Source organism: Oncorhynchus masou, chromosome 24 (genome assembly GCF_036934945.1).
Source record: "Oncorhynchus masou masou isolate Uvic2021 chromosome 24, UVic_Omas_1.1, whole genome shotgun sequence".
In the NCBI taxonomy this organism is placed as follows: Eukaryota; Metazoa; Chordata; class Actinopteri; order Salmoniformes; family Salmonidae; genus Oncorhynchus; species Oncorhynchus masou.
In genome coordinates this window covers 29831783-29902949 of record NC_088235.1, presented here as the reverse complement: position 1 = coordinate 29902949, position 71167 = coordinate 29831783, and the positions used below count along the sequence as shown (strand labels likewise).

The following is a 71167-nucleotide window of genomic DNA, read 5'->3' as shown; positions in this document are numbered from 1 at the left end:
CATTTTAGAACATAAGTCAATTTTAGAACAAACTACTCAATTTTAGAACATAAGTCATTTTTTGAACAAACTACTCCATTTTAGAACATAATAGTCCATTTTAGAACAAAAATGTAAATTTAAGTAACAAAGTAACAAAAACAAAAAATTGTCACACAAACAAATGAGTGAGCGTGGAATATCATAGTAGGACAGTCTGGATATCCAGGCTCAGCATATTGTTACAGCACCAGAGAGAGGAGTTTGGCGATTGAGGCGAGATGAGGTGAGCTAGGTTCCCAGATTTCTGCTGGGCAATTTTTTTCTGATGAGAGCATTGTTACACGTTACCAGCACTTCATGTATTTTCCTGTATTTATGGCAGTATACTACCTGCTAGTGATGTATACATAAAAAAAAATGTTTTAAAGTGAATTCATTAATATAATGCAGGAAGTTGTGTTTGTAAAACAAAGTTTTCAAGTAAGACTTGAAATAAGTGACATGATTTCCAGGTGAGGCTGAGCTAAGAATATTACAGTCACTATATAAGCCACTCCATAAGCCACTCCACCCCCTCCCGCCACCCCCCATATGGTTAAAACTGTTAAACATTTTCCTCCATTCCCCAGACTGATGTAGTTTTTTCTACATGAATGACTAAAGGAGGGGAAAAGTTTTAACTGGTCATTAAACACAATAGTGTGCTTTGGTTTACAGCCCTACAAAGGTCTGTCGCTCTCACAAACAAATTTTCACCGGACTACTTATAACTTATACATACAATGTTATGAGAACTGAAGAGAGAGGGGGAACACTAAAAGATTTGGTCTGCATTACTATTCATTACTAACAAAAAGGGAGTTATTTCAGCTCTTTGATTACGTCAGAGATTGTTCTACCTGCCATCCCTGTTTATACTGTGTGTGGAGGTGAACAGCCAGTGAAGAGTGCATATGATACGGCAAACTTACAAAACAGAGCAGGGGAGAACCTTGATTACAGTTGGTGGGCGGCAGGTAGCCTAGCGGTTAACAGCACTTGGCCAGTAACCAAAGGTCGCTGATTCGAAATCTTTGAGCCGACTATGTGAAAAATCTGCAGAAGTGCCCTTTTTTAAATGTTTAAATGTAACCTTTATTTAACTAGGCAAGTCAGTTAAGAACAAATTCTTATTTTCAATGACTTGGACGACGCTGGGCCAATTGTGCACTGCCCTATGGGACTCCCAATCACAGCAGGATGTGATACAGCCTAGATTCAAACCAGGGACTGCAGTGCCTTAGACCACTGCGCCACTCGGGAGCCCCCACTTGATCAAAGCACTAAATCCTACTTGCTCCTTCTGTCAGTCGCTCTGAATAAGAGTGCTTGCTAATTGACTAAAATGTAAACGTAAAGTGCCTTATAGTAACATATTGTAAGCTAGAATGAGAGCATCTGTGACTAGGCCTAACACTTTATAATGGTGTGACTAGGCCTAACACTTTATAATGGTGTGACTAGGCCTAACACTTTATAATGGTGTGACTGGGCCTAACACTCCATAATGGTGTGACTAGGCCTAACACTTTATAATGGTGTGACTAGGCCTAACACTTTATAATGGTGTGACTAGGCCTAACACTTTATAATGGTGTGACTAGGCCTAACACTTCATAATGGTGTGACTAGGCCTAACACTTTATAATGGTGTGACTAGGCCTAACACTTCATAATGGTGTGACTAGGCCTAACACTTTATAATGGTGTGACTAGGCCTAACACTTTATAATGCTGTGACTATGCCTACCACTTTATAATGCTGTCACTAGGCCTAACACTTTATAATGCTGTGACTAGGCCTAACACTTTATAATGCTGTGACTAGGCCTAACACTTTATAATGCTGTGACTAGGCCTAACACTTTATAATGGTGTGACTAGGCCTAACACTTTATAATGCTGTGACTAGGCCTAACACTTTATAATGCTGTGACTAGGCCTACCACTTTATAATGGTGTGACTAGGCCTAACACTTTATAATGGTGTGACTAGGCCTAACACTTTATAATGGTGTGACTAGGCCTAATACTTTATAATGGTTTGACTGGGCCTAACACTTTATAATGCTGTCACTAGGCCTAACACTTTATAATGCTGTGACTAGGCCTAACACTTTATAATGGTGTGACTAGGCCTAACACTTTATAATGCTGTGACTAGGCCTAACACTTTATAATGGTGTGACTAGGCCTAACACTTTATAATGCTGTCACTAGGCCTAACACTTTATAATGGTGTGACTAGGCCTAACACTTTATAATGCTGTGACTAGGCCTAACACTTTATAATGGTGTGACTAGGCCTAACACTTTATAATGCTGTGACAAGGCCTAACACTTTATAATGGTGTGACTAGGCCTAACACTTTATAATGGTGTGACTAGGCCTAACACTTTATAATGGTGTGACTAGGCCTAACACTTTATAATGGTGTGACTAGGCCTAACACTTTATAATGCTGTCACTAGGCCTAACACTTTATAATGCTGTCACTAGGCCTAACACTTTATAATGGTGTGACTAGACCTAACACTTTATAATGGTACAGAATTCTTAGAGATGACGATTGTTTTGTAATAGCCGACTGGACAGTGGGTTGTGTGTGGGCTACATCTTGCCTGGTTCACATTAGAGTAATAAATATATACACTGCAGTATGTTAATCTACCGGACCTGAGGAAAGTGTTTAAGAATGGTTTGAAGAAAATAGACAAATAAAACACACTTAAGCCCATGATAAATCCTGACAACATTGTAACTATAACAGTTATTATTACCTCTCTATATCTATGTAGCATAATGTGTCATTCATAATAATAAAATAGTATCATAGACAACACATTGGGCTCATATTACACATAAGCTAACTGTTTACAATAGCCCCTTCATGCCATGATAGACTTAGCTACCTACCGACCTATTTATCTATCAGCCGGGCTCTTTCTTGAGAGCCATTGTCATTCATTCTAACAGGTGAACTTGCAGAAATACACGGCCTACTAGACAAGCCTCGAGTAGCTGCTGTATTGCCTTGCTAAAGTCCCCAAACGCACCGTATGTATATATGTGTGTAAACTAAACGTGGGTTACTGTTATGACAGCAGCGGTGTGGTAATTGTGCGTTTGTCTTATATGGTTCGGTACCAGGCAGAGGCACAGGCGCATCCTGCTTAGCGCAACATCTGTAGGCTTCACGGGCTCGCATATGTCGGGATGCTGGTGTATGTAGCCAGCCCTATAATAAGTGCCTTATAATCAACAGCCGGTGCTCACCGATATCCTGGACTGTCAGATAGATAGTCTATGTGAGACGGTCAAGCTGTAAAGGCATGGGAGACATGGAGAGAGATGATGGTACAGATTCATTGTAATGGTCCCCAACCCCAAAATAAGTCTTCTTACCTTTCTCTGTCTTCCAGTCCTTTTTCTTTCTGCTCATGGTGCCGTGGTGATAGGACTTGGAGTTCGTGTTTTTTGACTGTGGCAACCCCAGACTCGAAGCGTATGGTAGGACCGGTGAACTGAAAGAGAAAGTAAAACAACCCCGGAGCTAGCAGCTTAACCCACGACGTCTCTCTCACCTGTGAAACTGTCAAGATTTCTATGGACCCCAGTAATGCAGGCTCGATGCAACCTAGCCTGATGAGCCCCGTAAATTACGTTGTTGGAATCACGGCCAAGCGATTGGCTGTCGGAGACTAGGAAGTAGATGTGCGATAGGAGCGACTGATGTGGCAGTCAGAGTGATTGGCCACAATAGTGGAATTTGCTGTTCGCCTTCAAAATAAAGTCCCCCATTGAAACGGATCCAAACGGATACAAATAGTGGAATAATGCCATATTTGGAATAGATAATGCTAAACAAGTTTGGACTGTTGTTATATAATTTACAAATAAATACAATAATTTATTAATTTGACAATGAACTGTCAATGAAAAAAACAGTTAAATGTATTAGACTGCACAATTGCAATGGGGGAATACATATATGCACCATACAACCTTATCAACTCTTTGCTTACTTAATTTGGAATTGTAATCTTTGGGTGTCATTGAGTAGTAGGCGGATGTCCAATTCATGAGTGCAAACTTCATAGGTAAGGCTGTACAGTGCATATATGTAGGCCCCAAATGCAATTATCTAATACATCCACAGCAGTGGAGGCTGCTGAGGGGAGGACAGCTCAAAATAATGGCTGGAACGGAGCAAATTGAATGGCATCAAACACGTGTTTGATGTATTTGATACTATTGCATTGATTCTGCTCCAGCCATTGCCATGAGCCCATCCTCCCCAATTAAAGTGTTTTTTAATGTTTTTTGTCAAATTAATTAATTATTGGATTTATTTATACAACATTCCAACCTTGTTTAGCATTACCTAGTCAAAATATAACATTATTCGACCATTTGTATCCGTTCCGATCAGTTTCAATGAGGAACTATTATTTTGAATGAAAACCGCAAATTCCATTATTGTGGCTAATGCTTATTGTAGCTAGCTTCACACAGGTAAGTGCCATGAGGCAGGTTCGGTTGATTTGTCCTACTCCACCACTTGATGTGCGAGGTGGTCGGGTAGCAACGCCAGGCTGTACCTCTGTCAATCCGGGACAGCAGGCATGATGGTGATGGTGAGGATGGGGGCAGGGCCATAGCATAGATATGGAAAGAGGCCTCATCATTGTATCTGTGCCATCTGTACATTAAAAACTGTAATATCTAATGTTGCACCGAGTTGTGGCTGAACGATGACATGAATAACATACAGCTGGCGGGGTTTACCCTGCATTGGCAAGATAGAACAGCCGCCTCTGGTAAGACAAGTGGTGGCGGTCTGTATATATTTGTAAGCAACAGCTGGTGCATGGAATCTAATAGTAAGGAAGTCTTGAGGTTTTGCTCGTGATAAACTGTAGACCACACTATTTACCAAGAGAGTTTTCATCTATATTCTTCATAGCTGTCTATTTACCACTACAAACCGATGCTAGCACTAAGAACGCACTCAATGAGCTGTATACGGCCAAAAGCAAACAGGAAAATGCTCATCCAGATGTAGTGCTCCTAGTGGCCGGGGACTTTAATGCAGTGAAGTTGAAATCAGTTTTACCTAATTTCTATAAGCATGTTAAATGTGCAACCAGAGGAAGAAAAACCCTAGACCACCTTTACTCCACACACAGAGACGCATACAAAACTCTCCCTCGCCCCCCATTTGGCAAATCTGACCATACTTCTATCCTCCTGATTCCTGCTTACAAGCAAAAACTAAAGCTGGAAACACCAGTGACTAGATCAATAAAAAAGTGGTCAGATGAAGCAGATACTAAACTACAGGACTGATTGCTAGCACAGACTGGAATATGTTCCAGGATTCCTCCGATAGCATTGAGGAGTACACCACATCAGTCACTGGCTTCATCAATAAGTGCATCGATGACGTCGTCCCAACAGTGACTGTACGTACACCTATGTGAGAATGCTATTCATTGACTACAGCTCAGCGTTCAACACCACTAAGCTATCTATGCATTGTCACTTTAGCTCTACCTACATTCACATATTACCTCAATCACCTCGACTAACCTGTGCCCCCCAACACATTTTTTACTTATCTATTTTTTACTTAACACTTATTTTTCTTAAAACTGCATTGTTGTTTGAGGGCTTGTAAGTAAGGATTTCACTGTAAGGTCTACACCTGTTGTATTCGGCACATGTAACAATGGCGGTGTTCTATTCTGGTCAGAGCCAGTTTGTGCTGTTCTGTGAAGGGAGTTGTACACAGCATTGTACGAGATCTTCCGTTTCTTAGCATTTATCACATGAAGTAGCCTTCATTTCTCAGAACAAGAATAGACTGATGAGTTTCAGAAGAAAGTGTTTTGTTTCTGGCCATTTTGAGCCTGTAATCGAACCCACAATTGCTGATGCTTCAGATACTCAACTAGTCTCAAGAAGAACAGTTTTATTGCTTCTTTAATCAGAACAACAGTTTTCAGCTGTGCTAACATAATAGCAAAGAGGTTTTCTAAGGACCAATTAGCCTTTTAAAATTATAAACTTGGATTAGCTAAGAACACTTGAGTGATGGTTGCTGATAATGGGCCTCTGTACGCCTATGTAGATATTCCATTTTTAAAAATTGCCATTTCCAGCTACAATAGTCATTTACAACATTAACAAGGTCAACACTGTATTTCTGATCAATTTGATGTTATTTTAATGGATGAAAAATATGCTGTGGGGTGGCATTTCTTTGGGGTCCGCACAGCCCTCCATGTGCTCGCCAGAGGTAGCCTGACTGACATTAGGTACCGAGATGAGATCCTCAGACTCCTTGTGAGACCATATGCTGGTGCGGGGTTGGCCCTGGGTTCCTCCTAATGCAAGACAATGCTAGACCTCATGTGGCTGGAGTGTGTCAGCAGTTCCTGCAAAAGGAAGGCATTGATGCTATGGACTGGCCCGCCCGTTCCCTAGACCTGAATCCAATCCACATCTGGGACATCTCACTCCATCCACCAACGCCACGTTGCACCACAGACTGTCCAGGAGTTGGCGGATACTTTAGTCCAGGTCTGGGAGGAGATCCCTCAGGAGACCATCCACCACCTCATCAGGAGCATGCCCAGGCATTGTAGGGAGGTCATACAGGCACGTGGAGGCCACACACACTACTGAGCCTCATTTTGACTTGTTTTTTAGGACATTACATCAAAGTTGGATCAGCCTGTAGTGTGTTTTTCCACTTTAATTTTGAGTGTGACTCCAAATCCAGACCTCCATGGGTTGATAAATTTGATTTCCATTGATAATTTTTGTGTGATTTTGTTGTCAGCACATTCAACTATGTAAAGAAAAAAGTATTTAATAAGAATATTTCATTCATTCAGATCTAGGATGTGTTATTTTAGTGTTCCCTTTATTTTTTTGAGCAGTGTGTATGTATACCAATCATATTATAGAATAATAGTAGAATAATAGTGAAGACATCAAAACTAAGAAATAAAACATATGGAATCATGTAGTTACCAATTTATCTTTCAACAAATCAAAATAGAGTTTTGATTTTAGATTCTTCAATGTTGCCACCCTTTGCCTTGATGACTGCTTTGCACACTCTTGGCATTCTCTCAACCAGCTTCATGAGGTAGTCACCTGAAATGCATTTCAATTAACAAGTGTGCCTGGTTAAAAGTTAATTATGGGAATTTCTTACCTTCTTAATGCATTTGAGCCAATCAGTTGTGTTGTGACAAGGTAAAGGGTGGTATACAGAAGACAGCCCTATTTAGTAAAAGACCAAGTCCATATTATGGCAAGAACAGCTCAGATAAGCAAAGAGAAACGACAGTCCATCATTGCTTTAAGACATGAAGGTCAGTCAATATGGAAAATGCATAGTATAGAAATGCAGTAAATTAACCTAGGCTACAGCCCTGCATATGATATTATACTAAACAAAAATATAAATGCAATATGCAACATTTTCAAAGATTTTATTGAGTCACATTACATATAAGGATATCAGCCAATTGAAATAAATAAATTAGGCCCTAATTTATGGATTTCACGAGACGTGAGAATACAGATAGGCATCTGTTGGTCACATATACCTTAAAAAAATAAAGTTAGGGGCGTGGATCAGAAAACCAGTCAGTGTCTGGTTTGACCACCATTTACCTCATGCAGCACAACACATCTCCTTTGCATTGAGTTAATCAGGCTGTTGATTGTGGCCTGTGGAATGTTGTCCCACTCTTCTTCAATGGCTGTGCGAAGTTAATGGATATCGTCAGGAAATGGAACACGCTATTGTACATGTTCATCCTGAGCATCCCAAACGTGCTCATTGGGTGATATGTCTGGTGAGTATGCAGGCCATGAAATAAGACCAAATTCTTATTTAAAATGACAGCCTACCCTCCCCTAACCCGAACGACGCTGGGCCAATTGTGCACCGACCTATGGTACTCTAGACCACGGCCGGTTGTGATCCAGCCCGGGATCGAAGCAGTGATCAAACCAGGGTCTGTAGTGATGCCTCTAGCACTGAGATGCAGTGCCTTCTACCTCTGCACCACTCGGGAACCACAAATGGGGCATGGGGCCGTACATTATCATGCTGAAACATGAGGTGATTGTGGCAGATGAATGACACGACAATGGGCCTCAGGATCTCATCCCAGTATCTCTGTGCATTCAAATTGCCATTGATAAAATACCATAACCCCACCGCCACCATGGGGCCCTCTGCTCACAATGTTGACATCAGCAAAACACTCTCCCACACAACGCCATACACGTGGTCTGCGGTTGTGAGCACGGTTGGACGTACTACCAAATTCTCTAAGATGACGTTGGAGGTGGCATGTGGAATATAAATTAACATTAAATTATCTGGCAAGAGCTCTGGTGGACATTCCTGCAGTTTGCATGCCAATTGCATGCTCCATCATCACTTTAGACATCTGTGGCAGTGTTGTGTGACAAAACACATTTTAGATTGGCCTTTTATTTTCCCCAGCACAAGGTGCATCTGTGTAATGATCATGCTGTTTAATCAGATTCTTGATATGCCACACCTGTCAGGTGGATGGATTATCTTTGGCAAAGGAGAAATTCTCACTCACAGGGATGTAAACAAATTTGTGCACAAAGTTTGAGAGGAATAAGCTTTTTGTGCCTATGGAACATTTATGGGATATTTTATTTCAGCTCATGAAACATGGGACCAACACTTTACATTTTGAGTTTATATTTTTGTTCAGTGTAGTTAATTCACATAAAGATGTATCCCAGTAAGCAAAATTATGTTGAGATTTGGGATCTGGTATGCTCCGGCCAAAACGTGTTTGGGGGCAAAGCTCATATGAATAATACCCAGCATGCTTTGCAAGTGTTTGTTTTTACATTAAAATTTTGGTCACTTACCGGACGCTCTTATCCACACCGACTGACAGTAAGTGCATTGAACTAAGGTAGATAAACAACAAGATCATATACTGATAAGATACTTATCTCTCCTCCCTAACAACGGGAGTCATTGTCCACAAAGCGGCATAGTGGGCTGTCTAGCTCCCACCTATCCTTTCTTTGGATTGGTGGATACATCTCATTATTTTAATAATATTTCAACATTTGATGAGGGTTGTTGACGTCAACCGCCTGTATTCAAGGAAGAGATGCTATGCTACTAGCCTCGTACCATAAATATACATAGCCATCTCGAGACAAGTTAAATCAAATCAAATCAAATGTTTACTTACAAGACCTTAACCAACAATGCAGTTTTAAGAAAATAACAAAAAAAGTAAGAGATAAGAATAATAAATTATTAATTAAAGAGCAGCAGTAAATAACAATAGCAGGGCTATATACAGGGGGTACCGGTATAGAGTCAATGTGCGGGGGCACCGATTTCGAGGTAATTGAGGTAATATGTACATGTGGGTATAGTTATTAAAGTGACTATGCATAGATAATAACAGAGAGTAGCAGCAGCTTAGAAGAGGTGTGGGGGAGGGCCCAATGCAAATAGTCTGGGTAGCCATTTGATTAGCTGTTCAGGAGTCTTATGGCTTGGGGGTAGAAGCTATTTAGGACCTAGACTTGGCACACCGGTGCCGCTTTCCGTGCGGTAGCAGAGAGAACAGTCTATGACTTGGGTGGCTGGAGTCTTTGACCATTTTTAGGGCAATCCTCTGACACCACCTGGTATAGAGATTCTGGATGATCCTTGGTCCCAGTGATGTACTGGGCCGTACACACTACCCTCTGTAGTGCCTGCAGTCGGAGGCTGAGCAGCTGCCATACCAGGCAGTAATGCAACCCGTCAGGATGCTCTCGATGGTGCAGCTGTAAAACCTTTTGAGGATCTGAGGACCAATGCCAAATCTTTTCAGTCTCCTGAGGGGGAATAGATTTTGTAGTGCCCTTTTCGCGTGTGCTTGGACCATGTTAGTTTGTTGGTGATGTGGACGCCAAGGAGCTTAAAGCTCTCAACCTGCTCCACTACAGCCCTGTCGATGAGAATGGGGGCGTGCTCGGTTCTCCTTTTCCTGTAGTCCACAATCATCTCCTTTGTCTTCATCACATTGAGGGAGAGTTTGTTGTGCTTGCACCACACGGTCGGGTCTCTGATCTCCTCCCTATAGGCTGTCTCATTGTTGTCGGTGATCAGGCCTACCACTGTTGTGTCGTCGGCAAACTTAATGATGGTGTTGGAGCCGTGCCAGGCCGTGCAGTCATGAGTGAATAGGGAGTACAGGAGGGGACTGAGCACGCACCCATGAGGGGCTCCCGTGTTGAGGATCAGCATGGCGGATGTGTTGTTACCTACCCTTACCACCTGGGGGGCGGCCAGTCAGGAAGTCCAGGATCCAGTTACAGAGGAGTAGTCCTTAGTTTACTGGTGAGCTTTGAGGGCCCTATGGTGTTGTACGCTGAGCTGTAGTCAATGAATAGCATTCTCACATAGGTGTTCCTTTTGTCCAGGTGTGAAATGGAAGTGCGGCGTGCAATAAAGATTGCATTATCTGTGGATCTGTTGGTGTTGTATGAAAATTGGAGTGAGTCTAGGGTTTCTGGGATAATAGTGTTGATGTGAGCCATGACCAGCCTTTCAAAGCATTTCATTGCTACAGATGTGAGTGCTACGTGTCGGTAGTCATTTAGGAATGTTACCTTAGTGTTCTTGGTCACAGGGACTATGGTGGTCTGCTTGAAATATGTTGGTATTACAGACTCAGACAGCGAGAGTTTGAAAATGTTAGTGAAGACACTTGCCAGGTGGTACACGTCCTGGTAATCCATCTGGCCCTGTTTAAAGGTCTTACTCACATCGGCTGCGGAGAGCGTGATCACACAGTCGTCTGGCTCAGCTGATACTCTCATGCATGTTTCAGTGTTACTTGCCCGGTTGCAAGCATAAAAATGTATTTAGCTAGTCTGGTAGGCTCGTATCACTAGGCAGCTCTCGGCTGTGCTTCCGTTTGTAGTCTGTAATAGTTTGTAGGCACTGCCACATCCGATGAGTGTCAGAGCCGGTGTAGTACGATTCAATCTTAGTCCTGTATTGATGCTTTGCCTGTTTGATGGTTCGTCGGAGGGCATAGCAGGGTTTCTTAGAAGCTTCCGGGTTAGAGTCCCGCTCCTTGAAAGCATCAGCTCTACCCTTTAGCTGAGTGCGAATGTTGCCTGTAATCCATGGCTTCTGGTTGGGGTATGTACAGTCACTGTGGGGACGAAGTCATCGGTGCACTTGTAAATGCACTGATAAAGCCAGTGACTGATGTGGTGTACTCCTCAATGCCATCGGAAGAATCTCGGAACAGGTTCCAGTCTGTGATAGCAAAACAGTCCTGCCGTTTAGCATCTGCTTCTTCTGATCACTTTTTTATAGACAGAGTCACTGGTGCTTCCTGCTTTAATTTTTGCTTGTAAGCAGGAATCAGGAGGAGAGAATTATGGTCAGATTTGCCAAATGGAGAGCGGGGGAGAGCTTTGTACGCGTCTCTGTGTGTGGAGTAAAGGTGGTCTAGAATTGTTTTCCCTCTGGTGCATAATTAACAAGAAATGAGGTAAAACTGATTTAAGTTTCCCTGCATTAAAGTCCCCGGCCACTAGGAGCACCACCTCTGGATGAGCGGTTTCCTGTTTACGTATAGGTGTATACAGCTCATTGAGTGTGGTTTTAATGCCAGCATCGGTCTGTGGTGGTATGTAGACAGCTACTAAAAATACAGATGAAAACTCTCTAGGTAGATAGTGTGGTCTACAGCTTATGATGAGATACTCTACCTCAGGCAAGCAAAACCTCAAGACTTCCTTAGATATCGTGCACCAGCTGTTGTATACATAGATGCATAGGCCCCCGCCCCATGTGTTACCAGAGGCTGCTGTTTTGTCATGCCGATAGCGTGTATAACCCACCAGCTGTATGTTCTTAATGTCGTCGTTCAGCCACGACTCGGTGAAACATAAGATATTACAGTTTTCAATGTCCCGTTGTTAGGATAAACCTGCTTTCAGTTCGTCCCACTTATTTTCCAGCGATTGAACGTTAGCTAGCAGGATAGAAGATTAGCCACTCGTTGCCTGATCCTCACAAGGCACCCTGATCTCTTTCCGCGAAATATGCATTTCCTTATCCAGTGAATAACAGGGATCTAGTCCTGGTCGGGTCTGTATTATATCCCTCCCGTCCGACTCATTAAAGAACTTTTCATCCAGTTTGAGGTGAACAAATGCAGTTCTCATGTCCAGAAGCTCTTTTCGGTCATAAGAGAAGATAGCAGCAACATTATGTACAAAACAAATTATTGTTGATAAGACGGCAGCCTTCCCCTCCGACGCAATCATTCAAAGAATTACTCCGATATAAAGTGTTTTTTCACAAAGTTGCGGGGATGTCATGTGTCCTACTTATATCAGTACACCCATAACAACTTAAGCATCATGAATCTTCTATTCAATTAAATAAACCCCACGAAGCAAATAAGCCATACATTTTAGTTTTTGGTTAAACTAGACACTCATTGACCACCATACAAAAAGTCCTTACTTGGTGGGTGAAAAAAATGAATCACCTGCTGGAGGGAACTATATTTTGGGCTTCTCCCCTTACCTGTGGTCATCCTGTCTGGGTTGGCGCCCCCCCTTGGGTTGTGCCGTGGCGGAGATCTTTGCGGGCTATACTCAGCTTTGTCTCAGGATGGTAAGTTGGTGGTTGAAGATATCCCTCCAGTGGTGTGGGGGCTGTGCTTTGGCAAAGTGGGTGGGGTTATATCCTTCCTGTTTGGCCCTGTCCGGGGGTGTCCTCGGGTGGGGCCACAGTGTCTCCTGACCCCTCCTGTCTCAGCCTCCAGTATTTATGCTGCAGTAGTTTATGTGTCGGGGGCTGGGGTCAGTTTGTTATATCTGGAGTACTTCTCCTGTCCAATTCGGTGTCCTGTGTGAATCTAAGTGTGCGTTCTCTAATTCTCTCCTTCTCTCTCTCGGAGGACCTGAGCCCTAGGACCATGCCCCAGGACTACCTGACATGATGACTTCTTGCTGTCCCCAGTCCACCTGGCCGTGCTGCTGCTCCAGTTTCAACTGACCTGAGCCCTAGGACCATGCCCCAGGACTACTTGACATGATGACTCCTTGCTGTCCCCAGTCCACCTGGCCATGCTGCTGCTCCAGTTTCAACTGTTCTGCCTTATTATTATTCGACCATGCTGGTCATTTATGAACATTTGAACATCTTGGCCATGTTCTGTTATAATCTCTACCCGGCACAGCCAGAAGAGGACTGGCCACCCCACATAGCCTGGTTCCTCTCTAGGTTTCTTCCTAGGTTTTGGCTTTTCTAGGGAGTTTTTCCTAGCCACCGTGCTTCTACACCTGCATTGCTTGCTGTTTGGGGTTTTAGGCTGGGTTTCTGTACAGCACTTTGAGATATCAGCTGATGTACGAAGGGCTATATAAATACATTTGATTTGATTTGATTTGACCTGTTACTCTCTGGCTAAATCTGCCGGGTTATCTGATGGAAGCAGCTAAGATATAGCGTTTGATCATGTGCAACTATGTCAACAATTTGAATTGGCTGATGCACATTTTAAGAAAGAGACAAAGGTTAAATGTAAACTTTTTCTAATGTTCGCAAATATGTCCCCGTCCAGTTTTAGTCTTTGTCTCCATTACACAGACCCTTCAGTGACAACAAGGAAAGTTACTGAAACAAAACCCACAAATAAAACGACTGCAGATACATTTACACACCATGATTTTATTAGAGGGAGGAGATATTGGAAGTCAGGAAATAAATACAGGGGTGTTGATAAAGAATCTGCTTACAGTCATTCAGTGATAATTTAAAATATATATATTTTATATAACTTTCCTAGTTACAATATGTGCAATACATTGACGTGCATTATCAAAAAAAATGGAAATGGAAACTTTTCAGAAAGCCACTTCTAAGTTTTGTTCTGATTGTATGGATGTCCTTGAGTAAACATTGTGTCCTGGTCGTTCTTAAGGAGGGCTCGGCTCAGCTGTTATAGAGTGACTTTGCTCCTAGACACTGACCTTGGGTCAGTTTTACATTTCACCCACTAAATCAAATCAAATCAAATCAAATTTAATTTGTCACATACACATGGTTAGCAGATGTTAATGCGAGTGTAGCGAAATGCTTGTGCTTCTAGTTCCGACAATGCAGTAATAACCAACGAGTAATCTAGCTAACAATTCCAAAACTACTACCTTATACACATAAGTGTAAAGGGATAAAGAATATGTACATAAAGATATATGAATGAGTGATGGTACAGAGCAGCATAGGCAAGATGCAGTAGATGGTATCGAGTACAGTATATACATATGAGATGAGTATGTAAACAAAGTGGCATAGTTTAAAGTGGCTAGTGATACATGTATTACATAAAGATGCAGTAGATGATATAGAGTACAGTATATACGTATACATATGAGATAAATAATGTAGGGTATGTAAACATTATATTAAGTAGCATTGTTTAAAGTGGCTAGTGATATATTTTACATCAATTCCCATCAATTCCCATTATTAAAGTGGCTGGAGTTGAGTCAGTGTGTTGGCTCAATGTTAGTGGTGGCTGTTTAACAGTCTGATGGCCTTGAGATAGAAGCTGTTTTTCAGTCTCTCGGTCCCAGCTTTGATGCACCTGTACTGACCTCGCCTGACCTCGCCTTCTGGATGATAGCGGGGTGAACAGGCAGTGGCTCGGGTGGTTGTTGTCCTTGATGATCTTTATGGCCTTCCTGTGACATCGGGTGATGTAGGTGTCCTGGAGGGCAGGTAGTTTGCCCCCGGTGATGCGTTGTGCAGACCTCACTACCCTCTGGAGAGCCTTACGGTCGTGGGTGGAGCAGTTGCCGTACCAGGCGGTGATACAGCCCGACAGGATGCTCTCGATTGTGCATCTGTAGAAGTTTGTGAGTGCTTTTGGTGACAAGCCGAATTTCTTCAGCCTCCTGAGGTTGAAGAGACGCTGCTGCGCCTTCTTAACGATGCTGTCTGTGTAGGTGGACCAATTCAGTTTGCAAACTTGATGATTGAGTTGGAGGCGTGCGTGGCCACGCAGTCGTGGGTGAACGTGGGTGAACATGGAGTACAGGAGAGGGCTCAGAACGCACCCTTGTGGGGCCCCAGTGTTGAGGATCAGCGGGGTGGAGATGTTGTTACCTACCCTCACCACCTGGGGGCGGCCCGTCAGGAAGTCCAGTACCCAGTTGCACAGGGCGGGGTCGAGACCCAGGGTCTCGAGCTTGATGACGAGTTTGGAGGGTACTATGGTGTTAAATGCTGAGCTGTAGTCGATGAACAGAATTCTCACGTAGGTATTCCTCTTGTCCAGATGGGTTAGGGCAGTGTGCAGTGTGGTTGAGATTGCATCGTCTGTGGACCTATTTGGGCGGTAAGCAAATTGTAGTGGGTCTAGGGTGTCAGGTAGGGTGGAGGTGATATGGTCCTTGACTAGTCTCTCAAAGCACTTCATGATGACGGAAGTGAGTGCTACGGGGCTGTAGTCGTTTAGCTCAGTTACCTTAGCTTTCTTGGGAACAGGAACAATGGTGGCCCTCTTGAAGCATGTGGGAACAGCAGACTGGGATAGGGATTGATTGAATATGTCCGTAAACACACCAGCCAGCTGGTCTGCGCATGCTCTGAGGGCGCAGCTGGGGATGCCGTCTGGGCCTGCATCCTTGCGAGGGTTAACACGTTTAAATGTTTTACTCACCTCGGCTGCAGTGAAGGAGAGTCCGCATGTTTGGTTGCGGGCCGTGTCAGTGGCACTGTATTGTCCTCAAAGTGGGCAAAAAAGTTATTTAGTCTTCCGGGGAGCAAGGCATCCTGGTCTGTGACTGGGCTGGTTTTCTTTTTGTAATCCGTGATTGACTGTAGACCCTGCCACATACCTCTTGTGTCTGAGCCGTTGAATTGCGATTCTACTTTGTCTCTATACTGACGCTTAGCTTGTATGATTGCCTTGCGGAGGGAATAGCAACACTGTTTCTATTCGGTCATGTTTCCGGTCACCTTGCCCTGATTAAAAGCAGTGGTTTGCTCTTTCAGTTTCACGCGAATGCTGCCATCAATCCACGGTTTCTGGTTTGGGAATGTTTTAATCGTTGCTATGGGAACGACATCTTCAACGCACGTTCGAATGAACTCACTAATGATTAAGGTTAAGGGGGAGGGGAAGCTGATCCTAGACCTGTACCTAGGGGTAGTGTCGCTACAGAGCCAACTCAGCTAGTTAGCGCTTGGAAAGCTGATCAGCCAACCAGTCCAGTCCTTCCAACAGGCCTGAACCCTGGGTCGCACAGGTAGCCTGGACAAACCACTGAGGAGAGAGGACACAAAGTTAGCCATTAACAGGTAGCCTGGACAAACCACTGAGATGACAATCAACCAGAGTGCATTATTTAGCAAATCTGGGCAGGGATTCAATCCGAGGCGAGTTGTAGTATTCGACATTTAAAGGGATACATCAGGATTTTGGGAATGACGCCCTTTATGTATTTTATCTACTTCCCCAGAAACAGATGAATTCATGGACACCATTTTTACATTTGAAGTCAGAAGTTCACATTCACCTCAGCCAAATACATTTATTTGTCACATGCACATGGTTAGCAGATGTTAATGCGAGTGTAGCGAAATGCTACACTCGCATGGGACCGAGAGACTGAAAAAATGCTTGTGTGTTGGGATGGTGTTCTTTGGCTTACACTCAGTTTTTCACAATATCTGACACTTAATCCTAGTTAAAATTCCTTGTCTAAGGTCAGTTAGGATCACCACTTTATTTTAAGAATGTGAAATGTCAGAATAATATTAGAGAGAATTATTTATTTCAGCTTTAATTTCTTTCATCACATTCCCAGTGGGTCAGAAATGTACATACACTCAAATAATATTTGGTAGCATTGCCTTTAAATTGTTTAACTTGGGTCAAGCCATCCACAAGCTTCCCACAATAAGTTGGGTGAATTTTGGCCCATTCTTCCTGACAGAGCTGTAACTGAGTCAGATGGGCTATACTCAGGCTTTTCTCGGGATAGTAAGTTGGTGGTTGAAGATATCCCTCTAGTGGTGTGGGGGCTGTGCTTTGGTAAAGTGGGTGGGGTTATATATATCCTGCCTGTTTGGCCCTGTCCGGGGGTATCGTCGGACGGGGCCACAGTGTCTCCAGACCCCTCCTGTCTCAGCCTCCAGTATTTATTCTGCAGTAGTTTATGTGTCGGGACTAGGGTCAGTCTGTTATATCTGGAGTATTTCTCCTGTCTTATCCGGTGTCCTGTGTGAATTTAAGTATGCTCTCTAATTCTCTCTCTTTTTTCTCTCTTTCTTCCTTTCTCTCTCTCGGAGGGACTGAGCCCTAGGACCAAGCCTCAGACCTACCTGGCCTGATGACTCCTTGCTGTCCCCAGTCCACTGGTCATGCTGCTGCTCCAGTTTCAACTGTTCTGCCCTCAGCTATGGAACCCTGACTTGTTCACCGGACGTGCTACCTGTCCCAGACCTGATGTTTTCAACTCTCTTGAGATAGCAGGAGCGGTAGAGAAATTCTGAATGATTGGCTATGGAAAGCCAACTGACATTTAGTCCTAAGGTGCTGACCTGTGGCACCCTCGACAACCACTGTGATTATTATTATTTGACCCTGCTGGTCATCTATGAACATTTGAACATCTTGGCTATGTTCTGTTATAATCTCCACCCGGAACAGCCAGAGGACTGGCCACCCCTCATAGCCTGGTTCCTCTCTAGGTTTCTTCCTTGGTTCTGGCCTTTCAAGGGAGTTTTTCGTAGCCACCGTGATTCTACAACTGCATTGCTTGCTGTTTGGGGGTTTAAGGCTGGGTTTCTGTAGAGCACTTTGTGACATCTGTTGACGTAAGAAGGGCTTGATAAATACATTTGATTGAGATGTTGCTTCAATATATCCACATAATTTTCCCTCTTCATAATGCCATGTATTTTGTGAGGTGCTGTCACGTTCTGACCTTAGTTCCTTTGTTTTTGTCCCTGATTGAGAATCATACTTAGGTAGCCTGGGTTTCACTTTTGGTTTGTGGGTGTTTGTTTCCGTGTGTGTTGGGATGGTGTTCTTTGGCTTGGCTTCCTCCAAACATAACGATTGGTCATTATGGCCAAACAGTTCTATTTTTGTTTCATCAGAGCCAAGGATATTTCTCCAAAAAGAACGATCTTTGTCCCCATGTGCAGTTGCAAACCGTAGTCTGGCTTTTTTATGGCGGCTTTGGAGCAGTGGCTTCCTTGCTGAGCGGCCTTTCAGGTTATGTTGAATTAGGACTCGTATCTATACTGTGGATATAGATACATTTGTACCTGCTTCCTCCAGCATCTTCACAAGGTCCTTTGCTGTTGTTCTGGGATAGATTTGCACTTTATCGCACCAAAGTACGTTCATCTCTAGGATACAGAACGCGTCTCGTTCCTGAGCGTTATGATGGCTGCGTGGTCCCATGGTGTTTATACTTGCGTACTATTGTTTGTACAGATGAACATGGTACTTTCAGGCGTTTGGAAATTGCTCCCAAGGATAAACCAGACTTGTTGAGGTCTACTATTTTTTCAAAGGTCTTGGCAAATTTCTTTTGGTTTTCCCATGATGTCAAGAAAAGAGGCACTGAGTTTGAAGGTAGGCCTTGAAATACATCCACAGGTACACCTCCAACTGACTCAAATGATGTCAATTAGCCTATCAGAAGCTTCTAAAGCCATGACATCATTTTCTGGAATTTTCCAAGCTGTTTAAAGGCACAGTTAACTTCTGACACACAGGAAAAGTGATACAGTGAATTATAAGTGAAATAATCTGTCTGTAAACAATTGTTGGAAAAATGACTTGTGTCATGCAAAAAGTAGATGTCCTAACCGACTTGCCAAAACTATAGTTTGTCCACAAGAAATTTGTGGAGTGGTTGAAAAACAAGTTTTAATGACTCTACCCTAAGTCAAATCAAATCAAATCAAATTTATTTATATAGCCCTTCTTACATCAGCTGATATCTCAAAGTGCTGTACAGAAACCCAGCCTAAAACCCCAAACAGCAAGCAATGCAGGTGTAGAAGCGCCTAAGTGTATGTAAACTTCCGACTTCAACTGTGTCTATGCATGCAGTTTGAAAAATGTTGCTCATTAGCATTAGCGCAATTACTAACTATTGTTAGCGCAATGAATAAAAGTCTATGGTAACTGCTGGCATGGTAACAGCTGGCATGCTAGTGTATACCATAGACTTCCAGTCATTGCGCTAACGCTAGTTAGAATTGGCTCGTGAAACCTTAGAGATTCTAGATGGTCATACTTACAGGACTATTCAGTTGAAGTTTCCTCAGTCCCAGTTTATGTGTGATGTCACTGACAGACATGGCGTTGGGAAGGTCCTGTTTGTTGGCGAACACCAGCAGAACTACATCTCTCAACTGGTCCTCTTCAAGCTGTGGGTCAACAGCAAAGAACACAGGGAATCAGAACAGCCACAGCACTGAATGAGTTATTACACTTTTCTCTGTAATGTTGCATTGTGTGTGGAGGATCAATAACACAGAACACAGGGAATCAGAACAGTCACATTAAACAGGTAAACACTCTCTCCTATCTCTATTAGAACAGTCATATTACTGTATTATTACATTCCTCGTAGGGAATCAGAAAGATCCCATTATACTGTTACTACGCTCCTCTGCGGTGGTCAAGAGCAAACTTAAGAGTTGCTATAGGAAAGTGTGGAAATATTAATGGAAGGACAGATGACTCACCATGTTCTGTAGTTCCTCTGTAGCATCATTTATCCTCTCAGGATCGTTGCTGTCTACCACAAATATAAGACCCTGGATGAAGATATTGGAACACATACACATGCGTTTAAGGAATGAGGAAAATTGAAATTGGAATTAATTTTCTGAATTGACGGGATTTGAAATGATCCCATAGTTAAGGCTATTAGGGTTAGGATACCTGAGTGTTTAAGTGAGGCTGTTAGGGTTAGTTGAGGCTGTTAGGGTTATTTGGGGATGTTCAGGTTAGTTGAGAGTATTAGGGTTAGTACTACCTGCGTGTTCTGGTAGTAATGCTTCCACAGAGGTCTGATGACGTGCTGACCACCTACATCCCACACCGTGAAGCTGATGTTCTTGTACTCAACCGTCTCCACATTAAACCCTATGGTGATCAGCACAAAGGACATTCAGCTATGCTCTGTCTAGCAGCGCTGGGTCAAATACATATAAGAAGCAAAAGTTGTCAATCAGTGCATATAGCCTATATATCAATCAATGCTTACCAATAGTGGGGATAGTGGTGACAACTTCTCCAAGTTTTAGTTTGTACAGGACTGTGGTCTTCCCTGCAGCATCTAACCCAACTGTAGGAACAATATGGAGCATTTTAAAACCTAACTAATATGAATAATATTCATATAATAATAAACCTATGTCAAATCAATCAAAAAAAGTAAACGTTATAACACATTGTAACAAATACATTGTAACATTGTAAAGACATTGCAACATTGTAATAATAACACAATGACATTAACAATATTGGAAATAAGTCTTACCCATTAGAATTCTCATCTGTTTTTTCTCGAAGAAACGAGAGAAGAGTTGCGAAACCATAACACCCATTATTGCTAAAAAATATGTTTTGCTTTTTTCAAATAATTCGAAAGGAATGAAATCTGCAGCAGCCTATCTCGCTCCTCAAACAATTCTGCAGGGGTAGACAGCAACACACACTGATTTATACGACTGCTTATATAGTCTACTCAGCCACATGTGTAACGGGACACCAACACAGAGCACTGTCATTTCAGCGTGGTCACACAGGTACAACAGTCAATTGACTGCGACGATTCCTCCCTACACGTTTCATCCACGTCACTTTCACTTTGTTGGCCTCGGAATACAGGATGTTGTAATGTTTCTCATCTGTAGAGATATAATCTGATTGGTCTACAATGCTGCTATTCATTCTCTGTGAACTAAATGTTGTCTGAAGATAAAGCCGATGTCACACGAAGCTACCTGTACAGCAAATGTTGTTGCTGGCAACAGAGTTGCATCTTGGTTGCTTCGTGAGTCCATTTCAATCGCGTTTGAATTGCTTCGTGTATCAGCAAAGTTGCTTGAGATCATGGCACTTGCTACTTACATCTGCAACAGAAATTGCTTCCAGGTTGCTTCATGTGAGTGACATCGGCTCTAGAGAGAAAGAGGTGTGTGTGTGTTAGTGTGTGAATTTCACAATGCTCTCTATTCAAGCAAATCGACAGAGAAAGAAACTGTGATGAAATAAAGACAAACCATCTAGATCCTAGTGTCCTGTTTATTCACATAAAAATACTTTCTCGAAATCTAAAGGCAAAGCCCAGATTGGTGCCAATGTCTTAAGTAGTAGAACATGTTATTACTTCAAAAGCGTAAAAGTTACAAGCTAACACGTTTTTATTTTCGTCTTAAACTATTTTATATCGAACAAGTGCCTTTGATTTGACCGCCTCCACATTCGCAGTTCGGCGTGAAACAACCGTTAAACCCGATGTCGTGTATCTACGCATGAGTTTAGTTAGCCAAAGTCCGTCTGACATCGCCTTCAAGCGTGATAGGCTAAAACTGCTTCTCCAATAGAAATCCCCATTAGCTTCATACTGTCTGTCAACACGGTTTAGCTACATACAGTATGAGGACACAGGTCTGGATCTTATTTTTTGGAATAACAAAAACAAGTCATCAGTTGGGCTGCCCAGGGGCGCTGATCTCCAGAGTCGCCCATTTATTTTGTTGATCACTCTCACCCAATCGCTTATCAAAATGGCATAAATCATGGCCAAATGTGTAGATTCGCGGGAAATTAGCTTGAAAACGGTCATTTCTCCCCACCCGATGGCAAAATGCATAGAATTGCAGGAAATAAGCTGTAAACCTGCAAACCTGCAAACCTGCAAAAAAAAAGCTAATAAGCTATGTGTTTGTAGATGACTGAAGTGAAATTGTCTCATTCCTATGTACATATAAACTGTTTAAAACAGTGTAACACAATAGTGTCTTTTGAAAACCGTTTAATATATCACAAAGTCAATATTCAATGTGGCTATGTATATATTTATGTTGTCGCTAATGTATTTAAAGCCTATTTCGGCAAGTTAACCAAGTGTTTGCTGGCTTAGCTAGCCATGTTAATGATTGTCACATTCTGAGTGGGCATTCTATGTTGGATGTCTTGTTTGTCTATTTCTATGTCTGGCCTGATATGGTTCTCAATCAGAGGCAGGTGTTAGTCATTGTCTCTGATTGGGAACCATATTTAGATAGCCTGGGTTACACTGGGTGATTGTTCCTGTCTCTGTGTTTTGCACCAGATAGGGCTGGTTTCGGTTTTCGTACGGTTTTTATTTGTTAGTTTAATCGTGTATAGTTTACTTATTAAATAAAATGAATCACAACTACGCTGCATTTTGGTCCGCTCCTCCTTCCCACAACGAAAGCCGTGACAATGATGTGCTAACTTGCACTGTCAGTGAATTGTAATGTCACGCTAGCTATTGCAGGCATTTGATTTATTGGTAATTCAAGACATCTTTTTTATTTCTATTACATTTTTTTACCCCATTTTCTCCCCAAATTCGTGCTATCCAAATTTGGATCCCATCACAAATTTGAACACCAGTGTCCCATCACGACAACTCCCATACGGAGAGAGCCATGCGACCGCCTTAACACAACCCAGTCGATCCGCACTGCACTGCTTCTTGACACAATGCCCACTTTACCCGGAAGCCAGCTGCACCAATGTGTTGGAGGAAACATTGTGCAACAGTGTCAGTGTGCATTGCACCCGGCCCGCCACAGGAGTCGCTTGAGCTCGATGGGACATGAACATCCCTGCCTTCCTAACCTAGACGATGCTGGGCCAATTGTGCGCTGCCCCATGGGTCTCCCGGTCGCGTCCGGCTGCGACAGAGCCTGGATCTCTAGTGACACAGCTAGTACTGCGCCACCCGGGAGGCCCATTCAGGACTTCTTTAATTAAATATTAAGTGAATGTTATTTTCTTACTACCTTAAAAGGTTTATAGAAAACAGGTTGTACTTGTGCTATGTATTTATGGATTGATGTCACTTCACATTGAAGGCATGTATCATTACTGTTGCTCCTATTTAAAATATGTCCTACCTAACCAGTGAACTTGTGGATGTGACCATCAGGCCTGAAGTGTGGGTGTCCAAGTACCTTTCTTCTGGGTGGCTATATGAAGTTGGTTACACTTGTTTTTGCTCTTCTCCAAATTGTATGTGAAAATAAAACATTGTAGAAACACACACAGTAGGACATGTAGACTAGTTTCTGCCGAGGAATCGAAAAAGAAAAATAATGTCAAAAGCGACAAGAATACCATGTAATCTTTCAAGTTTCGAAGTAGTTTTATGAATCATTTCTAATTTATACAGAAAAACAAAACATACACAAACTCATCTGTTTATAAACATTTGTGTCACTTCTAGTCTATTCTCTGCGCAGATAAGGGAGTTGACCTTTGCCTAGGTCTATAAAATTGACAGATTTTAAAACATAGATAAAACAAACTTCCAATAAATAATCAAAGTCGATCTGTAACACTTAGAAGGTTGAGATAATATGATATAATGTAATTCCTTATAATACAATGACAAAGTTTTTTTTTAAAGATTTAGCAAATGTTTTATAAAAGGTACTCAGACCCTTTACTCAGTACTTTGTTGAAGCACCTTTGGCAGTGATTACAGCATCGAGTCTTCTTGAGTATGACGCTACAAGCTTGGCACACCTGTATTTGGAGAGTGTCTCCAATTCTTCTCTGCAGATCCTCTCAAGCTCTGTCAGGTTGTATAGGGAGCGTCGCTGCACAGCTATTTTCAGGTCTCTCCAGAGATGTTCGATCGGGTTCAAGTCTGGAATCTGGCTGGGCCACTCAAGGACATTCAGAGACTTGTCCCGAAGCCACTCCTGCATTGCCTTGGCTGTGTGCTTAGGGTCGTTGTCCTTTTGGAAGGTGAACCTTCACCCAGTCTGAGGTCTTGAGTGCTATGGAGTAGGTTTTCTTATGGATCTCTCTACTTTGCTCTGTTCATCTTTTCCTCAATCCTGACATGTCTTCCAGTTCATGCAGCTGAAAAACATCCCCACAGCATGATGCTGCCACCACCATGCTTCACAGTAGAGATGGTGCCAGGTTTCCTCCAGAGTTGATGCTTGGCATTCAACAAAATAGTTCAAGCTTGGTTTCATCAGACCAGAGAATCTTGTTTTTCATGATCTGAGAGTCCTTTAGGTGCCTTTTGGCAAACTCCAAGCAGGTTGTCATGTGCCTTTTACTGAGGGGTGGCTTCTGTCTGGCCGTTCTACCATAAAGTTCTGGTTGGTGGAGTGCTGCAGAAATGGTTGTACTTCTGGAAGGTTCTCCCATCTCCACAGAGGATCTGTGGAGCTCTGTCAGAGTGACCATCAGGGTTTTGGTCACCTCCTTGACCAAGGCCATTCTCCCCTGATTGATCAGTTTGGCCGTACGGCCAGCTCTAGGAACAGTTTTGGTGGTTCTAAAATTCTTCCATTTAAGAATGATGGAGGGCACTGTGTTCTTGGGGACCTTCAATGCTGCAGACATTTTTTGATACCCTTCCCCAGATCTATGCTTCCACACAATCCTGTCTCGGAACTTTGCGGACAATTCCTTCAACCTCATGGCTTGGTTTTTGCTCTGACATGCACTGTCAACTGTGAGACCTTATATAGACAGGTGTGTGCCTTTCTAAATCATGTCCAATCAATTGAATTCACCACAGGTGGACTCCAATCAAGTTGTAGAAACATCTCAAGGATGATCAATGGAAACAGGATGCACCTGAACTCAAATTTGAGTCTCATAGCAAAGGGTCTGAATGCTTATGTCAAAAAGGTATTAATTTGTATTTTTTATCAAATGTATAAAATGTTAAACCTATTTTTGCTTTGTCATTATAAGGTATTGGGTGTAGATTGATGAGGATAAAATCACATTTAAGAATAAGGCTCTAACATAACAAAATGTGGACAAAGTCAAGGGGTCTGAATACTTTCCGAATGCACTGTACGTAAGCCTTCTAATAATTACCAAAACAACACTGTGGTGAGGCCATGTCGGTTTCAGTTCAGGAAAACGGTACTAAATACCTTTTATTGGCCCCAAAAAAGACAATTGGGACTGAGAGATGATTCTCCCACACTGTAAAGGTTCATCCTCGGATAGTCATAATTTTACATCTCCCTCAGTGAAATTGAATCCCACAGTGTAGAGACGTCAATTCAACTTCTTTTCCATGTTGGATCGCCGTAATTTAATCGAAATGATGTGGAAACAATGTTTATTCAACCAGTGTGTGCCCAGTGGGAGATATCTCAACACAATGCTGTTTCTTGGAAAATAAGCCAGCAAGCACTGGGATTGTGTAGTGCTGTTGAAATTGAAGTATCTGAACTTCCAAGAGCTCACAACCTTATACTCTACAATGAATACTTTCATGTTAAGGCTATATACTGCAGTTTAAATGTTTTTATATAACATACTGTATATTTAATCAAGGGATGATGCTGTCATACATTCTCCATGCAATTGTGAGGTCCTACCTTTAGATGTCGATATTGTATTGTTAAAATGTTCGCAAATATGTCCCTGATGAGTTTTCGTCTTGGTCTCCATTACACAGACCCTGCAGTGATGATGAGGGAAATTACTGAAACAATTGTCTTGTATTTGTTGTTTCTGAATTGTTACTCTTCCATCTGAACAGTGACCACACCCACAAAGAAAAGGACTGCAGATACATTTAAACACATTATTTTATTAGAGGTAGTGAGGAATTGGAAATCAGGAAATAAATTCAGGGGGTTTGATAAAGAATCTGCTTACATTCATTCAGTGATACAATTATTTTAATATAAAACATTTATAACTTTACATGTTACAATATGTACAATACATTAGAAAAGGGCACTTCTAAGTTTTGTTCTGATTGTATGGTTGTTCTTGAGTAAACGTTGTGTCCTGGTCGTTCTTAAGAAGGGCTGAGCGCAGCTGTTACAGGGAACCTTTGCACCGAGACACTGATCTTGGGTCAGTTTTACATTTCCCCCACTAATGATTAAGGTCCAGGGAGGGGAAGCTGATCCTAGACCTGTACCTAGGGGTAACTTCACTCCGGAGCCAACTCAGCTATGTTAGCGCTTGGAAAGCTGGTCAGCCAACCAGTCCAGTCCTTCCAACAGACCTGAACCCTGGGTTGCACAGGTAGCCTGGACAAACCACTGAGGAGAGAGGACAAACAGTCAGCCATTAAAACAGTCAGTCATTAACAGGTAGCCTGGACAAACCACTGAGATGACAAACAATCAGAGTGCATTATTTAGCAAATCTTGGCAGTGATTCAATCCGAGGCGCGTTGTAGCATTTGACATTTAAAGGGATTCATCAGGATTTTGGGAATGACGCCCTTTATCTACTTCCCCAGAGTCAGATGAACTCATGGACACCATTTTTACGTCTCTGCATGCAGTTTTAAGAAAGTTGCTCATTAGCATCAGCGTGATTGCTAACTAGTCTTAGCGCAATGACTGAAAGTCTATGGTAACTGCTAGCATGGTAACAGCTAGCATGCTAGTGTATACCATAGACTTCCAGTCATTGCGCTAACACGAGTTAGAATTGGCTCGCGAAACCTTAGAGATTCTAGATGGTCATACTTACAGGACTATTCAGTTGAAGTTTCCTCAGTCCCAGTTTATTTGTGATGTCACTGACAGACATGGCGTTGGGAAGGTCCTGTTTGTTGGCGAACACCAGCAGAACTACATCTCTCAACTGGTCCTCTTCAAGCTGTGGGTCAACAGCAAAGAACACAGGGAATCAGAACAGCCACAGTACTGACTGAGTTATTACACTTTTCTCTGTAATGTTGCATTGTGTGTGGAGGATCAATAACACAGAACACAGGGAATCAGAACAGTCACATTAAACAGGTAAACACTCTCTCCTATCTCTATTAGAACAGTCATATTACTGTATTATTACATTCCTCGTAGGGAATCAGAAAGATCCCATTATACTGTTACTACGCTCCTCTGCGGTGGTCAAGAGCAAACTTAAGAGTTGCTATAGGAAAGTGTGGAAATATTAATGGAAGGACAGATGACTCACCATGTTCTGTAGTTCCTCTGTAGCATCATTTATCCTCTCAGGATCGTTGCTGTCTACCACAAATATAAGACCCTGGATGAAGATATTGGAACACATACACATGCGTTTAAGGAATGAGGAAAATTGAAATTGGAATTAATTTTCTGAATTGACGGGATTTGAAATGATCCCATAGTTAAGGCTATTAGGGTTAGGATACCTGAGTGTTTAAGTGAGGCTGTTAGGGTTAGTTGAGGCTGTTAGGGTTATTTGGGGATGTTCAGGTTAGTTGAGAGTATTAGGGTTAGTACTACCTGCGTGTTCTGGTAGTAATGCTTCCACAGAGGTCTGATGACGTGCTGACCACCTACATCCCACACCGTGAAGCTGATGTTCTTGTACTCAACCGTCTCCACATTAAACCCTATGGTGATCAGCACAAAGGACATTCAGCTATGCTCTGTCTAGCAGCGCTGGGTCAAATACATATAAGAAGCAAAAGTTGTCAATCAGTGCATATAGCCTATATATCAATCAATGCTTACCAATAGTGGGGATAGTGGTGACAACTTCTCCAAGTTTTAGTTTGTACAGGACTGTGGTCTTCCCTGCAGCATCTAACCCAACTGTAGGAACAATATGGAGCATTTTAAAACCTAACTAATATGAATAATATTCATATAATAATAAACCTATGTCAAATCAATCAAAAAAGTAAACGTTATAACACATTGTAACAAATACATTGTAACATTGTAAAGACATTGCAACATTGTAATAATAACACAATGACATTAACAATATTGGAAATAAGTCTTACCCATTAGAATTCTCATCTGTTTTTTCTCGAAGAAACGAGAGAAGAGTTGCGAAACCATAACACCCATTATTGCTAAAAAATATGTTTTGCTTTTTTCAAATAATTCGAAAGGAATGAAATCTGCAGCAGCCTATCTCGCTCCTCAAACAATTCTGCAGGGGTAGACAGCAACACACACTGATTTATACGACTGGTTTGCATTGCGCTGCTTATATAGTCTACTCAGCCACATGTGTAAAGGGACACCAACACAGAGCACTGTCATTTCAGCGTGGTCACACAGGTACAACAGTCAATTGACTGCGACGATTCCTCTCTACACGTTTCATCCACGTCACTTTCACTTTGTTGGCATCGGAATACAGGATGTGGTAATGTTTCTCATCTGTAGAGATATAATCTGATTGGTCTACAATGCTGCTATTCATTCTCTGTGAACTAAATGTTGTCTGAAGATAAAGCCGATGTCACACGAAGCAACCTGTACAGCAAATGTTGTTGCTGGCAACAGAGTTGCATCTTGGTTGCTTCGTGAGTCCATTTCAATCGCGTTTGAATTGCTTCGTGTATCAGCAAAGTTGCTTGAGATCATGGCACTTGCTACTTACATCTGCAACAGAAATTGCTTCCAGGTTGCTTCATGTGAGTGACATCGGCTCTAGAGAGAAAGAGGTATACTCCTGTGTGTGTGTGTTAGTGTGTGAATTTCACAATGCTCTCTATTCAAGCAAATCGACAGAGAAAGAAACTGTGATGAAATAAAGACAAACCATCTAGATCCTAGTGTCCTGTTTATTCACATAAAAATACTTTCTCGAAATCTAAAGGCAAAGCCCAGATTGGTGCCAATGTCTTTAAGTAGTAGAACATGTTATTACTTCAAACTCGTAAAAGTGACAAGCTAACACGTTTTTATTTTCGTCTTAAACTATTTTATATCGAACAAGTGCCTTTGATTTGACCGCCTCCACATTCGCAGTTCGGCGTGAAACAACCGTTAAACCCGATGTCGTGTATCTACGCATGAGTTTAGTTAGCCAAAGTCCGTCTGACATCGCCTTCAAGCGTGATAGGCTAAAACTGCTTCTCCAATAGAAATCCCCATTAGCTTCATACTGTCTGTCAACACGGTTTAGCTACATACAGTATGAGGACACAGGTCTGGATCTTATTTTTTGGAATAACAAAAACAAGTCATCAGTTGGGCTGCCCAGGGGCGCTGATCTCCAGAGTCGCCCATTTATTTTGTTGATCACTCTCACCCAATCGCTTATCAAAATGGCATAAATCATGGCCAAATGTGTAGATTCGCGGGAAATTAGCTTGAAAACGGTCATTTCTCCCCACCCGATGGCAAAATGCATAGAATTGCAGGAAATAAGCTGTAAACTTGCAAACCTGCAAACCTGCAAAAAAAAAGCTAATAAGCTATGTGTTTGTAGATGACTGAAGTGAAATTGTCTCATTCCTATGTACATATAAACTGTTTAAAACAGTGTAACACAATAGTGTCTTTTGAAAACCGTTTAATATATCACAAAGTCAATATTCAATGTGGCTATGTATATATTTATGTTGTCGCTAATGTATTTAAAGCCTATTTCGGCAAGTTAACCAAGTGTTTGCTGGCTTAGCTAGCCATGTTAATGATTGTCACATTCTGAGTGGGCATTCTATGTTGGATGTCTTGTTTGTCTATTTCTATGTCTGGCCTGATATGGTTCTCAATCAGAGGCAGGTGTTAGTCATTGTCTCTGATTGGGAACCATATTTAGATAGCCTGGGTTTCACTGGGTGATTGTTCCTGTCTCTGTGTTTTGCACCAGATAGGGCTGGTTTCGGTTTTCGTACGGTTGTTATTTGTTAGTTTAATCGTGTATAGTTTCCTTATTAAATCAAATGAATCACAACTACGCTGCATTTTGGTCCGCTCCTCCTTCCCACAACGAAAGCCGTGACAATGATGTGCTAACTTGCACTGTCAGTGAATTGTAATGTCACGTTAGCTATTGCAGGCATTTGATTTATTGGTAATTCAAGACATCTTTTTTATTTCTATTACATTTTTTTACCCCATTTTCTCCCCAAATTCGTGCTATCCAAATTTGGATCCCATCACAAATTTGAACACCAGTGTCCCATCACGACAACTCCCATACGGAGAGAGCCGTGCGACCGCCTTAACACAACCCAGTCGATCCGCACTGCACTGCTTCTTGACACAATGCCCACTTTACCCGGAAGCCAGCTGCACCAATGTGTTGGAGGAAACATTGTGCAACAGTGTCAGTGTGCATTGCACCCGGCCCGCCACAGGAGTCGCTTGAGCTCGATGGGACAAGAACATCCCTGCCTTCCTAACCTAGACGATGCTGGGCCAATTGTGCGCTGCCCCATGGGTCTCCCGGTCGCGTCCGGCTGCGACAGAGCCTGGATCTCTAGTGACACAGCTAGTACTGCGCCACCCGGGAGGCCCATTCAGGACTTCTTTAATTAAATATTAAGTGAATGTTATTTTCTTACTACCTTAAAAGGTTTATAGAAAACAGGTTGTACTTGTGCTATGTATTTATGGATTGATGTCACTTCACATTGAAGGCATGTATCATTACTGTTGCTCCTATTTAAAATATGTCCTACCTAACCAGTGAACTTGTGGATGTGACCATCAGGCCTGAAGTGTGGGTGTCCATGTACCTTTCTTCTGGGTGGCTATATGAAGTTGGTTACACTTGTTTTTGCTCTTCTCCAAATTGTATGTGAAAATAAAACATTGTAGAAACACACACAGTAGGACATGTAGACTAGTTTCTGCCGAGGAATCGAAAAAGAAAAATAATGTCAAAAGCGACAAGAATACCATGTAATCTTTCAAGTTTCGAAGTAGTTTTATGAATCATTTCTAATTTATACAGAAAAACAAAACATACACAAACTCATCTGTTTATAAACATTTGTGTCACTTCTAGTCTATTCTCTGCGCAGATAAGGGAGTTGACCTTTGCCTAGGTCTATAAAATTGACAGATTTTAAAACATAGATAAAACAAACTTCCAATAAATAATCAAAGTCGATCTGTAACACTTAGAAGGTTGAGATAATATGATATAATGTAATTCCTTATAATACAATGACAAAGTTTTTTTTAAAAGATTTAGCAAATGTTTTATAAAAGGTACTCAGACCCTTTACTCAGTACTTTGTTGAAGCACCTTTGGCAGTGATTACAGCATCGAGTCTTCTTGAGTATGACGCTACAAGCTTGGCACACCTGTATTTGGAGAGTGTCTCCAATTCTTCTCTGCAGATCCTCTCAAGCTCTGTCAGGTTGTATAGGGAGCGTCGCTGCACAGCTATTTTCAGGTCTCTCCAGAGATGTTCGATCGGGTTCAAGTCTGGAATCTGGCTGGGCCACTCAAGGACATTCAGAGACTTGTCCCGAAGCCACTCCTGCATTGCCTTGGCTGTGTGCTTAGGGTCGTTGTCCTTTGGAAGGTGAACCTTCACCCAGTCTGAGGTCTTGAGTGCTATGGAGTAGGTTTTCTTATGGATCTCTCTACTTTGCTCTGTTCATCTTTTCCTCAATCCTGACATGTCTTCCAGTTCATGCAGCTGAAAAACATCCCCACAGCATGATGCTGCCACCACCATGCTTCACAGTAGAGATGGTGCCAGGTTTCCTCCAGAGTTGATGCTTGGCATTCAACAAAATAGTTCAAGCTTGGTTTCATCAGACCAGAGAATCTTGTTTTTCATGATCTGAGAGTCCTTTAGGTGCCTTTTGGCAAACTCCAAGCAGGTTGTCATGTGCCTTTTACTGAGGGGTGGCTTCTGTCTGGCCGTTCTACCATAAAGTTCTGGTTGGTGGAGTGCTGCAGAAATGGTTGTACTTCTGGAAGGTTCTCCCATCTCCACAGAGGATCTGTGGAGCTCTGTCAGAGTGACCATCAGGGTTTTGGTCACCTCCTTGACCAAGGCCATTCTCCCCTGATTGATCAGTTTGGCCGTACGGCCAGCTCTAGGAACAGTTTTGGTGGTTCTAAAATTCTTCCATTTAAGAATGATGGAGGGCACTGTGTTCTTGGGGACCTTCAATGCTGCAGACATTTTTTGATACCCTTCCCCAGATCTATGCTTCCACACAATCCTGTCTCGGAACTTTGCGGACAATTCCTTCAACCTCATGGCTTGGTTTTTGCTCTGACATGCACTGTCAACTGTGAGACCTTATATAGACAGGTGTGTGCCTTTCTAAATCATGTCCAATCAATTGAATTCACCACAGGTGGACTCCAATCAAGTTGTAGAAACATCTCAAGGATGATCAATGGAAACAGGATGCACCTGAACTCAAATTTGAGTCTCATAGCAAAGGGTCTGAATGCTTATGTCAAAAAGGTATTAATTTGTATTTTTTATCAAATGTATAAAATGTTAAACCTATTTTTGCTTTGTCATTATAAGGTATTGGGTGTAGATTGATGAGGATAAAATCACATTTAAGAATAAGGCTCTAACATAACAAAATGTGGACAAAGTCAAGGGGTCTGAATACTTTCCGAATGCACTGTACGTAAGCCTTCTAATAATTACCAAAACAACACTGTGGTGAGGCCATGTCGGTTTCAGTTCAGGAAAACGGTACTAAATACCTTTTATTGGCCCCAAAAAAGACAATTGGGACTGAGAGATGATTCTCCCACACTGTAAAGGTTCATCCTCGGATAGTCATAATTTTACATCTCCCTCAGTGAAATTGAATCCCACAGTGTAGAGACGTCAATTCAACTTCTTTTCCATGTTGGATCGCCGTAATTTAATCGAAATGATGTGGAAACAATGTTTATTCAACCAGTGTGTGCCCAGTGGGAGATATCTCAACACAATGCTGTTTCTTGGAAAATAAGCCAGCAAGCACTGGGATTGTGTAGTGCTGTTGAAATTGAAGTATCTGAACTTCCAAGAGCTCACAACCTTATACTCTACAATGAATACTTTCATGTTAAGGCTATATACTGCAGTTTAAATGTTTTTATATAACATACTGTATATTTAATCAAGGGATGATGCTGTCATACATTCTCCATGCAATTGTGAGGTCCTACCTTTAGATGTCGATATTGTATTGTTAAAATGTTCGCAAATATGTCCCTGATGAGTTTTCGTCTTGGTCTCCATTACACAGACCCTGCAGTGATGATGAGGGAAATTACTGAAACAATTGTCTTGTATTTGTTGTTTCTGAATTGTTACTCTTCCATCTGAACAGTGACCACACCCACAAAGAAAAGGACTGCAGATACATTTAAACACATTATTTTATTAGAGGTAGTGAGGAATTGGAAATCAGGAAATAAATTCAGGGGGTTTGATAAAGAATCTGCTTACATTCATTCAGTGATACAATTATTTTAATATAAAACATTTATAACTTTACATGTTACAATATGTACAATACATTAGAAAAGGGCACTTCTAAGTTTTGTTCTGATTGTATGGTTGTTCTTGAGTAAACGTTGTGTCCTGGTCGTTCTTAAGAAGGGCTGAGCGCAGCTGTTACAGGGAACCTTTGCACCGAGACACTGATCTTGGGTCAGTTTTACATTTCCCCCACTAATGATTAAGGTCCAGGGAGGGGAAGCTGATCCTAGACCTGTACCTAGGGGTAACTTCACTCCGGAGCCAACTCAGCTATGTTAGCGCTTGGAAAGCTGGTCAGCCAACCAGTCCAGTCCTTCCAACAGACCTGAACCCTGGGTTGCACAGGTAGCCTGGACAAACCACTGAGGAGAGAGGACAAACAGTCAGCCATTAAAACAGTCAGTCATTAACAGGTAGCCTGGACAAACCACTGAGATGACAAACAATCAGAGTGCATTATTTAGCAAATCTTGGCAGTGATTCAATCCGAGGCGCGTTGTAGCATTTGACATTTAAAGGGATTCATCAGGATTTTGGGAATGACGCCCTTTATCTACTTCCCCAGAGTCAGATGAACTCATGGACACCATTTTTACGTCTCTGCATGCAGTTTTAAGAAAGTTGCTCATTAGCATCAGCGTGATTGCTAACTAGTCTTAGCGCAATGACTGAAAGTCTATGGTAACTGCTAGCATGGTAACAGCTAGCATGCTAGTGTATACCATAGACTTCCAGTCATTGCGCTAACACGAGTTAGAATTGGCTCATGAAACCTTAGAGATTCTAGATGGTCATACTTACAGGAGTATGCAGTTGAAGTTTCCTCAGTCCCAGTTTATTTGTGATGTCACTGACAGACATGGCGTTGGGAAGGTCCTGTTTGTTGGCGAACACCAGCAGAACTACATCTCTCAACTGGTCCTCTTCAAGCTGTGGGTCAACAGCAAAGAACACAGGGAATCAGAACAGCCACAGCACTGACTGAGTTATTACACTTTTCTCTGTAATGTTGCATTGTGTGTGGAGGATCAATAACACAGAACACAGGGAATCAGAACAGTCACATTAAACAGGTAAACACTCTCTCCTATCTCTATTAGAACAGTCATATTACTGTATTATTACATTCCTCGTAGGGAATCAGAAAGATCCCATTATACTGTTACTACGCTCCTCTGCGGTGGTCAAGAGCAAACTTAAGAGTTGCTATAGGAAAGTGTGGAAATATTAATGGAAGGACAGATGACTCACCATGTTCTGTAGTTCCTCTGTAGCATCATTTATCCTCTCAGGATCGTTGCTGTCTACCACAAATATAAGACCCTGGATGAAGATATTGGAACACATACACATGCGTTTAAGGAATGAGGAAAATTGAAATTGGAATTAATTTTCTGAATTGACGGGATTTGAAATGATCCCATAGTTAAGGCTATTAGGGTTAGGATACCTGAGTGTTTAAGTGAGGCTGTTAGGGTTAGTTGAGGCTGTTAGGGTTATTTGGGGATGTTCAGGTTAGTTGAGAGTATTAGGGTTAGTACTACCTGCGTGTTCTGGTAGTAATGCTTCCACAGAGGTCTGATGACGTGCTGACCACCTACATCCCACACCGTGAAGCTGATGTTCTTGTACTCAACCGTCTCCACATTGAACCCTATGGTGATCAGCACAAAGGACATTCAGCTATGCTCTGTCTAGCAGCGCTGGGTCAAATACATATAAGAAGCAAAAGTTGTCAATCAGTGCATATAGCCTATATATCAATCAATGCTTACCAATAGTGGGGATAGTGGTGACAACTTCTCCAAGTTTTAGTTTGTACAGGACTGTGGTCTTCCCTGCAGCATCTAACCCAACTGTAGGAACAATATGGAGCATTTTAAAACCTAACTAATATGAATAATATTCATATAATAATAAACCTATGTCAAATCAATCAAAAAAAGTAAATGTTATAACACATTGTAACAAATACATTGTAACATTGTAAAGACATTGCAACATTGTAATAATAACACAATGACATTAACAATATTGGAAATAAGTCTTACCCATTAGAATTCTCATCTGTTTTTTCTCGAAGAAACGAGAGAAGAGTTGCGAAACCATAACACCCATTATTGCTAAAAAATATGTTTTGCTTTTTTCAAATAATTCGAAAGGAATGAAATCTGCAGCAGCCTATCTCGCTCCTCAAACAATTCTGCAGGGGTAGACAGCAACACACACTGATTTATACGACTGGTTTGCATTGCGCTGCTTATATAGTCTACTCAGCCACATGTGTAAAGGGACACCAACACAGAGCACTGTCATTTCAGCGTGGTCACACAGGTACAACAGTCAATTGACTGCGACGATTCCTCTCTACACGTTTCATCCACGTCACTTTCACTTTGTTGGCATCGGAATACAGGATGTGGTAATGTTTCTCATCTGTAGAGATATAATCTGATTGGTCTACAATGCTGCTATTCATTCTCTGTGAACTAAATGTTGTCTGAAGATAAAGCCGATGTCACACGAAGCAACCTGTACAGCAAATGTTGTTGCTGGCAACAGAGTTGCATCTTGGTTGCTTCGTGAGTCCATTTCAATCGCGTTTGAATTGCTTCGTGTATCAGCAAAGTTGCTTGAGATCATGGCACTTGCTACTTACATCTGCAACAGAAATTGCTTCCAGGTTGCTTCATGTGAGTGACATCGGCTCTAGAGAGAAAGAGGTATACTCCTGTGTGTGTGTGTTAGTGTGTGAATTTCACAATGCTCTCTATTCAAGCAAATCGACAGAGAAAGAAACTGTGATGAAATAAAGACAAACCATCTAGATCCTAGTGTCCTGTTTATTCACATAAAAATACTTTCTCGAAATCTAAAGGCAAAGCCCAGATTGGTGCCAATGTCTTTAAGTAGTAGAACATGTTATTACTTCAAACTCGTAAAAGTGACAAGCTAACACGTTTTTATTTTCGTCTTAAACTATTTTATATCGAACAAGTGCCTTTGATTTGACCGCCTCCACATTCGCAGTTCGGCGTGAAACAACCGTTAAACCCGATGTCGTGTATCTACGCATGAGTTTAGTTAGCCAAAGTCCGTCTGACATCGCCTTCAAGCGTGATAGGCTAAAACTGCTTCTCCAATAGAAATCCCCATTAGCTTCATACTGTCTGTCAACACGGTTTAGCTACATACAGTATGAGGACACAGGTCTGGATCTTATTTTTTGGAATAACAAAAACAAGTCATCAGTTGGGCTGCCCAGGGGCGCTGATCTCCAGAGTCGCCCATTTATTTTGTTGATCACTCTCACCCAATCGCTTATCAAAATGGCATAAATCATGGCCAAATGTGTAGATTCGCGGGAAATTAGCTTGAAAACGGTCATTTCTCCCCACCCGATGGCAAAATGCATAGAATTGCAGGAAATAAGCTGTAAACTTGCAAACCTGCAAACCTGCAAAAAAAAAAGCTAATAAGCTATGTGTTTGTAGATGACTGAAGTGAAATTGTCTCATTCCTATGTACATATAAACTGTTTAAAACAGTGTAACACAATAGTGTCTTTTGAAAACCGTTTAATATATCACAAAGTCAATATTCAATGTGGCTATGTATATATTTATGTTGTCGCTAATGTATTTAAAGCCTATTTCGGCAAGTTAACCAAGTGTTTGCTGGCTTAGCTAGCCATGTTAATGATTGTCACATTCTGAGTGGGCATTCTATGTTGGATGTCTTGTTTGTCTATTTCTATGTCTGGCCTGATATGGTTCTCAATCAGAGGCAGGTGTTAGTCATTGTCTCTGATTGGGAACCATATTTAGATAGCCTGGGTTTCACTGGGTGATTGTTCCTGTCTCTGTGTTTTGCACCAGATAGGGCTGGTTTCGGTTTTCGTACGGTTGTTATTTGTTAGTTTAATCGTGTATAGTTTCCTTATTAAATCAAATGAATCACAACTACGCTGCATTTTGGTCCGCTCCTCCTTCCCACAACGAAAGCCGTGACAATGATGTGCTAACTTGCACTGTCAGTGAATTGTAATGTCACGTTAGCTATTGCAGGCATTTGATTTATTGGTAATTCAAGACATCTTTTTTATTTCTATTACATTTTTTTACCCCATTTTCTCCCCAAATTCGTGCTATCCAAATTTGGATCCCATCACAAATTTGAACACCAGTGTCCCATCACGACAACTCCCATACGGAGAGAGCCGTGCGACCGCCTTAACACAACCCAGTCGATCCGCACTGCACTGCTTCTTGACACAATGCCCACTTTACCCGGAAGCCAGCTGCACCAATGTGTTGGAGGAAACATTGTGCAACAGTGTCAGTGTGCATTGCACCCGGCCCGCCACAGGAGTCGCTTGAGCTCGATGGGACAAGAACATCCCTGCCTTCCTAACCTAGACGATGCTGGGCCAATTGTGCGCTGCCCCATGGGTCTCCCGGTCGCGTCCGGCTGCGACAGAGCCTGGATCTCTAGTGACACAGCTAGTACTGCGCCACCCGGGAGGCCCATTCAGGACTTCTTTAATTAAATATTAAGTGAATGTTATTTTCTTACTACCTTAAAAGGTTTATAGAAAACAGGTTGTACTTGTGCTATGTATTTATGGATTGATGTCACTTCACATTGAAGGCATGTATCATTACTGTTGCTCCTATTTAAAATATGTCCTACCTAACCAGTGAACTTGTGGATGTGACCATCAGGCCTGAAGTGTGGGTGTCCATGTACCTTTCTTCTGGGTGGCTATATGAAGTTGGTTACACTTGTTTTTGCTCTTCTCCAAATTGTATGTGAAAATAAAACATTGTAGAAACACACACAGTAGGACATGTAGACTAGTTTCTGCCGAGGAATCGAAAAGAAAAATAATGTCAAAAGCGACAAGAATACCATGTAATCTTTCAAGTTTCAAGTAGTTTTATGAATCATTTCTAATTTATACAGAAAAACAAAACATACACAAACTCATCTGTTTATAAACATTTGTGTCACTTCTAGTCTATTCTCTGCGCAGATAAGGGAGTTGACCTTTGCCTAGGTCTATAAAATTGACAGATTTTAAAACATAGATAAAACAAACTTCCAATAAATAATCAAAGTCGATCTGTAACACTTAGAAGGTTGAGATAATATGATATAATGTAATTCCTTATAATACAATGACAAAGTTTTTTTTTAAAGATTTAGCAAATGTTTTATAAAAGGTACTCAGACCCTTTACTCAGTACTTTGTTGAAGCACCTTTGGCAGTGATTACAGCATCGAGTCTTCTTGAGTATGACGCTACAAGCTTGGCACACCTGTATTTGGAGAGTGTCTCCAATTCTTCTCTGCAGATCCTCTCAAGCTCTGTCAGGTTGTATAGGGAGCGTCGCTGCACAGCTATTTTCAGGTCTCTCCAGAGATGTTCGATCGGGTTCAAGTCTGGAATCTGGCTGGGCCACTCAAGGACATTCAGAGACTTGTCCCGAAGCCACTCCTGCATTGCCTTGGCTGTGTGCTTAGGGTCGTTGTCCTTTGGAAGGTGAACCTTCACCCAGTCTGAGGTCTTGAGTGCTATGGAGTAGGTTTTCTTATGGATCTCTCTACTTTGCTCTGTTCATCTTTTCCTCAATCCTGACATGTCTTCCAGTTCATGCAGCTGAAAAACATCCCCACAGCATGATGCTGCCACCACCATGCTTCACAGTAGAGATGGTGCCAGGTTTCCTCCAGAGTTGATGCTTGGCATTCAACAAAATAGTTCAAGCTTGGTTTCATCAGACCAGAGAATCTTGTTTTTCATGATCTGAGAGTCCTTTAGGTGCCTTTTGGCAAACTCCAAGCAGGTTGTCATGTGCCTTTTACTGAGGGGTGGCTTCTGTCTGGCCGTTCTACCATAAAGTTCTGGTTGGTGGAGTGCTGCAGAAATGGTTGTACTTCTGGAAGGTTCTCCCATCTCCACAGAGGATCTGTGGAGCTCTGTCAGAGTGACCATCAGGGTTTTGGTCACCTCCTTGACCAAGGCCATTCTCCCCTGATTGATCAGTTTGGCCGTACGGCCAGCTCTAGGAACAGTTTTGGTGGTTCTAAAATTCTTCCATTTAAGAATGATGGAGGGCACTGTGTTCTTGGGGACCTTCAATGCTGCAGACATTTTTTGATACCCTTCCCCAGATCTATGCTTCCACACAATCCTGTCTCGGAACTTTGCGGACAATTCCTTCAACCTCATGGCTTGGTTTTTGCTCTGACATGCACTGTCAACTGTGAGACCTTATATAGACAGGTGTGTGCCTTTCTAAATCATGTCCAATCAATTGAATTCACCACAGGTGGACTCCAATCAAGTTGTAGAAACATCTCAAGGATGATCAATGGAAACAGGATGCACCTGAACTCAAATTTGAGTCTCATAGCAAAGGGTCTGAATGCTTATGTCAAAAAGGTATTAATTTGTATTTTTTATCAAATGTATAAAATGTTAAACCTATTTTTGCTTTGTCATTATAAGGTATTGGGTGTAGATTGATGAGGATAAAATCACATTTAAGAATAAGGCTCTAACATAACAAAATGTGGACAAAGTCAAGGGGTCTGAATACTTTCCGAATGCACTGTACGTAAGCCTTCTAATAATTACCAAAACAACACTGTGGTGAGGCCATGTCGGTTTCAGTTCAGGAAAACGGTACTAAATACCTTTTATTGGCCCCAAAAAAGACAATTGGGACTGAGAGATGATTCTCCCACACTGTAAAGGTTCATCCTCGGATAGTCATAATTTTACATCTCCCTCAGTGAAATTGAATCCCACAGTGTAGAGACGTCAATTCAACTTCTTTTCCATGTTGGATCGCCGTAATTTAATCGAAATGATGTGGAAACAATGTTTATTCAACCAGTGTGTGCCCAGTGGGAGATATCTCAACACAATGCTGTTTCTTGGAAAATAAGCCAGCAAGCACTGGGATTGTGTAGTGCTGTTGAAATTGAAGTATCTGAACTTCCAAGAGCTCACAACCTTATACTCTACAATGAATACTTTCATGTTAAGGCTATATACTGCAGTTTAAATGTTTTTATATAACATACTGTATATTTAATCAAGGGATGATGCTGTCATACATTCTCCATGCAATTGTGAGGTCCTACCTTTAGATGTCGATATTGTATTGTTAAAATGTTCGCAAATATGTCCCTGATGAGTTTTCGTCTTGGTCTCCATTACACAGACCCTGCAGTGATGATGAGGGAAATTACTGAAACAATTGTCTTGTATTTGTTGTTTCTGAATTGTTACTCTTCCATCTGAACAGTGACCACACCCACAAAGAAAAGGACTGCAGATACATTTAAACACATTATTTTATTAGAGGTAGTGAGGAATTGGAAATCAGGAAATAAATTCAGGGGGTTTGATAAAGAATCTGCTTACATTCATTCAGTGATACAATTATTTTAATATAAAACATTTATAACTTTACATGTTACAATATGTACAATACATTAGAAAAGGGCACTTCTAAGTTTTGTTCTGATTGTATGGTTGTTCTTGAGTAAACGTTGTGTCCTGGTCGTTCTTAAGAAGGGCTGAGCGCAGCTGTTACAGGGAACCTTTGCACCGAGACACTGATCTTGGGTCAGTTTTACATTTCCCCCACTAATGATTAAGGTCCAGGGAGGGGAAGCTGATCCTAGACCTGTACCTAGGGGTAACTTCACTCCGGAGCCAACTCAGCTATGTTAGCGCTTGGAAAGCTGGTCAGCCAACCAGTCCAGTCCTTCCAACAGACCTGAACCCTGGGTTGCACAGGTAGCCTGGACAAACCACTGAGGAGAGAGGACAAACAGTCAGCCATTAAAACAGTCAGTCATTAACAGGTAGCCTGGACAAACCACTGAGATGACAAACAATCAGAGTGCATTATTTAGCAAATCTTGGCAGTGATTCAATCCGAGGCGCGTTGTAGCATTTGACATTTAAAGGGATTCATCAGGATTTTGGGAATGACGCCCTTTATCTACTTCCCCAGAGTCAGATGAACTCATGGACACCATTTTTACGTCTCTGCATGCAGTTTTAAGAAAGTTGCTCATTAGCATCAGCGTGATTGCTAACTAGTCTTAGCGCAATGACTGAAAGTCTATGGTAACTGCTAGCATGGTAACAGCTAGCATGCTAGTGTATACCATAGACTTCCAGTCATTGCGCTAACACGAGTTAGAATTGGCTCGCGAAACCTTAGAGATTCTAGATGGTCATACTTACAGGAGTATGCAGTTGAAGTTTCCTCAGTCCCAGTTTATTTGTGATGTCACTGACAGACATGGCGTTGGGAAGGTCCTGTTTGTTGGCGAACACCAGCAGAACTACATCTCTCAACTGGTCCTCTTCAAGCTGTGGGTCAACAGCAAAGAACACAGGGAATCAGAACAGCCACAGCACTGACTGAGTTATTACACTTTTCTCTGTAATGTTGCATTGTGTGTGGAGGATCAATAACACAGAACACAGGGAATCAGAACAGTCACATTAAACAGGTAAACACTCTCTCCTATCTCTATTAGAACAGTCATATTACTGTATTATTACATTCCTCGTAGGGAATCAGAAAGATCCCATTATACTGTTACTACGCTCCTCTGCGGTGGTCAAGAGCAAACTTAAGAGTTGCTATAGGAAAGTGTGGAAATATTAATGGAAGGACAGATGACTCACCATGTTCTGTAGTTCCTCTGTAGCATCATTTATCCTCTCAGGATCGTTGCTGTCTACCACAAATATAAGACCCTGGATGAAGATATTGGAACACATACACATGCGTTTAAGGAATGAGGAAAATTGAAATTGGAATTAATTTTCTGAATTGACGGGATTTGAAATGATCCCATAGTTAAGGCTATTAGGGTTAGGATACCTGAGTGTTTAAGTGAGGCTGTTAGGGTTAGTTGAGGCTGTTAGGGTTATTTGGGGATGTTCAGGTTAGTTGAGAGTATTAGGGTTAGTACTACCTGCGTGTTCTGGTAGTAATGCTTCCACAGAGGTCTGATGACGTGCTGACCACCTACATCCCACACCGTGAAGCTGATGTTCTTGTACTCAACCGTCTCCACATTGAACCCTATGGTGATCAGCACAAAGGACATTCAGCTATGCTCTGTCTAGCAGCGCTGGGTCAAATACATATAAGAAGCAAAAGTTGTCAATCAGTGCATATAGCCTATATATCAATCAATGCTTACCAATAGTGGGGATAGTGGTGACAACTTCTCCAAGTTTTAGTTTGTACAGGACTGTGGTCTTCCCTGCAGCATCTAACCCAACTGTAGGAACAATATGGAGCATTTTAAAACCTAACTAATATGAATAATATTCATATAATAATAAACCTATGTCAAATCAATCAAAAAAAGTAAATGTTATAACACATTGTAACAAATACATTGTAACATTGTAAAGACATTGCAACATTGTAATAATAACACAATGACATTAACAATATTGGAAATAAGTCTTACCCATTAGAATTCTCATCTGTTTTTTCTCGAAGAAACGAGAGAAGAGTTGCGAAACCATAACACCCATTATTGCTAAAAAATATGTTTTGCTTTTTTCAAATAATTCGAAAGGAATGAAATCTGCAGCAGCCTATCTCGCTCCTCAAACAATTCTGCAGGGGTAGACAGCAACACACACTGATTTATACGACTGGTTTGCATTGCGCTGCTTATATAGTCTACTCAGCCACATGTGTAAAGGGACACCAACACAGAGCACTGTCATTTCAGCGTGGTCACACAGGTACAACAGTCAATTGACTGCGACGATTCCTCTCTACACGTTTCATCCACGTCACTTTCACTTTGTTGGCATCGGAATACAGGATGTGGTAATGTTTCTCATCTGTAGAGATATAATCTGATTGGTCTACAATGCTGCTATTCATTCTCTGTGAACTAAATGTTGTCTGAAGATAAAGCCGATGTCACACGAAGCAACCTGTACAGCAAATGTTGTTGCTGGCAACAGAGTTGCATCTTGGTTGCTTCGTGAGTCCATTTCAATCGCGTTTGAATTGCTTCGTGTATCAGCAAAGTTGCTTGAGATCATGGCACTTGCTACTTACATCTGCAACAGAAATTGCTTCCAGGTTGCTTCATGTGAGTGACATCGGCTCTAGAGAGAAAGAGGTATACTCCTGTGTGTGTGTGTTAGTGTGTGAATTTCACAATGCTCTCTATTCAAGCAAATCGACAGAGAAAGAAACTGTGATGAAATAAAGACAAACCATCTAGATCCTAGTGTCCTGTTTATTCACAAATACTTTATTTCATTTTAGTTTCTAAACCCAGTGCCGTAACATCGCGAGATATCCGGGAACACCGTCGAAAGAGATCCGGCCGAGGTTTTGGGATTGAGAGGTAAATGTGAGAATTGTAAGGTTCTTCCTCAGTTGTAAATTTTCTTGGAATCTAAAGGTACAGCCATGATTGGTGAAAGTGACAAGCTAACACGTTTTATTTTCGTCTTAAGCTATTTTATATCAAACAAGTGCCTTTGATTTGACGGCCTCCACATTCGCAGTTCGGCGCGAAACAACTGTTTAACCCGATGACGTGTTTCTGTGCATGAGCTTCGTTAGCTAAAGTCGGTCTGACATCACCTTAAAGCGTGTGTAAAAGGGTTGGTTATGTTTCCACTTGCCTCTAAAGAATTGTGTATTTAATGTTCAAGCATTTTTATTGGTTGGTTCAACTCTGATGACAATAAGGTGTGTTGTGATTGGCCCAGTTTGCAGTTAGGGGGAGATCCCGAACGTCAGGTCTTCCCAGGATGAAATTGTGATGCAACGTGTTTCACTGGTGCAGTGACTCGTCTTCTTGTCTTCGCCTGACGTCACGTGGAGGGATCCGAGACCTGGCTTCAAGAAGTTCCGTGGTTGCTGATTTGATTTATTTTTGCTTTATTTAAAAAAGGCAAGTCAGTTTAGAACAAATTCTTATTTTCAATGAAGACCTAGGAATAGTGGGTTAACTTCCTGTTCAGGGGAAGAACGACAATTTTGTACCTTGAACTTGCAACCTTCTGGTTACTAGTCCAATGCTCTAATCACTATGCTAACCTGCTGCACGCAACCTGCTGCACTTACATTCTAAAATATATATTTATTTTTTAATGGAAAGTTTTGGGAGCGGTCGGGGAGTTTTCATGTTTAACCCTTCACCGCCAGTGGGTAGTGGGGCAGCTATTTTTCCACTTACTTCCACACCCCTGGCCAGGTCAACTACACAGGCAAGTGTGCTTTCCACATGATTTAGAGCTACCTCAACTCAGTGCATTCGAGCCAGTTTCACCTAGTCCTAGGAAGGAGGATGTGTCTATGGATTTCCTGGCGGGCATTGTTAAGCAGATAGGTTACTCCATAGGTGAAAATATTGCCTCTTGTTTAGAATCAAAGACTATAGGAGATGGTGTGGGACAGAACATTGATTATGTTGATGGTACCAAGGTTGGGGCCAGCTCTAGTCTAAATGTAGTGGTGAAAGATGATGTCAGGGAACCCATGTGTTTCAGGGGGTTGGTTCAGAGGAATGCACAGTGCATGAGTGGGAGGATACCATGTTAGTGTACATGCAGAAGAAGGGCTATGGTGGGCAGAAGAGGTCAGATGAAGTTTTGGGTAAGCTGACAGGGCGGGCACGTGGCGTGGTAAGAGTAAGCCTACGCAGTAACCCAGTTGAATTAAGCCAGGGCCCTAGACCGATTTTTGACATTCTGAAGCATCACTTTAGCGACACAATCAACTCTGACATGCCCCTAGCTGATGTTTATTCTACGTTGCCAATGGAAGGGGAGACTCCATTTGATTACTGGATCAGACTGAACAGGGCCATAGAGGTGGCAGAGGACTGTTTGAAGAGGCAGAACAAGGAGCTAGACAATCCATTACGTGTTCTGACTGTCATGTTCATCAAGCACTGTCCGAACCCAGAGCTGTCATTGATATTCATGTGCAAACCATTGCATGAGTGGACGGCTGCAGAGATTCCATGGCAGGCTGGAGGAGTACCAAAGGAAGTGCAGGGCTCCACATCCCTTCCTGCTGGCCCCACTGGTCACTGACGCAGGAAGCACGTAGGCCAGTGTTGCAAACTGCCCGGATCCCTCGCAGCAGCCCGCAAATGGCTTATCCGAGGCATTGGATCGTGTGATTGCCATGCTTAAACGGGTCTTGGAGCAGAGGCCACAGCAACCTGTAGGCAGTTATGATAACTGTTTCCAGAGGAGGCCCAGGAGAAGGGAGAACCCGTCTTTGCAATGCAAAGTGTGTGGGGATGTGAATCACAGCACAATGGATCATTGTTATTCACACCACCTCTGCTTCCTCTGTTATGCAGCTGGGCACACACGTCAAGAATTTCCTTGCACTTCATCGGTAACTCCCGTCGCTCCATCAAACAGCAACAAGACACAGCGGCAGGGAAAACTAGCTGGCCCGCACGGGGTGGGGGGAAGTGCTGAGCCTTGTGAGGTGCCCCAATCAGATAGGGGTGTAGATTTAGAGTCAATATTCAAGTGTTTGTGATGAAGTCAAGTTGAACGAAAAAGTCATTATGCAAAATACACAGTGGTCCACAACAATGAACTCTTCTATACTAGTGTGTTACTGGGGGATGTTATAGAGGTGAGCGCTATGATTGACAGCGGTTCTATGGCATGCACATTGAGCTCAACAGTGGTGCCACGCCTTAAGAAAGCAGGGGTGCTCAAGAGTGGCTCCCTCAGTCTGACTGAAGTGGTGTTGTTTGGCTGCGGGGGGTTGAAGACCAAGCCTGTAGGTGTGTGTGAATTGAATCTGTCTGTGTATGGCAGCAGTGCCTCTGTCCCTGTTCTAGTAGTGGATGGCCAACGTGATGTGCTCATCCTAGGCAGCAACGTGGTAAAACACCTCATCAGGGAGCTGAAGACGACCGGTGACTTCTGGGAGAAAATGTCATCATCTGAACACAATGGAGATGACAAACTGTTCCCTCTGCTGGCAAATGTAGTGAGATGGAAAGGAACCAAAGTGCCAGAAAGAGTGGGAGCGGTAAGGCTGAAGCGGGCGTTAAAATTGAAGAAGTCTGGCGATCTGAGACTGTGTACAGACTCAATCCCCCCACCGTAAAGGATGCTCACCCTCTACCTCACCAAGCTGATGCTTAGGCGGCCCTGGGTGGCAATGCCTTCTTCTCTACAATGGATTTGACTTCAGGCTACTACAATGTGGAGGTGCATTTTGAGCATTTTTGAGGATCAACATTTTTCTAGCCTTCTATGCTACCTGGACGATGTGCTGGTTTTTGCCCTGACTGAAGAATTTGGATTGCAACGCTTGGAGTCAGTTATTGAGAGTCTCAAAGCCAATAATCTGAAATTGTCTCCAAAGAAATGCCATTTCATGAAGAGGTCAGTGCAGTTCTTGGGACATGTCATCAGTGAAGGAGGTGTGGCCACAGACCCAGAAAAAGTGAAGACTATTGCAGGGATGACAGAGAAGGATCTCATGGAGGATAACACGGACGTGCCCTCCCAGGGGAAGATACGGTCCTTTCTCAGAATGATAGTCTATTACCAGCAGTTCATTGAGGGGTGCTCCACCATCGCTAAGCCGCTGTATGGGCTGACAACTGGGACAAAGGCACCACGACATGGGAAAGGCAAGAGGAAAAGAGGAATACATAGGAAACTCAAAGCAGCAGACTGGACTGGTGAGTGCAAACAGGCCTTTATCAGTTGAAACAAGCTCTCCTCGATCAGGTCATGCTAGCTCAACCTGATTTTAGTAGACCTTTCTTGCCTATAGCCTTCTTGTCTATAGATTTATCTAGTAATGGATTAGGTGCTGTCCTCTCCCAGTTGCCAGAGGATGGGTCTGCAGCCAGACCCGTAGCATTCGCTAGCAAATCACTTACTTATGCACAGTCAAAGTATCCTGCCCATAGGTTATAGTATTTTGCTTTACGCTGGGCCGTCTGTGAGAAGTTTAGTCATTGGCCAAGGGGCAAGCCTTTTCACTGTATGGACAGACAACAACCCATTAACGTACTTCTACGTGGACAGGGGCCGTATACCTTCTAGTAGGGAACGTGGCCATGATCCAATCGAGGCTCTGCAGATTCTGAAGAGGGCGAAAGTTTTGAAGGGTGTCCGCGATGAAGCCGGTCATCAGGGGCAACAGCGGACATTGTACTTGAAGAGACAGGTTCTTCTGGCATGGTCTGGAGTCGGCTGTGAGAGAGTATGTCAAGACCTGCAAGAGGTGTGTGTTCAGTAAGGCCCCTGAGCCAGAGGCCAGAGCTCCACTGGAGAACATCATCACGACTGAGCCCCTCGAGTTGGTGTGTGTAGACTTCTGGTCTGCTGAAGACTCCAACCAGAACATCCAAAGTCCTTGGATGTTCTGGTCGTCACTGATCATTTTACTAAGATGGCCCATGCCTTCTTGTGTCCGAACCAATCAGCTAAAGCAGTGGCCCTTCAGCTGTGGAACAACATCTTCTGTGTGTATGGTTTTCCTCGTCGTATCTACTCTGACCAAGGGGCCAACTTTGAAAGTACATTGATTGCTGAGTTGTTGAGTGCTGCAGGAGTCCAGAAGTCGCACACAACTCCCTACCATCTGATGGTGAACGAGGGAGTCGAAAGATTCAATAGAACGCTGGGAACCATGATCAGGGCTTTACCTACGAGAGCGAAGCACAGGTGGCCCCAGAAGCTGAAGTCATTGACCTTTGCCTACAACTGTACAGTTCATGAAACCACGGGCCACTCCCCTTTCCAGTTGATGTTTGGGAGAACCCCATGTCTGCCTGTCGACATGATGTTTGGTACTGTGCTGAAAGACTCAGAGGTTGTAGACTATGACGAGTACATCAAGTCCCTGACGAGAGACATGAGGGAGGCCATGGAGACGGTACAGGTGTCGGCAACCAAACAGCTGAAGAGGCATGCAGGCCTCTACAACAGGAAGATCAGAGGAGCTCCAGTGGAGGTCGGTGATTGGGTGCTGCTGGCAAATAAGGGTGAACGTGGAAAGAGGAAGCTGGGGGATCGTTGGGAGAACAACCTCTATATTGTTACGGAGAAGAATAGTGACATCCACATCTTCAAGATACAGAACATGTCGACTGGCCAGGAGAAAACGGTCCACCTTAATCTGATAATGCCTGTAAACTTCTTGCCTCTCCCTGACACTGCCTTGGAGACACCTAATACGGGAGACCGTGAGGAGATGGAGGACTCATCCATGAACGATATACCAGAAATGGACATCAGTGAGAGGACTAGTGTGTGGGTATCAGAACAGACCTTGGAGGAAACACAGTCGGAGCCCCCTGAAAAAGAGAGCCCAGTTGTGCTGGAAGATGGGCCACTGGCGAGGGACCCTCAGAACTCAAGCATGTCAGAGCTAACCTTTGGAGAAGAAATGTCCGAACCCTCTGAGGAAGAAGGGCATTCTGAAGATGCCGCTGGTGGCACAAGTTCCAGCAACAGTCACAGAACCCTTGACCTTGACTACCCACCAATGGTGGTTGTAGTTAAACAGGTTAAACGTAATGATAACTCTGTTAGGACTGTCAGGTCAGGGGCTGGTCAGGTTAGGAAACACCATGTGAGACTCATAGAGACTATGCAGACACAGGGTTTTTCATACAGAATTCATTAGAATACATGTGTGGGTGTAGGATTAGAATCCATGTCTGCAGGCCATTTAAAAAAAAAGTTTTACTTTCAAGAGACCCCATGGAGGTAATGGGTCAGAGATCATGTAGACCAAGGTTTTTCTGTCTGAGGTTCTTATTGTCACTGAGTGTACTGAACATGTGACAGGCATGTTTTCCTACGGGGTCTTTGAATTCCCCTAATTCTCTTTAGAGAAAGGTCTTTGCACTGGAATATTTGGTAACATATGTATTTGAAGCTATTGCATACCTCATTTTGATTCTTTGTAGTATGGAAGTGTAATTCAGCAGGGGAGAATGTAACAGGGTTGGTTATGTTTCCACTTGCCTCTAAAGAAATGTCTATTTAATGTTCAAGCATTTTTATTGGTTGGTTCAACTCTGATGACAATAAGGTGTGTTGTGATTGGCCCCGCTTGCAGATAGGGGGAGATCACGAACGTCAGGTCTTCCCAGGATGAAAATGTGATGCAAGGGGTAGGTCACGTTCTGAATACTGTTTTCTATTTTACAATGTGTACAAGTTTGCTGTACGCTACTGATTTATACATGTTTGGGTATATGGTACCTGTTAGTGATTGAGGGGCTTTCTGGGATGTGCTTTGGCATATGATTGCTGTAAATAAGTGTGTTAGCAGCATACACCGATGTAATGGTCACATAAGCCCACTGCTAACACAGTTGTCTTCATGCTCCAGATTTTGCCATCGATAGCCATCAATACCGTTAAGCCCTGCACAACTAACGTGCTGTTTCCCATTTAACAACAGCAACAGAAATAAATGATGCTCAACTGGCACCACTGGCTGATGTGATTTATTTGGAGGAAACACAACGCAAGGAGAGTACGATTTGTTACACGTGATAGGCTAAAACTGGTTCTCCAATGGAAACCCCCCGTATCTTCATATTGTACGGTCTTTGATTGTAGTCTGTCAACAGGGTTTAGCTACATACAGTATAATGAGGACACTGAGGTCTGGGACTTAATTTTTGGAATAACAGAATCAAGTCATCAGCCAGTCGTCCCCCATTGATTTTGTTGATCACTCTCACTCAATGTCTCATCAAAATGGCATAAATCATGGCAAAATGTATAGACTTGCAGGAAATAATCTGTAAATCTGCAAACATTTTTTTTAAAGCTAATAGGCTATGTGTTTGTAGATCGACTGAGGTGAATGAAACTACAGCAACCAGTGTGTTAATGGCTGGGGTAATTTGGTTTGTGTGACAAAGTGAAATTGTAGAGTTTACATCAACCTCTCTCACTGCGTGCAATGTAAATATTGAAGAAAACCGCTGTTCTCTGGCAGAAAGTGGGTGAAACCATTCACTTCCGAAATGGTGTGATGATGATAATGTTTCCTTTCATTATGGGTGGTTGAATTCATAAAAATATGTACTGCCATTGTAGTAAGGTCGGCAAAATGAGAGGTCTTCACTTACCTATTTTGTATTATTTTCCTTGAAAGAACAAGTAGTGGGTTTTGAGTGCTTCTCCTCTTCTTGGAAAGTTGGTCTGCCTGCTCTTCAGTCTGAGAGAGATATGTTGAAAGCCGGTTCGTGTCTCATTCCTCTGCATGTGGGGCAGGGTAGCCTAGTGGTTAGAGCATTGGACTAGTCAAACGAAAGGTTGCAACTTCGAATCCCTGAGCTGACAAGGTACAAATCTGTCGTTCTGCCCCTGAACAGGCAGTTAACCCACTGTTCCTAGGCCGTCATTGAAAATAAGAATTTGTTCCTAACTGACTTGCCTAGTAAAATAAAATGTAAAAACTGTTTAAAACCGTCAATAGCCAATATGGCTATGTATATATTTATGTTGTCGCTAATGTATTTAAAGCCTATTTCGGCAAGTTAACCAAGTGTTTGCGGGCTTAGCTAGCCATGTTAATGATGTGCTAACTTGCACTGTCAGTGAATTGTAATGTTACGCTAGCTATTGCAGGCATTTGATTTATTGGTAATTCAAGACATCTTTTTTATTTCTATTACATTTTTCTACCCCATTGTTCTCCACAAATTCGTGGTATCCAATTGGTAGTTACACTCTTGTCCCATGACTGCAACTCCCGTACGGACTCCGAAACACAACCCAGCCGCAATGCCCTCTTAACCCGAAAGCCAGCTGCACCAATGTGTCAGAGGAAACACCTTACAGCTAGTGACTGTGTCAGTGTGCATTGTGCCCGGCCCACCACATGAGTCGCTAGAGCTCGATGGGACAAGAACATCCCTGCCTTCCTAACCTAGACGATGCTGGGCCAATTGTGCGCTGCCCCATGTGTCTCCTGGTCGCGGCCGGCTGCGACAGAGCCTGGATCTCTAGTGACACAGCTAGTCTTAGACTACTGCACCACCCAGGAGGCCCATTCAAGACTTCTTTAATTAAATATTAAGTGAATGTTATTTTCTTACTACCTTAAAAGGTTTATATAAAACAGGTTGTACTTGTGCTATGTACTTATGGATTGATGTTACTTCACATTGAAGGCATGTATCATTACTGTTGCTCCTATTTAAAATATGTCCTACCTAACCAGTGAACTTGTGGATGTGACCATCAGGTCAATCAATGCCTGTCATCACTGTTTGATAACTTTCAATGCAGGTATGTCTTACTGTATTTTTGTTATTTTCTGAACATAGCACATATTTACTATTTGATCTACTATTTGATCTTTGTGCATTCAGTCTGAGAGAGATGTTCTGTGAGAAGCCAGTGAACTTGTGGCTGTGACCATCCTGTCAATGCCTGTCATCACTGTTTGATGTATTTCACTGCAGATGAAAACCAAGTTAACCTGAAGTGTGGGTGTCCATGTACCTTTCTTCTGGGTGGCTATATGAAGTTGGTTTCACTCGTTTTTGCTCTTCTCCAAATTGTATGTGAAAATAAACATTGTGGAAATCATCGATAAAGGAATAGAAAACAGTGTGGCATGTAATCTTGCTCTTTCAAGTTTCAAAGTAGTTTTATGAATAATTTATAATGCATACAATCAAAACATACACAAACCTTTATAAACATTTGTGTCACTTCTAGTCTATTCTCTTCGCAGATAAGGGAGTTGACCTTTGCCTAGGTCTATAAAACTGACAGACTTTAAAACATGGATAAAACAAACTTCCAATAAATAATCAAAATCGATCTGTAACACTTGAGGTTGAGTTAATATAATGTAATTCCTTATATTACAACATCAGACACAGTGCATTCGTAAAGTATTCAGACCCCTTTACTTTTTCGACATTTTGTTACGTTACAGCCTAATTCTAAAATTGATGAAATTGTGTTTCCCTCAGTCTACACCACAATACCCCATAATGACAAAGAATTAAATGTTTTTTTTCAATTTTTTTGCAAATTGTCAGGTCTCTCCAGAGATGTTTGATCAGGTTCAAGTTAGAGATCTGGCTCGGCCACTCAAGGACATTCAGAGACTTGTCCCGAAGCCACTCCTGAATTGTCTTGGCTGTGTGCTTGGGGTCGTTGTCCTTTTGGAAGGTGAACCCTCGCCCCAGTCTGAGGTCCTGAATGCTATGGAGCAGGTTTTCATCAAGAATCTCTTGTGCCGCTGAAAAACATCCCCACCGCATGATGCTGCCATCACAATGCTTCACAGTAGAGATGGTACCAGGTTTCCTCCAGACGTGATGCTTGGCATTCAGACCAAATAGTTTAATCTTGGTTTCATCAGACCAGATAATCTTGTTTCTCCTTAAGGTGCCTTTTGGCAAACTCCAAGCAGGTTGTCATGTGTCTTTTACTGAGGAGTGGCTTCTGTCTGCTCACTCTACCATGAAGGCCTGACTTGTCTAGTGCTGCATAAATGGTTGTCCCACTGGAAGGTTCTCCCATCTCCACAGAGGAACTGTGGAGCTCTGTCAGAATGACAATCAGGTTTTTTTGTCACCTCCCTGACCAAGGCCCTTCTCCCCTGATTTCTCAGCCCCAGGAAGAGTTTTGGTGGTTCCAAATTTCATCTATTTAAGAATGATGGAGGCCACTGTGTTCTTGGGGACCTTCATTTCTGCAGACATTTTTCGGTAGCCTTCCCCCTGTGCCTCAACACAATCCTGTTTCGGAGCTCTACAGACAATTGGTTGGATTTTGCTCTGATATTTATTATGGGGTATTGTGTGTAGATTGATGAGGATATAATTAAATGTAATCCAGTTTAAAATCGAGGGGGAATGCATGAATACTTTCCAAATCATTGTGCGAAAGGCCTTTTAGTTAATAATTACCAAACAACACTGTGCCATGTTTGTTTTAGTTCAGGAAAACGGTACTTAATACTGTAGATTAGAAGCATGATTTCCTTTTTTCCTTTTATTGGCCCCAAAAAGACAAATGGAACAGAGATTATTCTCCCACACTGTAAAGGTTCATCCTCAGTTAGTCATCATTTTACATCTTCCTCAGTGAAATTGAAGCCCACTGTGCATAAACGTCAATTCAACGTCTATTCCACGTTGATTCAGCATAATTTAATTGAAATGATATTGAAACAATGTTGATTCAACCAGTGTGTGCCCATTGGGAGAGCTCTATCTCAGCACAATGCTGTTTCTTGAAAACAATCCAGCAAGTACTGGGATCATGTAGTGCTGTTGAAATTGAAGTTGCTGAACTTCCAAGAGCTCACCCACATTCTTATACTCAACAATAAATAATATCACGTTAAGGCTATATACTATAGTTTAAGTGTTTTTAGTGGGGTTAGTGCTTTTGGCCAGTGTCTGAAAAGTTGCTAGATAGAATCCCCGAGCTGACAAGGTAATAGTGTGTCGTTCTGTCCCTGAACAAGGCAGTTAACCCACTGTTCCTAGGCCGCCATTGTCAATAAGAATTTGTTCTTAACTGACTTGCCTAGTTAAATAAAGATGACATACAAACGTACTGTTCATTTAATCAGGGTTCGCTGTCAGACATTCTCCATAAAATTATGAAATCCTACCACTAGATGTCAACATTGTATTGTTAATATACCCCGACAAAATGTCCAGTCCCTGATTTTTTTTATCCTTTCTTCTAGATCATAATTGGCATAACATGCTTCTTTCTTTTTCTTGGAAAAAAAATCATTTTCTACTTGCAGCAAGCCGAGCCAGCACAAAATAACATAAAGGGGTTCCTATGAGAGTTGGTGCTGTACAAGAGTTGCAATTCTATTTCAAATACTTGTTTCAATGTCTCACTATGGGATTCGCTCAACGGCTCACTGACGGCTCGAAGAACGAATCATACAACGTCTGTTGGAGACCGACAGGTCGAGTGGTGCTAGCTGTTTGAATCTGTGCAGGCGCCCATCCTAGATCAGTTGTCTAAGAGGAAGGTAACCGCTCAGGGATTTCACCATGCGGCCAAGGGTTATTTTAAAACAGTTACAGAGTTTAATGGCTGTAGTAGGAGATAACTGAAGATGGAACAACATCGTTGTAGTTACTCCACAATACTAACATAAATTACATAGTGAAAAGAAGGAAGCCTTGTAACAAAATATTTCCATAAGACATCAGAGTGAGAGTGATCAACAAAATCAATGGGGGCCTGCTGGAGGTCAGCGCCCCTGGGCACCCCCACTGAGGATAGGATTTTGTTATTCTAAAAAATGACTGAAGTCCAGACCTCTGTGCCTGCATACTGTATGTAGCTAAGCCCTATTTACAGACTACAATCAAAGACAGTACACTATGAAGATGCTCTACTGTGTAACTGTTGAGGTCTGTATGACAGGCAGTGGAGATCCAAACGGAGCTCTTCCCGTCCATTGTAGCGAGTTACACATTTGCTTGGATAAAGGCAGCGTGTTCCGTAAGAGTGAAAACACATCTTCGTAATTTGGGTGCCTCCCTGCAAGGTGAGACCTCCATCTTGTTATCTGCTATCCCTTTGGATAGTTGAGGCTATTGTATTGGAAAATATAATAGCAAGGGTTAGAGCCCGGAAGCCCATATGGAAAATAATCATAAAAATCAAGTAAGAATCTGGTATGGCAGAATATTTTTTTTGTACAAAAATCTAATAAGGAATCTATTAAGGATCTAGTACGATTTTGCATGTTTTTCCTTATGCAGTATGTCAGTGGTGTACTTGTATACAGTAACAGTCAAAAGTTTGGACACACCTACTCATTCAAGGGTTTTTCTTTATTTGTACTATTTTCTACATTGTAGAATAATAGTGAATACATCAAAACTATGAAATAACACATATGGAATCATGTAGTAATCAAAAAAGTGTTAAACAAATCAAAAAATATTTTTTATTTTAAATTCTTCTAGGTAGCCACCCTTTGCCTTGATGACAGCTTTGCACACTCTTGCCGTTATCTCAACCTACTTCACCTGGAATGCTTTTACAACAGTCTTGAAGGTGTTCCCACATCTGCTGAGCACTTATTGGCTGCTTTTCTTTCACTCTGTGGTCCAACTCATCCCAAACAATCTCATTTCATTTGAGGTTGTGTGATTGTGGAGGTCATATCATCTGATGCAGCACTCCATCACTCTCCTTCTTGGTCAAAAAGCCCTTACACAGCCTGGAGGTGTGTTGGGTTATTGTCCTGTTGAAAAATATATTATAGTCCCACTAAGCGCAAACCAGATGGGATGGCGTATCGCTGCAGAATGCTGTGGTAGCCATGCTGGTTGGTGTGCCTTGAATTCTAAATAAATCACAGACAGTGTTACCAACAAAGCATCTCCACACCATCACACCTCTTCCTCCACGCTTCATGGTGGGAACCACCGTGTCTCACAAAGACATGGCGGTTGGAACCAAAAATCTCAAATTTGGACTCATCAGACCAAAGGACAGATTTCCACCGGTCTAATCTCCATTGCTCATGTTTCATGGCCCAAGCAAGCCTCTTTTTATTATTGGTGTCAATTAGTAGTGTTTTCTTTGCAGGAATTTGACCATGGCCTGATTCAAGCATTCTCCTCTGAACAGTTGATGTTAAGATGTGTCTGTTACTTGAACTCTGTGAAATATTTATTTGGGCTGCAATTTCTGAGGCTGGTAACTCTAATGAACTTATCATCTGCAGCAGAGGTAACTCTGGGTCTTCCTTTTCTGTGGTGGTCCTCATGAGAGCCAATTTCATCATAGCATTTGATGGTTTTTGCGAGTGCTCTTGAAGAAACTTTCATAGTTCTTGACGTTTTCTGTGTTGACTGACCATGTCTTCAAGTAATGATGGACTGTCGTTTCTCTTTGCTTATTTGAGCAAATTATATTTTGATTTGTTTAACACTTTTTTGGTTACTACATGATTCCATATGTGTTATTTTATTGTTTTGATGTCTTCACTATTATTCTACAATGTAGAAAATAGTAAAAATAAATGTAACGGCTTTCTTCTACCTCCTCTCTGACGAAGAGGTGGAATAAGGATCGGACCAAAATGCAACGTGGTTCGTTCGATGCATCTTTAATGAAGAAGAACACGAACAATACAAAACAACAAACGTCAAAAACCGAAACAGCCCTGACTGGTGCAACAAATACAGAGACAGGAACAATCACCCACAAACACACAGTGAAACCCAGGCTACCTAAATATGGTTCCCAATCAGAGACAACGATAATCACCTGACTCTGATTGAGAACCGCCTCAGGCAGCCATAGACTAATCTATACACTCCACACAACCCCAAGACGAAACACACTACAAATAAACCCATGTCACACCCTGGCCTGACTCAATAAATGAAGATAACATAATAAATATAGACCAGGGCGTGACAATAAAGAAACTCTTGAATGAGTAGGTGTGTCCAAACCTTTGACTGGTACCGTATGTGTTAACTTATATGCCTTATATGACATAGACAAAATGTTATTGTGTATGTCATGCCATGTCTTGGTAGGAAATGCACAACAATCATGTATTCAATTATATCAATTATATGTGTCATCTATGAATATTAAAAGTGTATGTTCTCAGAATGAGTTCTACCAATGTGTTATTGTGAGAGTGATTTTTGAGAGAGATCCACTTAATAACTAAATAGATTCACTGCTGCTATCAGTCATTCCTCTTCCTCCTCCTGTCTTTTTCTCTGCTTCCTCCTCTCCTCCTTTTCTCCGCTTCCTCCTCTCCTATCCTCTTCCTCCTCTTTTCTCCTCCCCTTCCTCTCCTCCTCCTCTTCCTCCTCCACCTCTCCTCCTGTCCTCCTCTTCTCCTCTTCCTCCACTCCTGTTCCTGTCCTCCTCTCTTCCTTACCCTCCTGTTCTCCTCTCTTCTTCCTCTTCTCTCCTCTCCTTCTCCCCCCCTCCCCTCCTCGCGGTGGACTTAGCTTATTATTTCAATAAGAATCACATTTCTTGCATCGATGATGTTAGACAGATGTATGCAAGTGCTTTAAAATGTGTATGTCCCATGTATGAGACCTCAGAAGGCTTAGCTTACATGTATGTTTTTTATGTAATACATGCAACATTTATGTTATGTCTAAATGCTAACCACCCATTAAGTCAGATATTACAAGAATCTTCTATGAATCTTGTAAATGTATTTGCTGCCATAGGTATTACTTACAAGTTTGATTACTTACAGATATTTTCCATACGAGAGGGCTCGTTCCAGAGGTATGGCTACCTCTTGTGCTCTGTTCTTACAGGCGATTTGCATTACGGCATCTTGGGCCATCCCTCATACATTTATGAGCTATTTACCTGCTTGATGTCATTACGCCTTCGTTGGCGCATACTACCTAGGTGTCGGAAGCCTCTAAGGCAGGGATCCCCAATTGGCCCCTTGAGTTTTCTTGGCAAAAATAAGAAAAATGTTTGGACATAAAAGACTGTAAAAACACAACCAAATCAGCTCCAAGTGATTTTAATTTTGGGAATGCGTTCCAATTTTTTCCCACGCATAATAGAGCGATACGTGATCGCATACTCATTTTTTGTAAAATATATCTGTTTGGGTTTCCTGCAGTCAATTTGCAATCCACAAATGATTTGTAGTAATGTTCCGGACCCCTGACCATCTGCTCAAGAAAAAATGATGATCACTGCTCCAAGGGGTGATGCTATTGGGACTACTCTGGCTTCGGAAAGTGTGTCTATGATACGGGAGTTGGCCCATATCCAAAAGTGAGACATCTAAAAAGTATTCGAAATATAATGTAGGGTTACTTGTGGTGGCAGGGTAGCCTAGTGGTTAGAGCATTGGACTAGTAACCGAAAGGTTGCAAGTTTGAATCCCCGAGCTGACAAGGTACAAATCTGTCGTTCTGCCCCTGAACAGGCAGTTAACCCACTGTTCCTAGGCTGTCATTGAAAATAAGGATTTGTTCTTAACTGACTTGCCTAGTAAAATAAAGGTAAAATAAAAAAAATAAAACCCAGTTCTATGACAATATGAGTGAGATGTCACTGCATTTCCCTGCTGGCAAGAGTGCAAGGATGAGATGCTTGAGAATGACTAGAGGAGGTGCAAGTGTGCCTTATAAGGAAAAGAAGGCCTTACCTCATTCGTCACTCACCCTGTCTGTCTCCAATAGACGTTGTGTGATTGGTTCTTCCAGCCATCAGTGATCCGCTGAGCAAATCCCACTCATTGAACCGGAGGGTAAAATGTAAAATGGGCAATTAAACTTCAACATAGTTTTCCATGGATTTATTTACCCATCTGCAAAAATGGCACCGAGGCCCACTCGGTAGAGAGGCTGTCAAAGGGCGCAGTGGAGCCCTTGACAGCTAGCCATTGAGATTGATTCAATTGACTTGTGAAAGCACAAATCGAGTGGTCGAAGGGGTCAAAGGATTTGACTTGAGATTTAGCCTTACATCATTTATTTTGCAAAGCTTGCGCACGCAACGCATCCGGTTTGGCGTGTTGCACCACTGCTCGCTCGCGCCAAACATGGATCTAAGGTTAAAATAGAAGTTGATTATTTTCGTGATGCAGAACGTCCTGCAAGTTCTGTCTCTCCCATCTCCTCATTGGTTTTTAGAAGCATATTCCCACGTGCCATCGTCTCATTGGTTTTTAGGAACATATACCCACGTGGCTGATTGAAAGATGAACTGAGGTCGGTTGTGGTAATACACCTTATTATGAAAGTTAGTTGCCAATTACCATATAAAGTCCAAAGAAGAAAAAGAAGCCTGGAAGGAGGATAGATGACTAGAAACGATTCGGTTGACCATTTTATCTAGCTCGCAAAATAGGACAAATTAGCTAGCAACTGCAAGCTAGCTAGCTAAATTGCCTTAAATGTTTAATGCTTTTCGACCTGTCCCCCAATTAATATAATTGGTTCAGAGTTTGTTTTGATATTTCAACTTGTGTGTCGTGATCGCGTTTGGTGTGGGGGGACAAAATCAATTTGCCCCCGATGTCGCATGCGGACGCATGCGCGCGTCCAGTGTGGGTATGGTGTTAGTAAGTAAAAAATAGGGTTGCAAAATTCCAGTAACTTTCCCCAAATTCACTGGTTTTCCAGAAATCCACAGTTCCAAGATTCCTGGAATAAGGAGAACATCTGGGAGTCCTTTAACCAGGGTTTCTAGAAGATCTTGGGAAAGTTACCGTAATTTTGCATCCCTAGTTAAAAGTAGGTGATTCCTCTGATTACTGTAATTACCATAGTATAACTGTAACCCCAGCGACTGATTACTGTAATTACCATTGTATAACTGTAACCCCAGGGCCAGTTCTATCCCAAAGATTAGATTAGAACAGCTACTCGCTATCTGTACATAATAAATAACCTGACAGACCATCCATCGTCTCAAGAAAACAAGGGCTAATGTCTAGCAAACGTTTTTCGACTTAATTCTACCCTTAAATTAAACACCCTTGTTGGTGTTTTGCAGGGCCAGTGGAACTTAACTTAACGGTCAAGTAAAACTGTCTATTGACTCTTTGAGGACAGATATGGGGAAGTTGTGTACTTGTATGATCACACTCAAGCTCCATATTCATAAAGCGTCGCAGAGTAGGAGTGCTGATCCAAAGTCAGTTTTGCCTTTTAGAGTATGGTGAATACGACTATATGGACAGCGTGGCCTGATCCTAGATAAGCACTCCGACTTTGAGACACTTAATGAATACGGGCCCATAAATTCATGTGTAGCGAATGTGTAGCAATTCTTGTGAGATCCGGCTGGTTGTACGAGGCTGTACTAAAAATATTAAGAAAATGCAGCTTAGGAAAAGTCCATGTAGCTTAAATATTCAAGTTGGCTGGATTTAAAATTAGGAAATTGTTGATCTGACATTTAGAATTTTAAAATGTAAATTTGCTGAGACTGTGCTGACTCAAATACATGTCTTATTAACATATTAACTAGTGAGCCATTCGACAAGTTGTATTTCACTTTATTTTTGTCAATTTACTTGTCAGGGACCAGTTTACAATAAACAAATATACACTGCTCAAAAAAAATAAAGTGAACACTTAAACAACACAATGTAACTCCAAGTCAATCACACTTCTGTGAAATCAAACTGTCCACTTAAGAAGCAACACTGATTGACAATACATTTCACATGCTGTTGTGCAAATGGAATAGACAACAGGTGGTAATTATAGGCAATTAGCAAGACGCCCCCAATAAAGGAGTGGTTCTGCAGGTGGTAACCACAGACCACTTCTCAGTTCCTATGCTTACTGGCTGATGTTTTGGTCACTTTTGAATGCTGGCAGTGCTTTTACTCTAGTGGTAGCATGAGACGGAGTCTACAACCCACACAAGTGGCTCAGGTAGTGCAGCTCATCCAGGATGACACATCAATGCGAGCTGTGGCAAGAAGGTTTGCTGTGACTGTCAGCGTAGTGTCCAGAGCATGGAGGCGCTACCAGGAGACAGGCCAGTACATCAGGAGACGTGGAGGAGGGCAACAACCCAGCAGCAGGACCGTAGCCTGACTGCCATTAGGTACCGAGATGAGATCCTCAGACCCCTTGTAAGACCATATGCTGGTGCGGTTGGCCCTGGGTTCCTCCTAATGCAAGACAATGCTAGACCTCATGTGGCTGGAGTGTGTCAGCAGTTCCTGCAAGAGGAAGTCATTGATGCTATGGACTGGCCCGCCCGTTCTCCAGACCTGAATCCAATTGAGCACATCTGGGACATCATGTCTCGCTCCATCCACCAACGCCACGTTGCACCACAGACTGTCCAGGAGTTGGCGGATGCTTTAGTCCAGGTCTGCAAGGAGATCCCTCAGGAGACCATCCGCTACCTCATCAGGAGCATGCCCAGGCGTTGTAGGGAGGTCATACAGGCACGTGGAGGCCACCCACACTACTGAGCCTCATTTTGACTTGTTTTTAGGACATTACATCAAAGTTGGATCAGCCTGTAGTGTGTTTTTCCACTTTAATTTTGAGTGTGACTCCAAATCCAGACCTCCATGGGTTGATAAATTTGATTTCCATTGATAATTTTTGTGTGATTTAGTTGTCAGCACATTCAACTATGTAAAAAAAGTATTTAATAAGAATATTTCATTCATTCAGATCTAGGATGTGTTATTTTAGTGTTCTCTTTATTTTTTGAGCAGTGTATTTCAGAGGATAAATACTATGCATTAAACCAGATATAACAAAAAATAAGTTAGCAGTTTTGTTCTAACCATTATTGTGGATGTTGTACCTGTTTATCTGGTCTGTGGTTAGACATTTTTTTATTGGATCATCACTGAAACTGTAAATGAGTCAAAGGAGACCCTAAGGACCACATTAACATTGTCACGAATTCCACCGAAGTTGGTGCCTCTCCTTGTTCGGGCGGCGTTCGGCGGTCGTTGTCACCGGCTTTCCAGCTGCCAACGATCCGCGTTTCTTTTACCATTGGTTATGTCTTGATTATACACACCTGGTTCCCATTACGTTATTATTATTTCCCTATTTAACCTTCTGGTTCTCATTATGTTTTGTGGGTGATTGTTACTGGTTTTGTGTTAGTCTTTTGTGTTAAGGTTGGTTATCCCTGAATGGATTTATTGGCAGATTATTTTCCAGACTAAAGTACGTTATTTTACTCATTTCCTGCGCCTGACTCAGTCCTCACCTCTGCACAACTGACACTCAACAAACATACTGTAGTTTAAGGCAGTTATACAGTTTTAAAACCTTTACAATACATTCACAACAGATTTCACTACATATTTACAACACAAAATCCATGTGTACGTGTGTGTATAGTATTTATGTTATTGTGTGTTTGTATGGAAAGCTGCAGCTGTACATAGTCCATCTGTAAATAGCCCACCCAATCTACCTACCTCATCCCCATACTGTTTTTATTTTATTTACTTTTCTGCTCTTTTTCACACCAGTATCTCTACTTGCACATCATCATCTGTTCATTTATCACTCCAGTGTTAATCTGCTAAATTGTAACTATTCGCTCCTATGGCCTATTTATTGCCTACCTCCTCATGCCTTTTGCACACACTGTATATAGACTTTCTTTTTCTACTGTGTCATTGACTTGTTTATTGTGTTATTGGCTTGTTTATTGTTTACTCCATGTGTAACTCTGTGTTGTTGTCTGTGTCACACTGCTTTGCTTTATCTTGGCCAGGTCGCAGTTGTAAATGAGAACTTGTTCTCAACTAGCCTACCGGTTTAAATAAAGGTGAAATAAATACAACTTATTTTTTTAAATGCATGTCTGTGCCTATGATTGTGTTGCTTCACAGCCCCTGCTGTTCCATAAGGTGTATTTTTCTGTTGTTTTATCTAATTTTACTGCTTGAATTAGTTACTTGATGTGTTAATAGAGTTCCATGGCTCTATGTAGTACTGTGCGCCTCCCATAGTCTGTTCTGGACTTGGGGACTGTGAAGAGACCTCTGGTGGCATGTCTTGTGGGTTATGCATGGGTGTCCGAGCTATGTGCGAGTCATTTAAACAATCAATACCTCTCAACAATACAAGTAGTGATGAAGTCAATCTCTCTTCCACTTTGAGTCAGGAGAGATTGACCTTTGCTTCCCTCCAGGCCTGAGGGTACACAGTAGGCTTAAATTGAAAATTAGACAAATAGGTGTTGTCACGATCTTCCTCCTATTCTTCTGAAGAGGAGAGGCGAGAAGGATCAGAGGACCAAAATGCGGAGTGGTATGTGTTCATGATGAATGTTTAATTAAAGAAAGAACTGAACACTGAATACAAAAACAATAAACAAATAAAGACCGTGAAGCTGTCATAAGGACTGTGCTGACACAAGCAACTAACATAGACAATCACCCACAAACAAACAATGCAACCCAAGCTACCTAAGTATGATTCTCAATCAGAGACAACTAATGACACCTGCCTCTGATTGAGAACCATACTAGGCCGAAACATAGAAATCCCCAAATCATAGAAAAACAAACATAGACTGCCCACCCCAACTCACGCCCTGACCATACTAAATAATGACAAAACAAAGGAAATAAAGGTCAGAAAATGACAGGTGTGGCAATATCATCTGCCATTATCCTCAGTAAATTTCCATAGAAGTTGTCAGACCCAAGTGGCTTGTTGATAGACAATAATTTATTCACCTCTTCTACACTCACTACAGAATTTAAAAGTACAATTCTTGTCTTTCATAATTTGGTCAGATATACCTGGATGTGTGGTGTCAGCATTTGTTGATGGCATGTCATCCCTAAGTTTGTTTATCTTGCCAATGAAAAAGCCTTTAAAGAAGTTGGCAATATTAGTGGGTTTTGTAATAAATTAGCCATCTGATTCAATGAATGATGGAACCGAGTTTGCTTTTTTTCTCCAAAATTTCATTTCAGGTGCTCCAAAGTTTTTACTATCATTCTTTATATAATATATCTATGTTTCATAGTATAGTATAGTTAATTTGTATTTTTTATTTAGCTTAGTCGCATGATTTCTTAATATGCAGTACGTTTGCCAATCAGTTGGGCTGCCAGACCTATTTGCCATACCTTTCTCCTCGTCGCTCTCAACCATACAATTGTTAAATTCCTCATCAATCCAAGGGGATTTAACAGTTTTTACAGTCATTTTCTTAACAATGGGTGTGTGCTTATTAGTAACTGGAGTAAGAAATGTCATAAATGTGTCAAGTGCAGCATCTGGTTACATACCACAGACCAGCAAATAGTCTTTACATCATCAACATATGAATCACTACAAAACTTTTTGAATGACCTCTTATTCACTATATTAGGCCCAGTCTTTTGAACTTTGGTTTTCCTAGATTTGGCTATTATATTGTGATCACTACATCCGTTGGATTCGGATACTGCTTTAAAGCAAAATTCTGAAGCATTAGTAAAGGTGTGATCAATACATGTTGATGATTTAATTCCTGTGCTGTTTGCAAATATCCTGGTAGGTTGACTGACAACCTGATCCAGGTTGAAGGCACTGGTTACAGTTTGACGTTTTTTCTTGAGAGGGCAGCTTGATGAGAGCTACTCAATATTTAAATCACCCAGAAAATATACTTCTCTGTTGATATTATATGCATTATCAAGCATTTCACACATATTATCCAGATACTGACTGTTAGCACTTGGTGGTCTATAGCAGCTTCCCACAAGAATAGGCTTTCGGTGAGGCAGATGAACCTGTAGCCATATTACTTCAACAGTATTTAACATTAGATCATCTCTTACAGGAATGAGGTCCTTCATATAGACTGCAACACCATTGGCATTTCTGTCTTTTTGGTAAATGTTGAAACCATGTATTGCTACCACTGTATCATCAAAGATATTATCAAAATGAGTTTCAGATGTAGTTAGAATATGAATGTCATCTGTTACAAGCAAGTTATTGACTTCATGGACCTTGTTTCTCAAGCTGCATGTTAATATGGGCCATTTTTAGCACTTTTCTGGGTTGCTTAATTTGTTTTAATGCTTTTACTGGGAAGCTTATCAGAAGTAGACTTGAAAGTGCAGGGCGAGCTGCACAAAGTGGTCTTCCTGCTAAGGCACATGGCCTCAGTGCTAACAGTATAACTCTGGTTCATAGGCTCATGATTACTGCATCCAATAGCTGTAGGATTAACCAAGGTATTCAGGGCAATTAGGGGGACATAAATTAAGTTACTTACATTGTGTCTGCTAACGCCCCTAGGATAATGTATATTTGATGCAGCATTATGACAATTCATTGTCACAATGGTAGGGATTAACTGAGCTGGCTTTGGGTCATTGATAAGTCATTGTTTCAACGCAGCCTTGAAATGCATGGACAGAGTCCAGGAGCCAAGATGATTTGGATGGACCCGTCATTCCTGTAGAGTATCTTCTGTTTCCAGAAGGTGTCAAAGTTATCTACAAAAGTGACTCCAGCAGAGCTACAATAATCTTTTAGCCAGATGTGTAATGCCAGTAGCCTGCTGAATCTTTCACACCCTCGGCCCAAAGATGGTACTCGGCCTGAAATGATTGACTGTTTTTTTTTTTTTTTAAATGTTGAAATCAGGTCTTTAAAATCAATTTTGTATGTTCCGAGCTAGCCCTCCTGATGTCGTTAGATCCCACATGGACTACGAAAGTGTCAGCTCCCTGGTTCTGTCATAGAACAGTAGGAAGTAGCCTTGTGATGCCCTGTTCTCGAACTCCAGGATAGGGTAGCACAGGGGTTTTGCCATGGGAACTAATATGTATCTCACCACAGAGCTGCCTATGATGACTTCTGGCGATGTTAAATGGGCTGGTCTCTCAGGCAGCCTCACGGTCTGATGAGGGTGGGCGCTCCTAGGATCTGAACCCGAGGTAGAAGACAGAACAGAGGAGGAAGATGCAGGTACCTCCGGATCAGAATCGGTAACGCCCAAGGAAGAAGGTGCTGGAACCTCAGGATTCAGGGCGGCAAAGCTGTTTCTTGTCTGTTAGGTCTGGGCTCAACATCTCCAATGAGACCCCTGTTGCCAGAGGACGCTTTCTTCGACGAGTGACATATCTCCATGGCTGGTTGGTTGGGTTGAGAACAGCTCTGTTCTCCAGGGAAGGGTAAGAACCCTTCGGGATGGAACCCTGCTGAGCACCGGCCCGTCAGCTGTGGAGAGCAGACACGGCAGCGACACTTCCACCAGACCAGAGCAGCGACTGGGGTGGAAGAAAAATAAAAAGTAGGCGAGTGTGGATTCCCCAGTAGCTTGTGTAGGTTTACTACTTGCTTGATAAGAGTAGCCACTTCGCTCCTGTAGCCCTCCGCAAGAAAACAGTTGCTACATTGAAAGTCAGCGCAGTCCACATTATCCCGGATCAAAGCAAAGTAGACACAGCTCCTGCAGCGCTGCAAACGTTCAGTAGTGACCTCCATTTGAGACCGCCGAGCCAGCTAGGCTAGCTGTGCTTCTGTGTCTCTCCCCCTCTGGAGGCATCCCGGGTTGACAGCAGCGCTCACAGCAACTAAGCCCAACAGTCGCAGGATCCAAAATAAAATAAAAGTATATAAAAACACTGTCAGTTTTACAAAAACAATAAACCGAGGTCTCTCGTTCAGCTTTTGGCGTTCAACTGTATTCAACAAAAAACGTTGCGCTCAGATGTGTGGTTCTGAATATAAACGTCCATACCTCCACCTTTGGCATTTCTGTCTTGTCTGTAGATCTTATAACCATGTATTGCAACCACTGTATTATCAAAGGTATTATATAAGTTATTTTCAGAGATAGTCAGAATATGAATGACATCTGTTACTAGCAAATTATTGATTTCATGACCTTGTTTCCTAAGATACATATGTTCACGTGGGCTATTTTTAGCACTTTTCAGGGATGCTTCATTGTTTATTTACTGGGAAGCTTAGCAGAGGTAGACATGCTCAGGTAATTTATGTTAGTGCAGGGTGAGCTCCACACAGTGGACTTCCTACTAGGGCACACCACCTCAGTGCTAACAGTATAACTCTGGTTCATAGACACATAATTACTGCATACAATAGCTGTAGGATCAGGGCAGTAAGAGGGACATAAATTAGGTTACTTACATTGTGTCTTCCAGCACCCCTGGGATAATGTACATTTACTGAAACATTATGACAACTCAGCGACACAATGGTAGAGATTAAATGAGCTTGGACTTGGATCATTGATAAGTCATTGTCTCAACACAGCCTTATAATGCTGTGAAAGGATCCTCCTTATAATACAAGCTTTGTTTCCTGAAGGTATCAAAATTGTCAATAAATGTTAAACCGACAGAGCTGCAATAGTCTCAGAGCCAGTTATGGAGGACTAAAAGTCTGCTGAACCGATCAATGCCACGATTCAGGGAGGGCAGAGAGCCAGATATTATGGGGCGTTTGTTGGTGACAAGTAGTGACCCAATCAGTTCTTTAAAATCTATCTTCTGCTGTTCTGAGCTGCCCTTTATAATGTCATTGAATCCCACATGAACTATGATAGACTCAATTTCCTGATGCTGGTTTAAAATGTTTGGAAGCAGCTTACTGATTTCCTGTACTAGTGCTCCTGGGTAGCACAAAGTCTTTGCTCCAGGGACTGAGACATTTCTCACAATTGAACTGCCAAAAACAATGGCCAGAGAAAGGAAATGGGAAATCTGCACATTCCCACCCCTCACACAATTCGTTGAGCCTTTCACGGGCCCACGAGAAGCAGGATAGCATATGCCCGCTGCTCCCGGTGATAGGTCCAGACCTCTCACAGCAGGCAGTGCCCCGTCAGATCCAGAGAGAGGGAAAGGAGCCGAACTCAACAACGAAGCCGCTGCTGGAGTCAGTGTAGCTGGAGTTAGCCCTGCCGTCGCAGGCACAGGCAGTCCCAGAAATGAAGGCAAGGGTATATCAGGCATAGTACAGTGAAGCTATTCCTTATTTCAATCTGCTCCGAACCTCCCGCATGCCGCTGCCTTCGGTTCCACGACTTGTGACATGGGACCAGTGCTGATCGGAAAACTCTTCTTGCTGTTCTCCGTCTACTTCACTACAGGATGAAGGAGGAGAAGTAGATGGATACGACTTCCTAGGCAGGCATGTTCCAGGCAGCACAGGCCATTCGGATAGAGAAAGGGAAACATCCATTAGGCCCGAGGTGAGTCCTGCCATATGAGTATGAGTTGAGAAAGATAAAGTTCCAATTTGCGTTTTCCCCATAAATTTTGGCATTTTCCCCAGAATTTAGATTTGTTTGCTAAGCATAGCCACCTCATTCCTGTAGTCCCCCGCTAGGAAACAATTGCCGCATTGGAACTCCGGATTGTCAATATTGTCCCGGACAAGAGCGTAATGAACACAGCTTCCACAGCACTGGAAACGTTTGTTAGCTATTCCAGGTGAAGCGTGCTCCATTGCAACCTAACTAGCGAGCTGGCTAGTTCGTTGCAAATGTTGCCACAGGTATCCGAGTTCTTGAGTTCCGAAGTTTTCAGCATTGAGTCGGTGACTCCCGACAGCAACTGGCGGGGAAACACAAGAAGCACAATGAGGGGCTATACTGATAACAATTTAAAAACTAAAACACACATTCACACACTGGAAATAAGCACTTTCCTTTAGCTAGTGCTATTGCGAGCGTTGTACATGTTCCCTTCGGTAATCTGGCTTGGCTGTAGTCTGGCTCACTGTGTTTGACTTAAATCATTGTGCAACATCATGGGTAAAAGCTCTCTGGCCATTGTCTTTAAGCTTGAAAACTTGTTAACATGTGGGATTGGCTAACAAGTACTGTGTGTGTAGAGATAGTGAGTATGTGTGCACGGAAGTGTGAGTGCCCTGTTTGCATGCCTAGACTAGATCTTGGTTTATGGAGACACAATCAATTGTTTTCCCTGTAATGTAATATTTGTAACTTATATTTTGTATTCTAGGGACTCTAGTGCAGGGGTCTTCAAACTTTTCTTGCCCAGGCAAACCAGCAATCCAGGGACACCCATTTTCCCACACTATTATCAGATGAATGGCAACGAGAAGTAATCAACAATAAGATTTTAAAATTAATAGTTTTGTTAGATAGTTTTTCATTGTTTTGACCTCCCCACATTATAATTTGAAGAGCAAGTGTTGTTGGATTTCAAAGATGGTGGATAAATGAAGATGACTTACTCAGGCCGTTTACCATTGGAAAAAATGTTTCCAGTCTGCTTAATGGTGTGGATCTCCGATAGGCGCACCATTGCACCAATGCAATAGCAGCTGGATATGGTCTACTTAGTTCATTGACTTTCATTGAAACAGAATAAATTTGTGAGTGGGATGTCTCACTTCCTCTTCTGTCTCTGGCTGATAACCTCTGAGACACCAGCAAAAACAAGCTAAATGTTTACTAGAAAATGTTAGATTTTGTTTTTTCAAAATAGCTCAACTTTAGGCAAGAACAAATGAGTCTTTCCACAAAATACCTCTTTAGCTCTAAGAAAAAATAATAGCTGTTTGGTAAGTTCAGAGGTAACTAGGTAAATTGGAGTGGCTGCAGATCTGACTTCTCTTGACCCCTCTTCCAGACAGCTGTAGATCTGAAAGCTTCTGCACATGTGTGGGATACTCTACTTTACACCCAGTCTCTGTTCTATTCGTTAGACTGCTCAGAGAACAGGCTACTCTGGCGAATGGTACCCACTTTAATAAAGTTAGATGAAAGCTGAATCAATGTCTGTAAGATCACATAATGATAATTTTCAACATAATATAACCAAATAATAGCATAGTATAAAGTTACTGTAAGACAAAAAAACACCACCTAATTTCTTATGAGATTTTAGGATGATTTGTGCGAATGGTTGCATTTTTCTCTCATGGTGATTGACAGTGCAAAATGTGAAGAGAGGGTGACCGCAAAAATGTGAGTGTAAAGTAGAGTAAAGAATCTTATGTGCAGAACATGATTTGGATCATGGGTGGGTACCTACAGATTCGTAGCCTCTGCCAAAAAAGCATATGTCATGGCCTCTACTGGGGCCACTGGGGACTTTTGTAGGCATTGGTAATAATGGTCTAGTTGGTCTAATGGTGTAGGACTGGGTCCCTTCCAGTCTTTAACTCTCTTTCTTTCTCTCTGGAAATTGCGTAACATTTTTTTACGATTTGTCTGTGGTAAATGTTTGCTTTAAAACCAAGAATGGCTTTAGTTGTTGAAATATCAAATAATGGCAACATCATATCATGAAATGCTGGCTCAGGCGACAGGTGAAGGTGTGTCCGGAGCTCCAGTGTGTGGAGGGCACACTGGGGCCATCAGGCTGGCGCTGAGACTCGTCCTTCTGGATTTCTGCGCTCATCAAAGAGCCACTGTCAGCAGACCAGGACAGGGAGGCACCGTCAGGGTGGAAACCCTGTGCCAGGCACAACAGGGTGGTATTGTCCCTAGAGAGAGGGGCCTGGGCTGGGGCCATCAGGACTAGAGAGGGTTTTGATGGAGGGTGGCTGACGGGAGGACACATGAGACACATGTTAAGAATAAACTGAAAAGAGATGTGTGCTGTGGTTGAAAATCATGATGAAGCATAGGCTTATAATAATGAACACATACCTTCAAGGACAATTGTCGATAACTTTAAAATTGGAAAAAAATTGTCTACTCCTGAGAAATTAACTAAAGGTTCTGGTGTTTGAACGTCACATCTTAGCTAAAGAAATATTATTCAGTGCACAGTAAATGTATTAAATCTAGCATTTAGATAAGATACATACACATATTTAGCTAAATGGAAAACAAATTCAATTGTAATGTAAGCGTGGTATTACTAATGCTTCATATAATATACATAAAATATAATATATTTTTCTACACAAATTGTACACATTGTATATTCCTCTATTTAAAGCACTGGGGTAGAAAAGTGCAAGGTCATTTAACAAAGTTGATCAATGGATAATTTTGGAAATCTAAGAAAAAAAAAATTACACTTATTTTGATTTTTTTTTTTCCTAATTATTTATGTGTCCATATTGTCCATAAGTTTTGATAAACCATCTGGTTCAGGAGAA

At 42.0% G+C, this 71167-nt stretch overlaps 5 protein-coding genes across 7 annotated transcripts in view; all 5 read right to left on the bottom strand.

Annotated features, from left to right (window-relative positions):
- The window catches only part of macrod2 (mono-ADP ribosylhydrolase 2), a 1245161-nt gene extending 1241489 nt beyond the window's left edge, over positions 1–3672 (bottom strand). For 2 of the 3 annotated variants that reach the window (XM_064933636.1, XM_064933637.1), the window contains exon 1: positions 3428–3672. In XM_064933636.1, coding sequence (XP_064789708.1) covers positions 3428–3464 — 37 coding nt within the window. In that variant the 5' untranslated portion in view covers positions 3465–3672. The remainder of the gene's footprint in view (positions 1–3427) is intronic. The other variant, XM_064933635.1, reaches the window with a different exon arrangement.
- Positions 3673–15630: 11958 nt separating this feature from the next.
- LOC135512035 (ADP-ribosylation factor 4-like) lies at positions 15631–21395 on the bottom strand. Its single transcript, XM_064933631.1, has 6 exons — positions 20660–21395; positions 20384–20464; positions 20153–20262; positions 19860–19931; positions 19410–19538; positions 15631–16410 (listed from the first exon to the last, which is right to left on the bottom strand). The coding sequence occupies exons 1-6, from the start codon at positions 20724–20726 to the stop codon at positions 16324–16326; spliced, it is 546 nt and encodes a 181-aa protein (XP_064789703.1). The 5' UTR covers positions 20727–21395; the 3' UTR covers positions 15631–16323.
- A 4632-nt stretch (positions 21396–26027) lies between these two features.
- LOC135512034 (ADP-ribosylation factor 4-like) lies at positions 26028–28889 on the bottom strand. Its single transcript, XM_064933630.1, has 6 exons — positions 28106–28889; positions 27831–27911; positions 27600–27709; positions 27307–27378; positions 26857–26985; positions 26028–26417 (listed from the first exon to the last, which is right to left on the bottom strand). The coding sequence occupies exons 1-6, from the start codon at positions 28170–28172 to the stop codon at positions 26331–26333; spliced, it is 546 nt and encodes a 181-aa protein (XP_064789702.1). The 5' UTR covers positions 28173–28889; the 3' UTR covers positions 26028–26330.
- A 4609-nt stretch (positions 28890–33498) lies between these two features.
- LOC135512033 (ADP-ribosylation factor 4-like) lies at positions 33499–35960 on the bottom strand. The gene is made up of 6 exons (XM_064933629.1): positions 35578–35960; positions 35302–35382; positions 35071–35180; positions 34778–34849; positions 34328–34456; positions 33499–33888 (listed from the first exon to the last, which is right to left on the bottom strand). Exons 1-6 carry the CDS (start codon positions 35642–35644, stop codon positions 33802–33804), a joined length of 546 nt encoding a protein of 181 aa, XP_064789701.1. The 5' UTR covers positions 35645–35960; the 3' UTR covers positions 33499–33801.
- A 5009-nt stretch (positions 35961–40969) lies between these two features.
- Positions 40970–43432, bottom strand: LOC135512032 (ADP-ribosylation factor 4-like). The gene is made up of 6 exons (XM_064933628.1): positions 43049–43432; positions 42773–42853; positions 42542–42651; positions 42249–42320; positions 41799–41927; positions 40970–41359 (listed from the first exon to the last, which is right to left on the bottom strand). Exons 1-6 carry the CDS (start codon positions 43113–43115, stop codon positions 41273–41275), a joined length of 546 nt encoding a protein of 181 aa, XP_064789700.1. The 5' UTR covers positions 43116–43432; the 3' UTR covers positions 40970–41272.
- Between the last annotated feature and the right edge of the window lie 27735 nt (positions 43433–71167).

Bases quoted from the DNA above. Each gene is read 5' to 3' on its own strand.
- LOC135512035 (XM_064933631.1), bottom strand. From the start codon at position 20,726: ATGGGTGTTATGGTTTCGCAACTCTTCTCTCGTTTCTTCGAGAAAAAA. The intron at 20,465-20,659 runs GTAAGACTTATT...TTGTTCCTACAG, and splicing joins ACAGATGAGAATTCTAATGG to TTGGGTTAGATGCTGCAGGG. The intron at 19,539-19,859 runs GTGAGTCATCTG...GTTGACCCACAG, and splicing joins CAGAGGAACTACAGAACATG to CTTGAAGAGGACCAGTTGAG.
- LOC135512033 (XM_064933629.1), bottom strand. From the start codon at position 35,644: ATGGGTGTTATGGTTTCGCAACTCTTCTCTCGTTTCTTCGAGAAAAAA. The intron at 35,181-35,301 runs GTAAGCATTGAT...TGATCACCATAG, and splicing joins CACCACTATCCCCACTATTG to GGTTCAATGTGGAGACGGTT. The intron at 33,889-34,327 runs GTAAGTATGACC...CTCTCTCCTCAG, and splicing joins AACTTCAACTGCATACTCCT to TGGTTTGTCCAGGCTACCTG.
- LOC135512034 (XM_064933630.1), bottom strand. From the start codon at position 28,172: ATGGGTGTTATGGTTTCGCAACTCTTCTCTCGTTTCTTCGAGAAAAAA. The intron at 27,912-28,105 runs GTAAGACTTATT...TTGTTCCTACAG, and splicing joins ACAGATGAGAATTCTAATGG to TTGGGTTAGATGCTGCAGGG. The intron at 27,710-27,830 runs GTAAGCATTGAT...TGATCACCATAG, and splicing joins CACCACTATCCCCACTATTG to GGTTTAATGTGGAGACGGTT.
- LOC135512032 (XM_064933628.1), bottom strand. From the start codon at position 43,115: ATGGGTGTTATGGTTTCGCAACTCTTCTCTCGTTTCTTCGAGAAAAAA. The intron at 42,652-42,772 runs GTAAGCATTGAT...TGATCACCATAG, and splicing joins CACCACTATCCCCACTATTG to GGTTCAATGTGGAGACGGTT. The intron at 42,321-42,541 runs GTAGTACTAACC...ATCTTCATCCAG, and splicing joins ATTACTACCAGAACACGCAG to GGTCTTATATTTGTGGTAGA.